Consider the following 72,089-nt stretch of genomic DNA (forward strand, 5'->3'; position numbering starts at 1 on the left):
CAAACTCTTTATTTTATTTATATTAGATAAGATATACTATGTAAAATAGTCTCGTATCACAATATGTGATGTACAACAAATGTTTCATTATATATTATCCGTAGCTCTTGATATGCTGCAACATATTAAAGCCTCAAAATAGTTGGGCAAGCGAATAATCCAGAAGTTACGTAACCCTATTGCGTTCATGGGAACAAAAACAATAATTATAACTATGCTAAATTACTATAGACTATCAACTGCTCATTCAGAGAATTTATGAAGTTCACTTTATCGCAATAGTTTTATACAAACTAGATTTAAACTACGGATAATAGTTTTATACAAACTAGATAATCAATTATTATTATTATCATTATATTTGCAGTACAACCAAATACAACAACATTAACTATTAGTTCTAATTAACTGAATTGAGCTGAAAATTAAATCTTGATCTTTAAAGATTAATTATTAATTTTATGCGTTCTGTACCTTTCTGAAGGAATAAAAGCTGGAATTGGTTTCAAGGCTGTTTCTGAGTGAATACTTTCTTCAAAATAATATTAAAAATTATAGAAAAATTTTCGAGACATTCGAGTCGAGTCGAGATTTTTAAGAGCCGTCTCGACTCGACTCGTGTCTCGACTCGAAAATTCGAGTCGAGAAATACGTTTGTCTCGACTCGTCTCGAATTTTACAAAGTGTGTCTCGACTCGAATCTCGACTCGAATTCGAGTCGAGTCGAGTCGAGATTCGAGACATGTCTCGACTCGAGCGCATCCCTAACCATATCGCCCATTGCAGATAATTTTTCTTCAATCCCTTCTTTCACATTGCTGTCGATATTTCTTAGTCCCTCCATTTTCCATTTTCCAAGTTCCATTTTCGATTTTCCTTCCATTTTTCTTGATCGACTTTAACCAGGTTTGCAATTCCGCCACTAGGAGGTTATGATCCGTATCAATGTCCGGTCCTGGCATTGTCTACACGTCTCGTACACTGTTCCTGTAACGTTGCTTCACAAAAATGTAATCGATTTGGTAGCGTTTCTTATCTCCTGGACTTTTCCACGTGTAGAGCTTGGTTTTTCTTATCTTAAACCACGCGTTCATCACCACCAGATCATGTTGCCTACAGAAATCGATAAGCATTTGACCTCGTTCGTTTGTTCTACCTAGTCCAAACGGTCCCACTACCTTATTCTCAGCTCCTTCTCCTACTACACTGTTGAAGTCTCCCATTACTACGGCGTTGACCTTACCTCTTCCTTCCTGATGCAATATGTCACTGATCTGATCATACATTACTTCTACTTCATTATCATCATGGTCGGTTGTTGGCATATACACTTGTATTACCACAATATCCACTAGTTTTGCATATAGTTTTACAAACATCAAGCGGTCACTGCAGTATTCCACTTTGGTTACACTTCTTCCTACTTCGTTATTCATTGGTATCGCGACACCATTCTCGGCCTTATTGCCACCTGAATAGTATATTCTGTAATTTCCCGATACTATCTAATCTTTTCCTGGTCATCTCACTTCATTCAAGACCACTATGTCCATTTTACATTTGTTCATTTCCACTTTTAAATTTTGAAGTTTACACGCACATCATAGAGTTCGTACGTTCCAGGTTCCCATGCTGAAATAAAAGTTATTATTATTTTCTCCTCTGATGATTCTTCCCGGAGTAGTTCCCACCCAGAGATCCGAACGGTGGACTATATACCTCCGGAATTTTTTACCTCAAAAAGAACTATCATTATATTTATATAATGTTTATTCTCCTCCTGCGTCCCTTCTGTGAAAAAGATAGTGTGGTTGTATTCCCATTTCCTTTCCACATCTCCATGCCGTTGACCACCTAGTGGTTCATCCGCCTTTTAGGACAGTTTCCCCTCCTAAGGACAAGGTGCCCTGACTTCCATTGTTTGAATTCCAACCAAGACTTCAAGTTCAGACGAATCTTAAATTAAAGATGCAGAACAAGGAATAAAAAGTTTGCCCCTCAGTAACACATGTGGGTGGCTCCGTGTAGCGTAGTTCCTAAAGCTCTCGTTTTCGGTCCGAGCAGTCCCGGGTTCGATTCCTGGTGGGGGAACTCGATCGAAAAAGTGTAAAAAGCTTTTACAGGCTAGCCATCGTAAAAGAAGTTTTCCTGGGTTTTCCCCATTCACACCAGGCAAATGCTGAGGTGGTACCTAACTTATATATCCCAGGCCGCTTTCTTTCTTCCCTTTCTTTGGATAGTGTGCTCGCCGAAGGACGTCATCCCTCGTATGTGACGGAATAAATGGCTATAGATGCCGCTATCCTAGAAATCTAAATTCTAAATCCTACATTCTAACACATATTGTATTTGTAGAGCTATAGTAATAGATCTATATAACAAAATTCTGTATTTTTGCCTTTTAAGCCGTTTCCGCCATAGAAATAAACATTATCTTTATTATTAAAAATTATAAATTTCGTGTTTCTTTGGGAGGTGCTGAAAGCATTAAAATCTGTTTTCTTGTCACGCACACCTAACATATATGTATAATGTTCGGTATGTGAATAACTCCGTGACATTTAACATGTGTTAATTTGACCTCTTTGTTGTAAGTACGCCATAGGGGTCTTCTATAGAGAGGTTTATTCTTTAAAAAAAAAAAAAAAAAAAAAAAAGAACTAAAAAGGGGATGGAATGAGCTTAAGGAATCGTTCTGTCAAGTGAAGAAAGCATCTTTTCAATGCTGAAATCCTGTAATTTATCAGTTGTCAAATTCCTCGCCTCTTTTATTTATTTTTTTTTCCTTCTAAATTTTTTTCTGAAGCTTACCGTATAATTTCCTCAACACATTTAGTCATCCACTTAGATGTATATATGTTACCACTTAACCTCTTATTCTCAGCCCAGGTCAATGTGTGGGAGATATTATAAAGAGTTCCTTCCGTATAAACTTGTTATATAGTGTTTGGTATGTGGTAAGGTCGGTAACATTTGAGGAAAAGGAGATTTAAATGCTGTATAGATTTTGTATTGAAATTCTTAAATGTACAGAGAAGACATTTAGAGTTCAGGTGTAGTGTATAGATTGTTCACTAGCAGGTAAAGTAGAAACTGCAGGTTACCCAATATGATATTCGAAACGCAAGTGTACTGCGCTAACATTTTTTGCCTTGTCTAGAGGCATAAACAAGGAACGAGTATGTCAATCATTGAGTCCAAAGAATAGAGGGGGTCACGGTGGCTCAGTGGTCGGATGCTTACCTCTAGTGTCTGAGGCCGTTGGTTCGATCCCCGGCGAAGTAAGCTTGTGTTGAACAACACAATGTACGTGGGTTTTCTCGGGGTATCCCTGTTTCCTTCCACACTCTCATTCCATCTATTCTTCCATAATCACTCTAACTAACTAACTATCTCTATGGTCTATAAAATCCGAATGTTCAATGCTACGTTCACAAAAACTCTCCACTGACCTCTATCCTTAGCCAACTGGATCCACTTTCTAGTTTGTATTCCTATTTCTGCAAGATCCATCCTAATATTGTCGTCCCATCTACGCCTAGGTCTTCCTAATGGTCGTCTTCCGATTGGTCTTCCAGTCAAGACTTTGAAACCGTTTCTACTTTCTTCCACTCCGTCCACCTGAACCTCATAATTTGATTAACCTAACAATGTTTGGTAAATTGTATAAATTATGTACTTCCTTGTTATAAAGTTTCCTCCGTTCCAAATTCTCGTTCCTCTTGGGTCCGAATATTCGTCTCAGAAGCTTATTATCAAATACTTTCAGTCTACGTTTTTTTTCCTTGGGAGCGAGTGACTATGTTTGACAATCATACAACAGAACAGGCATGATTATCGTTTTATTATTTTAAGCTTCAAATTCCTCGACAGAATTTGCGACGACAAAACGTTTTCAACTGAATAATAACACGGATTCCCTGCTTTTAAATCCTAGATATTTGAAGTTAGCCACTTTATCAAAAGTATTATTTGATATTTTAACGCATTCATAATATGCAGTATTACGCGCCCGATGAACTTCCATGTATTTAGTTTTCTCTGCATTTGGGCATGTCCATGGAAACAGAGACAAAAATTTATGAAAGAAATATAGTTATAATTTTTAGTCAAGTTGTTCTTTTGATAGAAATATAATTGTATATAGCTGGCATCATTAATTTTTTTCAGAGAATAACTATTTTCTTATTTTTTCCGTAGGTTACCTTTAATCTACTAAGTTTTAATGTTGATTATGCTATACAAGCTTTATTTATTATTACATAGGTCTTATTTCTTTCTGTCGGTACCCCAAGTAAAATTTCATATAACTAATGAAACCTTTTCTTAAAGTAAAGTTCAATGTTCAACTTAATTAAACTGTGCTTATTTCAAGTTGTTGTAAATGTATGTTGTTTATACTTAATAATGAAAGATCGTTGACAAATGTAACGTGAGTTACCGTAACGTGAGTTACCCGAATCTCTGCATATTCCACAAAAATAAGTAGTCATAAAATGTAAATAAAAATTTAATATTTTTGTCATAATTGAATTATGTGTGTTCCTATCTTACATAGTAATTTCATGCACATAGCTATGCCAGGACAAAAGAAAATGGACTGAAAAATCACAGGTTCTGAATGTAGGGAAAAAATTTGTAACGTGAGTTACTATAGTATTTTCTTTTCTCCTAGGTTTGCTGTATCATATAAAATTACGATATTTGGTAATTATCTGTATAAATATGACAGCTTTCTTTTTTAAAAGAAAAAGCAGAGCTTTTAAGTTTATTTGTGGTTAGTATTCTTCAAAATATACGTCATTACGTAACGTGAGTTACCATGGACATACCCGTTTACTTACTTCCATCATCACTCACTTGCATTAATCATCCGTCCCCCTTAATCTGAAGGACATAATCGTGGGACGTTAAACTGATAGATTTTATTTCATTTTTTCCCCCCAAAGAATCGATCGCATCTCTCTCTGTATCACTAATGTCTTTCACAAGACGAGAAATGTATCTGTCTCTTCTCGAAAATGAGATAAAAATCAAAATGAGAAATATGACAAAATCAAAATTCGAGACGAGACAAGAAACATGACAATTCTCATATTGAAGTAAGATTTGAAGCTTTCCTGGGGGCGTATATGATAAAGTTCTTCTCGGGCAATCAGCCAGGTGAAAATGAAATGAAATGAAATTTTTGAGTTTTACGTCCCACGGTTATGCCAGTTAGGCTAAAGGAGACGGTGATAATGAGAGATTAATGAAATGGTGGAATGAAGAAAGTGGGAGGAAACGGGAGAACCCCGAGAAAACCCACGCACACGGTGTTTGTCCACCACAAAGTTCACTTGGGGGGAGCAGGGTTTGAACCCAAGACCCCTAGCACCAGAGGTGAACTCTCTACCACTGAGCCACCGCGGCCCCCAATCAGCCAGGTGAAAACTGGTGGATAGGCCAACGTTTCGAGAGCTGTCATCGTTCCCATCATCAGGGCAATTATGTAGAGATCATCGGATATAAGTAATATATACTCTTGGCTGGCTAAAATGCTGGTTCCTAATTGGCTGAAATTGCTGGTTCCTGATTGGCTGATTCAGTTCCAGTTTTCACAGCTCCAGTTTTCAGACTGAATCAGCCAATCAGGAACCAGCAATTTCAGCCAATTAGGAACCAGCATTTTAGCCAGCCCAGAATATATATTACTTATATCCGCTGATCTCTACATAATTGCCCTGATGATGGGAACGATGACAGCTCTCGAAACGTTGGCCTATCCACCAGTTTTCACCTGGCTGATTGCCCGAGAAGAACTTTATCAATTCTCATATTGTTTCCGAGACGAAGAATTTCACACATTTCGCGGACAACACTAGTTCACCCAAGTCTTAGATCTCGAACACTGTTCTAGTGTCACATGATTCATAGTATAAAAGCTAGAAAGAGATAAAGTGAATGGACGAACAGAATGAAGAGCGCTTATCAATCCTTGAAGATAGAGAAATAACGACACAATATAGTCCAATAACAAATATGGTTGAACTTTGATATATCACATCCTTCGTGAACCTTTCGTGACACGGAAAGATTCTGAAAACTTCTAGATGAAAAGAAATTAAGAAAAAAAAATTAGTAAATTTTGAATATTACAATGTTCTGTTCGGTAGCGTATAAAATACAAAGTCTGAGATTTAAGGCCGTCACCTTTTTATTACAAAAATAAAGCCTTTATAAAAGTCTTTACAAAGTTTTTATAAACCTCTAATTGTCGAAATAGCCTTAAGATGGGTTGCCACGTTAGAAGAACTTGTAGCTGTCATTAAAAAAAAAAAAATCTTAAAACCCTACCATATTTCACCATGTACACATAGTCTTGAAAGGTTCATAAAACATTTTTTCCATTTTGCAAGGAGTCGAACAGTGTGCAACTTTCTGGTACGTCTTGCTAGCTATCTGCTATCGCCCTCCCGCTGACATAAAGGAAAAAACAGTTTCGCCGCTTCCGAAACAACGGATTCTTTTGGACAGGGAGGGGGAGTGTGCCAAAATACACGCTTTTAATGAGGAGGTTAATTGTTTGTCCACTAGACTGCAGTGCTGCATGGGTGGTGATACCTTTCTGGCTTAGAAGCATTTGTAAAATCTAAACAGTAAATAGAAAGATCGGGTAGCAAGGTCTTTTTTATGACAGCTACAAGATTCATGTAAAATGGAAACGTGGCTTTAGACAGGAAGTGAAGATAAGTCCTTCGCTGAGTGCAGCCTCACGAGTGGATGATTAAAGGATGTCTCCTTTGCTCATAGCAGTCTCGGGAAACAATTAAAGGAGTTCTCCGGAGGTCATAGAGCCTGCGGGAGAAAGGTCATTAATGGGTGTATCTTTTGCTCATAGCAGCCTCAAAAGGTGGTATTAAAGGAATTCTCCATAGTCCATGGCGGCCCCAGGAGAAGGTGTTGATGGGTGGGTGATCAGCTATCAAGTATTCGATTGCTCCTCTTGAGGTCTCCTTTTATAGGCTTCTTTTTGAAGGGGAGTCCGTGTAGGGGCAGTCGGGTTTCTTCGTAGGTTTCTCCGAATCCTTCTTCGTATCTTTCTGAAGGTATGTTCTTACGACACTTACTATTGTTTATATATGAGCGTAAAACGATGTGCTGCTTCATAGTAAAGACATGTGATTACCATGTATACTAGGATGGAACCTTCAATATACATACATTTACAAAACGAGTCGAGAAAAGCTTTTAGAGAAATCGAGACAAGACGGGAATTCTACAAATTTTACGAGATGAGACGAATTTTTTTTATTTGTCGTCTTGTCTTGTCTCGTCTCGTGCGCAACACTATTAATCATTGTTCCGAAACCAGAAGTAATTAAAAACTACTGCAACTTCCGGTTTCAATGTTGATCCCAAAGAGTTAAAGTTGAAACAGATAATGAGTATTGCTTGTTTTTGGTACGAATTTAGTGCTTCAAGACTATGTTCCATTACCGTTGAAATTCGTCTATTGCTACTGGAAGCAGCAGAATAATGGCTTTAATATTAATGATCATGAAGCAAGAAAAGTAAGGAATAGTGAAAAATGTTCCAGCGTTCAAAGAGCAGTGTACGTCTTTATCATCATTCTTCTCCCGAAACCGAAAGTGATAGACATCTACAGAGCTTCCGCTTTCAATAATGGACCGTTTAGAACAATAATAGTGATAGATAGTGAAGATCCAGTTTTTCATGTGGTTTCACAGGATTGTACAAATGAATTCATTAGCGAAGAACCGGTTTTTGATGTGGATTCACAGGGTCCTACAAATGGATTCATTAGCGAAGAACCGATTTTTGATGTGGATTCACAGGATTCTACGAATGGATTCATTAGCGAAGAACCGGTTTTTGATGTGGATTCACAGGATTCTACGAATGGATTCATTAGCGAAGAACCGGTGTTTAATGTGGATTCACAGGGCCCTACAAATGAATTCATTAGCGAAGAACCGGTTTTTGATGTGGATTCACAGGGTTCTACAAATGGATTCATTAGCGAAGAACCGGTTTTTGATGTGGATTCACAGGGCCCTACAAATGGATTCATTAGCGAAGAACCGGTTTTGGATGTGGATTCACATGGTCCTAGAAATGGATTCATTAGCGAAGAACCGGTTTTTGATGTGGATTCACAGGGTCCTACAAATTGATTCATTAGCGAAGAACCGGTTTTTGATGTTGATTCACAGGGTCCTACAAATGGATTCATTAGCGAAGAACCGGTTTTTGATGTGGATTCACAGGGTCCTACAAATGGATTCATTAACGAAGAACCGGTTTTTGATGTGGATTCACAGGGTCCTACAAATGGATTCATTAGCGAAGAACCGGTTTTTGATGTGGATTCACAGGATTCTACGAATGGATTCATTAGCGAAGAACCGGTTTTTGATGTGGATTCACAGGGTCCTACAAATGGATTCATTAGCGAAGAACTGGTTTTTGATGTGGATTCACATGGTACTAAGAATGGATACAAGCTCCCCCTTTTATCCTTCTCCTGAATTTGATTTGATTTGATTTTTTAGCGTCCCTTTCAGCAGCAAAGGTATATGAAATACGGACCTACAGCTTAACATGCGATCCGAACCACATGAACTCCCTCCGAGAATCGAACCCGTGTCTCTCACGCGAAAGGCACGTACGCTAACTGCTTAGCCACGAGGGAGCTTATATATTCAAGCAAAGATGTATTGAAAAAGGAGTTGATAAAGCTTATCTACCATTTCTGGTTTCTATGTTGAACACCCATATTTTTGACGTCTTCGTTTCATATTGTGTAACCAATATAAATCAGCTTTTATTACGGAAATAATAATGGTAATATCATGTGCCATCTACTTCAATGTCAGTAAATCGACCAACCATATTCCTTCATGGATAATAAGGAGTAAGATGTTTGTTTATGGTTTCATAATGAGGTAATATAGTGATAGAGTTTTTTTTTTCTTCTTGATAGTAATATCTATTTCCATTTCACAAATGTAGCAGAAGTTTACATATCTCTATCATGGACGCTATCATTTTATTCCAAACTTTATGAGAAAAATGCTTTTCTTTTTCTTATTCCTAAAAGTGAAGATGAACAAGGAACAATTTCTGGAGCTTTGTCAGCAAACAATATGGAGGAGTTCCACATCATTTCCGTTCCTGAAAGAGCAGGACGATGTTCTCAAATGCTGGTTTCATTTATCATAGAAAATTACAAACGTGGTGTATAAAGAACGGGGAGGCGTTGTTAGATTTATTTACCATTTCCGTGGACGAAATGTTTTCTTGTTAGTGGTTTTGTTTGTTTGTTTGCAAACCCAGCACTGTCCATGCATTTCCATAAAGGAAACTGTATATACAGGGTGTTTCAAAATAACATTGACAACATATTGGAGGTGATGCCTGACACCAAGATAAGACAAAAAGTATAGACCAACCTGGGTGCAGAAATCCGTCATTTTTGAGTTATAGGTTGCCGAAAACATGAAAAAATGAAATTTAAAAGTCCATAGCTAAAATAACATAGGACTATCCCAGTCAGATCAAAACTTCACTTACGAATTAATATGTACGCTATCCAAAAATACATGTTTGAGAATCCTGCGATACTCACACAACAATTTTTATAGAGGGAGTTTGGTTATGGGGATATAATTTGAAATACTTACCGACCACCTTTATAAAAATTGTTGCGGAAGTACCTCAGGATTCCGAAACATGGGTATTTGGATACGGCACATACTAGTTCCTAAGTGAAGTCTTGACTCGACTACGGTAGGTCTCATAGTATTGGAGCTATGGACCTTTAATGTACATTTTTTCATGTTTTCGGCAAAATATAACTCCGAAATGACGATTTCTGAACCCAGGTTTGTTTATACTTTTTGTCTCACTTTGGTATCATCAATCACCTCCCAAACGTTGTTGGTGTTGTTTTGAAACCCCTGTATGTCTTGAGTAACTTCAATGAAGCCGCTGTGGGAAATGATGGCTCAGTGGTAGAGCTCTCACCTCTAATGCGTAAGGTCTATTGTTGAATCCCCATCCAAATAAGTTTGTGGTGGACAACATAATGTCCGTGGGTTTTCTCGGGGTGCTCTCGTTTCCTCCCAGTTTCTCATTCCACCAATTATTTCATCATGATTCACTTGCCTTAGTCATTCGTCTTCCTCAGTCTAAAGGAAATAATCGTGGGACGTTAAACCAAAAGTTTTAACTTAATTTTCATTTTGATATAAAAGATACACTTTCTCCCTATCTTATATCATTTTTGCGCTAAAGAAATTCAACATTAAAATTTGACCAAGTAGAAATGAATTTCCGGGACAGAAATTTCACGAGTCTTGTTGTAAACACTTGTTAAGAGTCTTCATCCCGGCGAAATTAAAATACCACTAATTTTACATTAATTATGTGATATCTTCAAATAGATAAAAGATAATCGAAATGTGGAACAAGAGCGCCCTAGACAATATCATTTTACATGAGATACCGTTATCACGACTCACTTATCTGCTTTTGATTTCGAGCCATTTTGAAAATCGGCATTTATTTTCGCGTTTCTAAACAGCTGAAAACGGAAAGCCACTAGGTGACTTGTGATAACGGTACCTCATGCAAAATGATATTGTCTAGGGCGCTCTTGTACCATATTTCAATTATCTTTTATCTATTTGAAGATATCACATAATTACTGTAAAATTAGCGGTATTTTAATTTCGCCGGGATGAAGATTCTTAATCAAAGTTTTAGAACTCAAAGCTATTTTCAGTGCTATATGACTCATAGTGTAGGAACTATAACTCGGTAAAGTGATTGCACGATCACAATGAAGAGCATTCATAAGCGTTTAGAGATTATATATATATATAGGGTGTTTCAAGACAACACCGACAACGTTTGGGAGGTCATTCCTGATACCAAAATAAGACGAAAAGTATCGGCCAACTTGGGTACACAAACGCTTCCTTTCGGAGTTATAGGTTGCCGAAAACATGAAAAAGTGAGGTTTAAAGGTCCATAGCTCCAAAACTATGGGACGTACCGTAGTGGGGTCAAGATTCCACTTAGGAACTAGTATGTGCCCTATCCAAAATATCCATGTTTCAGAATCCTGCAGTGCTTCCGCAACAATTTTTCTAGAGGTAGTTGCTGAGTACTTCAAACTATATGTCCGTAGACAAACTGCCTCTTAAAAAAATTGTTCCGTGAGTACCGCTGCATTCTTAAACATTTTTTTTTTTCGATAGAGCATATATTAGTTCCTAAGTGAAGTATTGATCCGACTCCGGTAGATCCCATAGTTTTGGAGCTATGGACCTTTTAAAGTCCATTTTTTCATGTTTTCGGCAGACTATAAGTCAGAAAGCAAGCATTTGTGCACTCAGGTTGGCCTATACTTTTTGCCTTATCTTAGTGTCAGGAATCACCTCCAAAACGTTGTCGGTATTGTTTTGAAACACCCTGTGTATATTCCAATCAGACTATATATAACTAACCACAAGCATGACATTGCACAGCTCCATCGCCATCTGTTAGTGACCTAGCCACGAATATAGCACGCTGCGTTGCCCTATCTCTAACAGACCAATCAGGAGCCTTCTGGACCTAATGGCCGTCACGTCATTCCCCAGTTTGCCTCACGACGCTGGGTGGACGCGAAAATTAGGAAGCACCGCCCGGGAATCGAACCCGAGACCCGCAAGTCCAACGCTAGATTACCATTAGACTACAGTGTCCCCTAATCTGGAATTTATTTCGAAAGGAGTCCAGAACTTTTGGCGGCCGGGTCCAAATTAATTATAAAGATAAATTATATTGTAATTTGTAAAATTACTCTTAGAATTAGACAATATTTACGGAAAAGTTGGGATTTCAGGACGGGAATTTGGACTCACAAGAGCTGCCCCATACACACGTCACTGACTCTAATAAATATGTTTTAAATGTTGTTATATAACAGCTTTTGTGGACCTCTTGTGACACAACAAGATTCTAATAATTTCTAGACGAAATTAAGAAAAATATTAGGACAAACATTTTGTACATAAATTTAGAAATGAGACGAGAAACAATTTTTCAATGAATCAGGACGAGACTTCAACAAAACTTTACAACATGAGGCGAGAAAGCATTATTTCTCATCTGTCTTGTTCCACAGGCAACACTATACACAGGGTTTACTTATCTTAAAACATCCTTGTCAATTTCAAACTAATACATAAAATAACACTGAAATTTTGTACGATGCAAATGTTCACAGAGGGTAAACCTTTGACATATCTGCCACACTACTGCTAACTCATCCAAGAGATTAGTGGAAATTGGCAAATTTGAATGCAATATCGTCCATTCCCTACTAATTCTATTTTGTATATAAAATAGTCGCTATCTTATTTCATTATTTGGCTTAAATATCAAGAAATACATTGAATAGTCATGTTCTGGTATTTGTTTCAGTCATAATCTAGTAATGTATCTATCATAGTAATTATAAATTTGTCGTAGGTTCGGTACCGTTCAAGTTGTCATAGTTATTAACTACTCAATAGTTTCTACCCTTTGAAATTATTTGTAACATCATATCACCACCATCATCATCATCATCATAATTATTCTGCCATTATTGGCAGCTCAATTGCTGCAACTGAGAAGCTTCCATGCTCCACGGCTTCCGCTAACCTCTTCGTCTTCACGTACGATCTTTGTTTGGGTATCGTCTATTAATTGTAGTCTCCTTCGCCCTCTCCCTCTCTTTCCTGCCACCATACCCTTCAACACGTCCCTCATGATATAGTTCCTTCTTAGCCAATCCCACCAGTTTGTCTTCCAGTCCTTAATAATATCTAAAATTGTCCTCTTCTCTCTCACCATTTCTAACACCCTTTCATTCCTTTTCCTGCTCGACCCAGCTTATTTTCTCCATTCTTCTTCACACTCACATTTCAAGAGCTTCCGGTTGCTTTACATAGCCTTTTGTGTAATGTTTCTGAACCATACAATACAATACTTCACACGAAGCATTCTTTGAGTTTTTTTTTATTTTTTTCGGCTTCATGTTGAAGGTCCCACAAAAAAGCATTTTCTTTCTGCTAAATGTTTCTTCGCCATTCTCATCCTTGCTTTTATCTCACGTTCACACTTCATTTCATTACAAATAATACTACCTAGGCATAGAGACCTGCACGGGCCGAATATTTCGGCCCGAGCCCAATCCGGCCCGAACGTACGTAGGCCCGGCCCAGCCCTGGCCCGAAAAGTTTTGGAGATTTACGGCCCGAGCCCGGCCCGGCCCGATGAGTTTTTTTAAAATTCTTGGCCCAAGCCTGACCCGGGCCCGATACATTTTAGAAGTTTCATTTTGTAACATTTTTCACGGGCACACTTCTTCAACGTTTGCCTTTATTCTAATTATCGTTTAACGAATGTCAATATATTAAAGAATTGCATTTAATCGGCCCCAGCCCGGCCCGACCTGAAGAGAAATCAGTGTCGGTCCGCCCAAGCCCGGCCCGGCCCAAAGAAATAATAGAGTCGGCCCGCCCAAGTCCCGTGCAGGTCTCTACCTAGGCATCGAAAACTAGTGGGCGACAGACAGTATCCCTGTCGAACTTCCCTTCCAGTTGTATCCCCTCTGTCATTTCCTGTCCTATTCTAACTATGGTATATCTTAATTACCTTATTATTTAAGCGCTCTAAGTCTATTCAGGAGTAAAATATTATCTATTGTCGTGAAAATATATCTTTGTCAAGATCATGAAAAATAGTCACTTATCAAGTGCAAAATTATGTCTTATCTTCCCTTATATTAATATTATTAAAATCCAACTGCAATATGATATTCTGAGTTTGCGCTTTGCGCTAGACTATAATATAATAATATATTATTTAACTACTCATGTGGCAATTTGGAAATACCATACAATTCTTAGATATGTTTTCTTTGATCCTGAAACTTATTTATTTATCTTTTTTTTTTCTTAGTGACAAATACCTACGACTCACTTTTAGTAGTCTTGGGGGCGCGGTGGCTCAGTGGTAGAGCGTTCACCTCCAGTGCTTGGGGTCCCTTGTTCGATCCCAGCTCGCGCCGTGTGGACTTTGTGGTGGACAAACACCGTGCTCGTGGGTTTTCTCGGGGTTCTCCCGTTTCCTCCCATCTTCTTCATTCCACCATTTCACTCATCTCTCATCATCACCGTCTCCTTTAGCCTAACCGGCATAAGCGTCGGACGTTAAACTTAGATTTCATTTCATTTCTTTTCTTTTAGTAGTTTTGTCTTAATTCTTACTTAGGCGTCTATATTTATTACTATATGCAATAATTATCTTAAGCAACATTATACTATTATTGTCATGCATTTATTCATTGCATTTTTTTCAGTATATCAAAATTGCAAATACACTTATATTCAATGCTTGGTATTCGCATATTCGTATATTCGTGCATTAGTCTATTACTGCATTGACTATCGGAATAAATTTCTTATATAGTAAGTTATAGTAATTATAGTGAAATCCGTTGATTATTCTTGACTAATCTTGTAATTACTTTTCTCTCTTTCAGGTAAAGTACTTTTCTGCGTCTAAGACCCATTGTCGAGTAACGTATGTATCTAGTATGTGAGTATCTGCTTAAAATTCATATTTATCTATTCTAATATGAGAGAGAAAAATTAATGTAATAATGATCTTAAGATTTTACTTTTCGGATTCCGGAAAGCAAAAATTCCGGAATTAGCCATCCGTAATACGAAGCAACGTAAATGCGTTCGATGTTCAACCACCAAGAATCGAATTTGGGATCTCGTGTTATAGTATTGTCCCAAGAGACGAGAGTTGAGACAAGAAATGTTTTTCGAGACCAGACGAGACGAGACGATGAGATTTTTTTTTTTAAATGAGTAAATACAAGACTGCACGACACAACATTTACAAGACTAGACGACATATCTTATTTCTGTTACCGCTTCGTCTTGCAGGCAACATTATTTGGGATTACATACATGTTCCACAAGCGTACATACTATCCACTAGACCAACATGGAGAACTACCTTACTTTCATATGTCTATGTCATTAAGAAAATAAGTTTCGAGGTAAAACTGCTCGAATTTGAAACTAACTACTGAAATCTCATTATTATTTCTTTTTTAGACTTGAAGCCGCGGTGGCTCAGTGGCAGAGCATTCACCTCTGGTGCTTGGGGTCCCGGGTTCGATCCCAGCCCCTGCCAAGTGAACTTTGTGGTGGACAAACACCGCGCTCGTGGGTTTCTTCGGGGTTCTCAAAACAGTACAAAAAAAGTGGGCAACATAGCGCAAAAAAGTATGTTGCCTCGTTCCTATATAATGATTGACAATATCTATTTTGCAAAAAGAAATCATTAATTTACTGTATATGTATCAAATTTACACAAAAATGATTAAAACAATTGGAAGCTCTTGAAATGTGGGTGTGGAGAAGAATGAAGAGAATTAGATCGGTCAAGCAGAAAACAAATGAGAGAGTGTAAGAAATGGTGAGGAAGAAAAGAACAATTTTAGATATTGTTAAGAATAATAAGAGAAACTAGTTGGGAGATTGCCTAAGAAGGTACTAGAAGATGTTAGAGGGTATGGTGGCGGGAAAGAGAGAGAGAGAGGCGAAGAAGCTTATAATTGATGAACGATATCGAAATACGAAAATTGTACGTGAAGACGAGAAGGTTAGTGGAAGACCGTGGAGCATGGAAACTTCTCAGTAGCAGCAAGTGATCTGTTAATAATGGCAGAATATATATATGATGATGATGATGATGATATGTAACAAATTTAAGTATTAAGTAAGCAACAGACTACAGGGATTTTAAAGGTTTTAATTTATTGATCAGGTCTTTTTAAAAGTATCGTACTTTGTCAAAAGGCATTTGTATTGTAAATAAATTAAATAGTCAGTAGAGTCCGAATTATCCGAGCCTTGACTAACCGAGTTAGCCACCACCAGCGTGAATATCTTGCGTTTTAAACGTCGCACGTTCTAGTGTACGAGCAGAAGCCGAGACGACGTGGCAACTTGTTATAAATTAACAAAACTGAAAACAAAAAGAAGTTCAAAAAGAAACTGGAAAGGTTCGAATAACCGACCTTAGGGTCACTAAAATAAAGGACTGTTACACTCAAGGCTATCTCGAACCGCTCTTGCTGTCTTATTCTGAAAAAATCTAATTAGTCATTTCTTCTCTAGTTTTTCTTACTTATAAACCTTTACGTCCCCGCACATTGTAATAGAACAGAAACGAAACCATGTATACTGCTGTCAACAATCATCTTCAAAACTCTGAAAAATCTAATTAGTTATTCCTTCTCTAGTTTTTCTCACTTATAAACCTTTACGTCCCCGCACATAGTAATAGAACAGAAACGAAACCATGTGTACTTCTGTCAACAATCATCTTCGATACTTCAAGATTATTTTATGATGTAATTTTCAAAGATACTGTTCCATGAGTTTTTCACTATTTTGGTTTTCTGTTTTATTTATTACTTTTCGCTTTACGTTAGAATGATTGAGCGCCCTATACAGCAATTAATATTTTTCTACGAGGTCTATTTAGTGAGTATACTGTACCTCACGCCATTATTACTGAACATACGGTGCTGTTCTTCATTTTGCAGAAAGTTTATATTACCCGAGTCCCGATGATCCGATTTAGTTAGGTCCATATTAGCTCGGATAATCGGTGCTCTACTGTACTTGAGTGGAATAACATTTGCAGATATTAAAATTGTGTATCACAGATGTTACTTTTCAAAATCCAGAGATATTTTATTTATTTAAGAATCACCAGATACAGCTCAGAGGTCATTTTATACTGGGTATCTATCAACAATAACAATTAAAAGGATTTGGGAAGGTATCAGTCAAAGCCTGTATAGTAGGTACCATTCCGGCATTTACCAGGTAAAAATGGTCAGGATTGTCGGCAGCGGGAATCGAACCCGCGACCTTCCGAGTGCGAAGCGAACGCTCTATAACTTTAGCTACTTTTCTAGGTGAAATAAATTGGAGAAGAGACTAGTTTAGAAACTTGAAAATTCTCGTTATCTGTCTAGAGAAAAAGGCTTTGTATAACTTAAAAATGCCCAACGTGTGGGTCGCGGTCTACAATTCAACGGCAAGTCATAATAGATAGCCTACAGTCGTTTGTTCCTTACTGTCTGTACTGTACCGATGATTGTTTTACGATTCCCTCTAGCAGAGTAGTGAACAGACGACTCTATCTACCTAGGTACAAATGACCTCTAGCGGACTAATTGACAGTTACTTGTCAAAGTGTTTAAGACGTAGCTTAACACGCAAATCCTTGGAACGCCTTAGATTGGCTTGCCATCATTGTTAGATATCGAAAGTTTGCGATCATAAGACTGGACTCGCTGTGACTATAAACATTGGCGGAAAGTGAAGTGTACAATAAGTTGTGCCATCAGTCGAGCTGACTTCGTTACAGGCTAGAGTGTACACATGTTAAATCGCATTTCTCTACTGCGTTAGTGTTTTAGGAAATGAATTCCCACTATACCGTTTCTATGGAAGCTCCTAGTTGCTATGTCTTCCAGCTCCAGGAGGCGGAAAAAAAAAAACTAAGATTCATCTCTTATCACGGGGAATGAGAGAGGACTAACTGTGAAAACATTTATCGTAGATACTTATAGCTTTGTCTTGGATAAAATATGGATAAAATCAGCAAAGTGCAATTTGATTTGACAGGGAACCACGAAAGTGTCATTGCAAAAATATGGGCTACTTGTCTTTATCAATATAGAGCCTATAATATGATGGGTAGACCGTAAGCAATTTCTGATGTGAAAAGAAACCCTGAAACTAGAGAGGTTGGCCGCCCCTGTTATAGATGAATGGGCTGAAAATCAAAGCTAACTCAGCTTTGAGTGTTGTTAACTAAATAATATCGTAAAACAAAATGGCTGCGTTTATATTATATCGAAAACATTCATAATACAACGTATTAAAGATACCTAAATATACTATTATGTTTCGTGCTTTGTAAATTTCACATTACAGCAATGGTGGGTAATATTGAATTATTTGTTCACCCTTACACACGTTTAATCCACAAGCTGTTACTATGATTTTTTTCTTTCTGGTATAATATTCCATGCAAAATAAATGAGTGTTAACCTTGCCGATTGACAAGTTTATTTCAAATATTTCTTACATAGAAGTAAGAAAAATATGACTTACTTTTGTCACATGCCATATTGGACTTTCGACTTCCATCGGATTACCATCTGGTGTACACTTTTGCAAAGATACGTATTTTGTGCGAGTGATGTGTAAAATACGTTTCGGGATGGTCGTTCTTGTTGACGGCGAGGAAAAGGGTGGGGGTGGGGACACAAATCTCCTGTGTGAACAAGAAATGAGTTGGTCTTCCTGACAACATATCAATCTCCGATGTCCCAGTGGAATGCTTGTCAATATGATCATCTCGCCCATGAAAGAGGGGACGTTGTTAGTGGAGACAGGACAGAAAAAGATGACAGAAGTGTCCTATATAAATTGAATTTCGTATGAAAGTTCTTTTTCTATATTTTCTTTCTTTTTTTATCTTTCATTTTCAATATTTATAGAAACTGTTTTTACATTCAGCTGGTTGCTCTATTTGAGCAGGGCCGGATTAAGGGAGCTTAAAGGGGGTTGTAGACCCCGGTCTACATGTGGATAAGGGGCTCCACCACTCGGACCAAAATCTCAAATGGTTGTGTGAAAAGAATCATACAAGATACCGTAGGCGCCGACTTGAAGAAAATATTGGGGGGATTGGAGGGGGCAAACAATGAATAAATAAATCATCATATTCAGCTGTTTTCTATTAACTGCTTGATGAAGGCCCCTTCCCTCCCCCAGATCTCGGTCCGCTACTCCACTGGGAAATTCACGACCTAAGTCAAATTCGCTTAAAGACATTACATCAAATTCAAGTTCAAAATTTCAGAACTTCACTGCAACTTTGCGCACTACATTCATCTTTACTTTTCATAGTGCTGCCAGAGTGTTATTTCAAGCTTTAGTGCCCCACTTAAAAACACCGTTTTTGAAAACAGCATTTTCTATCGAATAAGAAGGCTGTTCCTAATATTGAATTAAAGCCACGACGAAGTTTACGACAGAAATTATTGCTTCTCTTTGCTAATTCTTCCTCGACTGGATTATATTGAGGGGGCGAGGACCTCACCTTTAAATATTGGGGGGGGGAAAGTGTCCTGCTCCCCCAAAGTCGGCGCCTATGCAAGATACAGTTATCATCATAAGATAAAATATGTCCAAAAACATGAAACAAATTTCTTCGTTTGTTTCATCCATCGTCTTAATAAATTCGCCCCTTCATCTTTTGTTCGCTGCTTTCACAGTAGAGTCCCCAAAACTCGGCTTAATGTGAATCGAAGGGTGGTCGAATTTGTGAAAATACCGGGTTATTGGAAGTGGGGTTGAAAAAGAATAAGTGCGAGTGTTGTCTCAGAAAATACAGTACTGTACTTGTATGTACTGATTGCTTGAATACGTACAACAGAGAATAAACTGCCCAATTACCCTTAAACAAAGAAAAAGTACGTACTTTATGAAGCCATAGAGCCTTTACTATACATGAAAATGAAAATTAATGAATACACACTATACAGTGATATACCTGATAAGACAGACCTCAGATAAATACTTTATGAAGTTATAAAGCTGTCTATAATAGGGATGGCCATTTCCGGAAAAAGAATTTTCCGGTTTCCGGAAATCACATTTTCCGTTTTTCCGGAAAATTTTCCGTCTTCCGATTTTCCGGATAATTTTCCGTTTTTCCGAAAAATTTTCCGACTTCCGTTTTCAATTTTCCGGTTTCCGGAAAAAATATTTTCCGTTTTCCGTTTTTCCGAAAAATGTGGCCATCCCTAGCTCTATAATGAAAATTAAAACGCACGCGGGCTATGGCCTTGAACGGGTTTGTGCACAGGCCTTTTTTTTCCCGCCCTGACAGGGTATGGCCGAGTTATCCGTACTGCTGGGTTATCGAATGATGAATTTTCGGGATTCTACTGTATGGCTTGTTCATTGTTATAGTTTAGAACTCTTGATTCGTGCAACGGTATTGTTTAGAACCTTATAATGTACAGTATATTTCCAGATTGAGAGGGATCACATATTTCTTCTAGCCCCAGGCTTCCAGATAGGTTAATCCGCCCCTGCATTTGAGTGTTGCCCATTACATCGGAAATAAGCTTTTCCCGTCTCGTTTCGTAAATTTCCTACAAGTTCAGTCATCATCATCATCATCATCAGTCAATTTAGGACTATTTCATCCAAGGAGATGGAGTTCAGCGTCTAGCTACTGGCTATTTTGTCCAGAGAGTTTCCATATATGGTTACGATCATCTTGTATACTTATCTAGGCTCTACTTTGGTTTCCGAAGTTGTCTTGGTAGAATAAATGGGAAATTCGAGTGTTATCAGTGGCGGATGCATGAGGAGGGCAGTAGGGACGACCGCTTCCCCAAAAGCTACTTTTAAAAAAAACTCATCTATTTAGCACTTCTAAACTACTGTATTTAGCATCACGTTACAATTATACCTATTATATAGTGTCATTTGTGCAACAGAGTATATCCAAGATGTCAAAACTTATGTTACGTTAGGTTAAGCTAGTTTAGCTTAGTTTCGTAAGATTTCATATTTCTGGACCTACTCTCCGACACTTAACCCATTATAACATATTATAGGCTATCTATAAGCTACCAACAAATTATATATCATTTTTATATTAAGTATTGAAGATGTAGCTACTTATCTCCATATACAAGGTGTTTCGAAACAACACCGACAAAGTTTGGGAGGTGATTCCTGACACCAAGATAACACAAAAAGTATAGATTAACCTGGGTGCAGAAATGCTTCCTTTCGGAGTTATAGGCTTCCGAAAACATGAAAAAATCAACTTTCAAGGTACGTAGCTCGAAAACTATGGGACCCACCGTAGTCGAATCATGACTTCACTTAGAAACTACGTATGTGTGGTATCAAAAAATACATGCGGTACTCACAGAACTCTGTAGTACTCACACAACAATTTTTGTGGAGAGTTTGGCTACAGGCATATAATTTGAACTGCTCATTAACTACCTCTATAAAAGTTGTTGCGGAATTCTGAAACATGTATATGTGGATAATTCACATACTAGTTCCTAGTGAAGTCTTGATCCTACTATGGTAGGTCACATAATATTAGAACTATGGACCTTTAAAGTTGATTTTTTTCTTGTTTTCGGCAGCCTATAATTCCGAAAGGAAGCATTTCTGCACCCAGGTTGATCTTTACTTTTTTGTCTTATCTTGGTGTCAGGAATCACATTCCAAACGTTGTCGGAGTCGTTTCGAAACATCTTTGTATATGGAGATAAATAGCTACACGTAATATAAAAGTGAAATATATAATTTGTTGGTGGCTTTTAGATAGCCTATGATATGTTATAATGAGTTACGTGTCGGACAGTAGATCCAGAAATATGAAACCTTACGTTAACGAAACTAACTGGAAACAAACTAGAGCTTTTGTGAACGCGGCATTGAACCTCCGGGTTCTATAGGCCATAGTTAGTTAGTATGGCAATGTACGCACATCGAATAACGCACGTCAATGGCTTGGCTTTTACTACTCTAGATGGAGTGTTAATAAGAACACAGGATATATTGAAAGTAACGTTGTGTCTGTTTTCGCATTCGTTCGTTCATCCATTTAGTTCTTTAACACTGACTCTGCGTCAAACGGTTAACAACAGCCTTGTGTATTAACGATAACTGCCAATCCTTTGTTTTGTAATAACACACTGAAGTGGTTTTCATACTAGGACCACTGGTCTGTGTTAAAATTCAGTTGAAATGATAAGATAATGGTTTTTCACTGTAAGACACTCATACTGCCTCTATTTTAATGCATATATATATATATATGCATATATATATAGATCGAAGACCGTAGTTCGTAAGAAAATTCATCCTTAGGGTGTTAGTTGGAAATGCTTTTTAAAACATCTTTGTGCAGGCAGAGAAAGCAGGAGAATAACAGGGAAAGATTTTTAAAGGAGTGAGCAAGTATCTCCTTGATTGGATTAGTTTTCACACCTCTTGTTACTTTACACTAAAATGGGAAATGAATTCCTTGAATAAGCTATGTCTTTCTTGTTACTTTACACTAAAACGGAAAATGAATTCCTTGAATAAGCTATGTCGTTCTTGTTATTTTACACTAAAATGGGAAATTAATTCCTTGAATAAACTATGTTTTTGTTGTTACTTTACACTAAAATGGAAAATGAATTCCTTGAATAAGCTAACTGTTATGTCTTTCTTGTTACTTTACACTAAAATGGAAAATGAATTCCTTGAATAAGCTATGTCGTTCTTGTTACTTTACACTAAAATGGGAAATGAATTCCTTGAATAAGAAACAAAACTATGAGAAAAATCTATTTATTTTATTACTTGATTGGCATTATGCAAATACCTTGTTAAACTGGAAGTTCTTTTGATGTAGAAATTTAATGTTTATTTTAGCACTGAGGCTATACAAGACGTGAGCATAGAGCTTGACGTGGGAAATACTTAAGATCAAAATGGGAATCCACCATATCATCGCAAGTAGCAATTTAACTGCAGATGGGGTAAAGATAGCTCACTAGTGGAACGCTCATCTCTTCATGCAAAGTATCTCTGGTTGAACCTCAGGATATGTGACTTTTTGGTAAACAATATCATGTTCGCGGGTTAGAATACTTATGAGCTGAGAAGAAACATCATTTTCACAACAGTTTTTTCCAGTTGACAGCCTCAGCTCCTGTTTTCTAGGTAATCGCATCCGTGGATTTCCCTGGGGATCTACTCCCACATTCCCATACCCATTTACTCCCACATTCCCATGCCAATCCTTTGATTATAACTCTTTCATTAACCATACGTCTCCTGTAGCTTAAAAGACATATTCTCGGCATGTTAAATTAAAGATTTTATTTCTTTTAACTGCAGGTGTACCGCAAGGTTCAGTAATTTCACCTCCACTATTTCAAGGAAAGCTTAATAATAGTCTTTTAAAGAAGATTTGAGTAACATATCATGAAGTTTTTAATTTATATTAAGTCACGTATTTGAATTAAGACATTTACTTACCCCCCTCTCCCCGCATCAAACCAGAATACAGAAATAATGAAGTTCATTACTACGTAATCTTGAAAATCCACAAATGTTGAAGTTTATTATCTATAACATAATCTTAACATATGACAACTACATCTCAATACTTTCTGGGACCGCCTACTACCTTGCTACCGCTAAACTAATCAGTTCATTAATTTTATATTTTGTATGGTTTAACTGTTATTTCGGAACCTTTATTGTTTCTTTTCTTGGTTACTTCTTACTTGCTTCCAAATAATCATGGAAACTAATGGGCACTCGTTAAGGCAGTTTTTCATAACTTCTTTTTTTTTACATTCTTCTTAATGTTTTTCTTATATAAGTACCCATTTTCCTCCTAACGAAGTAATTCATAACATGTAAATCCTTTTACGAAGAATTTCTTATATTACGCGTTTGAAACTGAAACCCTGTAATTTTGCTGTCAAACTGACAGCGCTTTTGAGATCTAGGGTAAATGTCTTTTTCCTTAAACTTATATACAGAGTAATTTAAAGTTTATAAATAAAGCATATGTATAATCTTTGTTTTCGTCTTTTTGGGGTTATTATTCGTCCTTTATTCTTTTGCTTTGAGAGGTATTCTATAATATTTTTTTCTATGTAAAAAGCTAAACGTGTTCTCGCACAATCGTCTTTGCTGATCTAATGGGTAACACAAGCGCACGCGCATGTGGTCTCGGGTTTGATTTCTGGTAGAGGAGCATTGAATCCGTTTTGATGGTTTGGATTCCACTTTAGACTGTGGGGTCACGTCTAGTTTACTCTCCGTGCTAAATAGGTTTGCCTACGACACAGATGACAGGTTTTTCCAGTACAAATATACAGTGACTCGAAAAAGTATTCGTACAGTCTGAGGTTTCGTGTAATTTCAATTGTACTATTCATATGAAGGATATAAAGCAGATTATAAAATTATGTGCCGAAAATAAACAGAGCCCGAAACGACTCAAAACGACACAAAAATGCATGTCTTCAAATTTGGACATACTTTAATGTGTACAAATGAAGTGCCTTCTAATGGTGGACATAAGGAAATATGTCGATTTTTTTTTTTTTTTTTTTTTTTTTTGACATTACGGATATATCCGCCATGAACATACAAAATGTGAGCAAACTATAGCATGTCAAAATGATCTACTGCCTTGTTTTCATTAGTTTTGACGGATTAGTTTGTTATGTTTTGATCACTGCGGCAATGTTTGAGATGCTATAATTGTACGCGAAAAATTTATACACATGCGCGGAAACGTGAGGCGGTTGTCGTTTGTCCCTTGTTATCAGTGTTACCAATGTAGCACTTTGTCGCTTGATCTAGAAATTTTTAAGGATATTTTTACCAAAAACAATTTGTTCATTTATATTGTTAGAATAGAAATTTAGCACCTTTTAAATGTTGTCTAATGACTAAACTAGCATTATTTCCACTAAAATTAATATTTCTAGCGTCTTCTTGCAGTGTGTTTAGTGACAGTATTATTCACGTTGTTGGCAGTGTGTTTAATATCATTACGACATGTTACGACCTATTACGGACAGGTTTGACATATATTTTTATGCCATACCTTGTACTTCGGGCTCTGTGTGTATAGCTGACATATTCAAGGAAATAATAGTAATAATAACATCACTTTTCAATTTAATAATAGTTTGTAGGGTTCCATTTAGCATCTATAATTGACTGAAGTTTTCTGTAAATCGGACGACTAAGTTCGCTATATTTTTAGGTGAAATATTGTCAGATTCTTCCAATAAAGCATTGTACAGAACTGCTTTGGGTCAAAAACTTTCCATAAATGCTCTATGGAAGTGATGTCTGGTCGCTACGTGTGTGTGTGAACTTATTTGGACACATTATTAGTGCCCGCAACTTAGTATTATGTGTTACATGTTTGAATCCTTATCGTGCAAAGATACGAAGTCATTATTGGGACCCATTTTTGCAGTCGTTTGACAAAGATTGCTGTTTAAAATATTAGCATAGTTCTTTTGATTCATCGTTCCTTCTACGAAACACAAATTCCCAACACTAACAGCACTCATTGACCCAGGGACGAATCCATGGGGGCGATCGGGGCAATCGCCCCCTCCCAGAAGAGGAAACTTTCTTAATTTATCTATAAATAAAACTCATCCCAGAGTTTGGAGCTCTTAAAAGTACCTCTAGTAGCAGTATTACAAACCCCCCACCCCAGAAGTCCATCCTGGATCCTTCCTTGCATTGACCGCCAAACAAGTATAGATCCTCGAACTTGTTTCACAATGGGAGTACGATTTTTGAGATCGATCTCTGGCCTCTTCATTCTTCACATAGTTTTCCTCCCACTTGACCCAAACAAGTTGTACATAACTCTCGTCGATGAAAATAACTTTGTTTCAAATGTCAAAGGGCATATTCAGGCCGATAGCCAGCTCAAAAATGTAGGGAGGGCCCGGCTGAAGTTAGGGGGCCCGATCCAACCATATTATAGTTCATCACTATATTATAGTTCATTTGCAAGCCTACCGTAAACATTTTAGGGGGGCGGCTCCCTTAGACCCCCCTTGGATTCTGGCCTGGGAATATTTACACTCTTCAGAGCGAGTTCTAGGTGCTTCTTGTGATTATTGGTAATGTCCCAAGTTTTGTTCCTTGAGATGGGCAATTATAGCATGCTGTTTTCAACCATTCCGCACTGTAGGCAATTATACTTTTGCTCGTCATCCCTGCAGCTCATTTGCAATATGAGGGTCACTTATCTTTGGATTAATTTTGATATGTTGCTTTGGGAACTACGGTTCTGCAATAGCCACGGTTCTTTGGGAACTACGGATTTTCGGAAAGCGCGGTCCTTTGGAAACTAGTTCTTCGGGACCCACGGTTCTTTGGAACTGCGGATCTTTGGAAACTACGGTTCTTCGGGAGCCACGGTCCTTTGAGAACTAGGTTCTTCGGGAGCTATGATTCTATGGGAACCACGGTTCTTTGTGAAATGCGATTGTTTATGAACCACAATTGTTTTGGGGAACCACGGTACTTTAGTTACCGTGAATCTTATACATACTCTTAGCCAATTGTATAATTAGATGGAAATTTTCGATTCAAGATTGGAGAGTTTCATGAAGCAAGTAACATTCTAGAACGAATTAATCTCGTACATCGAGATACGACTATATACCAACATCTTTGTTCCGAGCTAGGTCTCGGCTGAGGTAAGCGAGCGAAATATCTGATAATGCATGGAGATACATCTGGGTAGGCAGTAAGTTGTTTCAGAAGACAGCCTGGAGGAGACACGCCTCCTTGAACAAAATGGTTTGAGATTATCGGATAAAACGTCCGAAGATTAGCTGTGAAGTCTTTATTTTAAAATGTACATTTTTTTTTTCTAATCTCCTGAAACGTTTCGAAGAGAGAGTATAGCCTGCAAGAAAAACTATTAAACAAAATTGCTTCCAGGCGGTGATTGTTGAACTGAAATTATTAGACGATCAAAATATCACGCCACCATTGTTTTCACAACGACCACTTCCTCCCCCAGAGTAGTTTTTTGTAATCGGAAAATCTGTAAAGATACCTGCATGCATGCTTGTACGTTGTACACCATATATAATTTAATAGAGTCCAGTTTGAGCTTTCGTATATTCTATGTTGGGTTTTTGTTGCTCACGGGAAAAGCAGTTATGGCTTGTAATTACAGTGTATGCACGCTGTAAGAAGTGAACTCTAATGCCTTAAAGAGGACACATTAAAAAATTAAAATAAAAAAAAAACCCTGACCGTCGGATGACATTTAAAAGTGAACCACATTGTACTTTTATATGTGTATATGTTAAGTAAGGAGATTGTCTTATTTTTATGGTCGAAAAAAACTTTTAAAAAGATATTACCTTTCCGACTTGGTCATCCAGATGCATCTGGTATGGTGTCGCTACTACTTCAACCTTGAGAATGCTTAACTTACAGAAGATCATATAGAACCAACAAAATTAGAACATTTTATGTTAATAACTGTACCTAATAGTAACACTGCTTGACAAAATGAAACTTTTTGAAAGCTGTTTTTGATTTCACACCTGATTTTATATAATTTGAGGTTGCTAATTACGAAAATGAAATTAGTTTTTCCCCATCGTGTCAGGTGTTTTCACAAATCGGAAAACATTATTCCGTAAATTGTGCTATTTACACAGCAACGCTGCTAATATAGAGTAGGAACATTATTTTGCTTAATAACTAATCTGAACTTCGATATTGTAAACTATTAAGATTATTGATAAACAATTTATCTCATTTTTGTCTCTGCCTTTTCACTGTGAAACTCCTAAAACTAGACTTCCTATTGTGAGTAGTTCGTGAATCTTTACGTACAACGTTCAACAATAATCCGCCAGCATTGTTGTACTCCAATGATTCTGATTGCGGTATTCAATTGCTTTGATGTCCTGGAGAAATCTTTCACCATGTTCTTCCCTTAAATCCCCCAAGTTAGAACGACAGCTGTCTAAGTACCCGGCTACTTGAGGCGATCGTAAAGCGTATTTATTGCTCATGCGTACGCTTGGAATACGCTGACCATGCATTTAAATGTAGGTGGCTAATCTAAAACGCGAAAGCAATAAAAACCGCGGAGAAAACGTCATCTCGAGCGTATTTGGTGCGTTTCGGAACAATAGACCGCCTGCTGTTTAAAAGATTTCAAAAGGAAGGACAAAAAGGAAAGACATATTGCCAGGCAAGGGGATTGTAGCAAGAAACAGCTGCTTGGAAGATGATTTGTGCAGAGTATTGGAACTCTGCAAGTATAGACCTGGACCTGGCAAAAAGACCCGGAAACCCTGACTGGTTCACAGTATGATTTACAACTCTGGCAAAAGTAAAATTACTGAATAGCCACCTTGGCCGCGTTTGCTACAGGGGGTAACGCATCAAAAACGATTTCTCACTCTGTAAATGTGAATACAGAAAATGAATCTTGACTCATTTTGCACCCTAATGTTTTAAACTTCTGGAGCATATTAGACACAATGTACTGGTACTTGTAATTTTCGTGTTTGTTGTTCCCGAAGAAATTATGACACACGTCCCTGAATGCACTCTATGCTTCTCTTTCAACACTTGTGATACAAGGTTCAAACTCTGAGTCCTTAAACAACTTCCTGATCTGAGGACAAATGAATATTCCTTCTTTTAACTTAGCACTTAAAAGTTCTGGGAATTTTGTCACTAGATACTGGAAGCATTGACCATCTTTGTTCAGAGCTTTGACAAGTTGTTTCATTAGACCTAGCTTAACATGCAAAGGTGGTAATATGACTTTTGAAGGGTCTACGAGGCAGACGTTTTTCACATTTTTACTTCCTATGTTTCGGCTTTCCCTGACAGGCCAATCAATTTGAGTCCAGTGTTTATCACGTTCTCTGCTGTCCCATTCGCAAAAGTGGATTGAAATTTGGTGTATCCTTGCTGCTGTCCAAGAAGAATCCATATCACCTTTAGATCGCCGCAAAATAACCACTGATGATCCTCGCATTTGATTTTTTTCAAAAGCATTTCCGTATTTACGTAAGTCTCTTTTAAGTGTACAGAATGAGCAATGGGTACAGAGGGTTGTTGGTTGCTGTTGTGAAGAAGCACACCCTTCAAACTTCTCTTGCTGGAATTAATGAAAAGCCTCCACTCCTCTGCATTATATTCATCCCCTGCGAGTTTTATCATGAGATTTCTGACGTTGTTGCAAAAAACTAAGTTTCTGTCGGCAGAAAAATATTGTACAAATTCTTGCTTACGATGTCTAAAATATGAACATGATGTCCCTGAAACCAATTCTTTTTACTAAGCCTTGAGCCTAAGAGTTCTACTGCTTGCTTGGGCAGATTCAAGTCTAACACTAAATCGTTTAACTCTGGTTGTGTAAAAACTTCGGGTCAGCACTGTCTTCTTCTTTGCCGAACATCTCATCACTACATTCGGTCCTACTAGAAGCAGAATCTGTAGACAGTGGTTCTTGTGGTGGGTTAGCTACTGGAATACCAGGGCCATGTGGTACAGGTCGTAATGCAGATGACAGGTTAGGATATGTGCTTTCAGCGGTAAAACTGTTAACCTCACATGAACATAAATAGCAGTCATTACTATGATCTTTTGCTTCACGTCATATCATTCGTATTCCGAAACGCAGAGATTTCTTCTTACCTCTTGTCCAATTACTTAGGTCTTCAACACATACTTAACGTACTGTGTGTGGCGCAAATGATTTGTCTTGATTCCCGAACTTTATTCTAAAATAGGCGTAATATGCATGTTTCACAAACGATTTTTTTTTCTGTTTGGACACTAAATTACTGCCACAGATGTAGCAGAAATAATAAGGATTACTCGGCACTTTCTACATTCTATTTCGATTCAACAACAAAGAGCGTAGCTAGATACAACAGACAACAAAACCAAGGGCGCCCATCAGAGGGGGCAAGTTGGGACGATCGCCCCCCTCACTTAAGAGGAAATTGAACTTGGGAATATCGAAACCAAATAGAATTTTTACATTAGTTACAGCAAAATTTGAAACTATATTTGAAACGTTGTTTATACTTGCCCCCCCCCCTTGGAAACCCAACATGGGCGCCCTTGAACAAAACATACGGCGACTCGTAGTTCTAGCAATCACAGCTTACACAGCGTTGTTATTGCGTTCTCAACGTCTAACGCGTTTTGATATTATTCATTACTACCAGACACTGTAAATATTTTTTCAATGTTAGCAGAATAAGTAACTGAACGTCTTTCAATGATAATGAGAAGGATATGGCATCGAAAGTATCCTTTTATATTTGTAATTATAATCAGTACTTCTTCCGAAATATACGTTTATACGGCTATTTTCCTCTCCTCTCCCATCTATTTTAAGAAAACAGTACGTGACAGAGCAAAACTAACCACATTTTTGGATTTCTCAGGTCAAAAACATTAAGAAAACGTTAGTTTCCGAACAGCAAAATCATTGTAGAGCAGTGTAATTTTAAAACTCAATGACACTGCAGCCCGAGAAGAGCTATGTCACTTCTGATGGTTTTCATGTAGGAATAAGGTTTTCTTGTCTCGTCTCGATTTTCGAAGAATTCTTTCTCGGCTCGTCTCGATTATTTTTCTCGTCTCATTTTGTAAATTTATGTACAAATTTTATGCTCTGACTTTTTCTTAATTTCATCGAGAACTTATCAGAATCCTTGTGCGTCACGAGTGGTATACACAAGGATGTGACACATTTAAACCATATTCATTATTGGAATACATTCTGTAATGATTTGAGTATCTATAAAAATTAATAAATGCTCATTGTGTTCGTAAAATCACTTCATGAATTTATAGTTTTTATACTTTGAACCATACAACACTAAAACATTGATTGAAATCTACACTGAGAAAGATCAGTTTATCCGAACAGCGGTATATTGTAAAATATACGGCGACCTTATGTTTACTACGGAAATCTGCACGGAGCATATGTTATCCATATGCTACATATTAAACTGCCTTTCTCCTGCTTAGATGTTACATCATGCCACTGCAGGATGTCTGACACCTAACAGTCTTCTGTATATTATATACGTACTTATACATATGGTAGAGTCACGAACATTAATAAATGGAGGTTAGAGCCATAAGAAATAATGGCTTCAGCCTCCATTTATTAATGCTCGTGACTGTACTTACATCAGCTATATGTTATATACCTCCATCTGTATGTGAGATCCTGACCGCCTATATACAGTTTCTGGCTCTCATACAGAAAACACGTTTATTCGGAACATTTATCCGGAAAGTACGTGTAAAATAGATATATACCTTTTGAGTTATAAGTTTCCTCCAGGATGTTACATAGGGTTGTACATTAAGTCCAAAAACTACAGGATTTACGAATGTAACCTACGGTTTTACGTACGCCACATATGTTTTTTTTTTTTTTTTTTAAATGTAGTATTGTCCATGAGATTTTGTCTCATTTTGAATTTAAAAACTCGTCTCGTGGACAACACTATGTAGAAATTCCATCGGATAATGGATGGTTGGTACACTCTCGGCATTAGTTAATTTAACCCCCTAATGAGCATCTTGATGAGCATGGTAACATTTGGCCTGAAAAGTTTAGCTGCAGTGTAGCATGTATCGGTATTCTGACAAAACTAATTCGGAATTTAGAGAGGATTTGTTCTCCTAAATACTGAACATTGAAACTCCACTCTGAAGAAGACCACGTACGAAACATTTATCAAAACATCTTTTTCAGTCATGAAATTATTATAAATTTTAGTAGCACTATCCTAATATTTCTACCTAAACATTGGCTCCATATATATCGAACAGATAGACCTGTGGTAATGTAATAGAAAGAACGGAATTTATAAAGTCATGGATAGGAGAATCAAATCCGCGGATTGAAGGAGTTCAACTTTGGTGAATCTCAGACATACTCAATGATTACTCGAGTGCATTCTGAACCCCAAATTCGGACATTATACCTGTTAACTTCGTTGTTGATATGGAAGGTCGCCTCATAACTGGAGATTACCCTGCCCCTAAAACCATCATGTAAACACTGAAGACAATGCAAAGTATTTTGTCTTCTTCAGTGAGTGCATGTACAGGTTGCAGCTTGTAAGCCTTAAATTTCAAACGCTTACGAAGAATATCCCAGACTCTTGAGCGGGGCAGTGCTATCTCACGACCCATTTTTCAATCTGACTTCGTGGAGCTCCGTTAGAAGGATTGCCGAACTCTATCCACTGAGGTCTCTGAATGCGGAGGCCGGTGCTTTTGCCTTTGCATGGACAATCTGTCTCCATGAGTTGTGTATGTCAACGCTTAATGGAGTTCTTGTCTGGTGGATCGACCCTAAACTGTCGTCGAACTATAGTAACTGCGTGGAACTGTAATAACGGACGTTATATTTTAATATTTCACAGCACGAAATGCTTTCTGTTATTGTGTGGGCACCACCTTGAAAAAAAAGGTCTTGAAACGGCAGTATTTCAATCAAAGCTTGGAGTAATTGATAGCAATCTTCGTCACTGACAACTTTCTTCACAAACTGCGTACCTAGAAAAAATAAAGAAAAGGATACAATCTTTTTCGGACACTGTTTAATAAAAGTAATGTCTGTATGTATTCGTGTGTCTGTCTGCCTGTCATAATATTTTAGCATAGAAAGTAGTGACTAGAACCACGAGATTTTGTACAGAGATAAACTAGATCTATTCCTGTACGAAGCCCTTTTCTCGATTTTCTGCTCGGAGGGTCAGATTTAGGAGGTTGACAATGTATGCGAAAACGTATGCGGGTCTCTCGCAGTTTCTAATAACGCCGTGCGTGTATGCAACCCCCATCACTTCGTGGTTGTGCAGGCTTATATAACAGGAGAGGATAAATATTGGGGAATGGAGTAAGGTGTCCCGACAAAACGTACCAGCGACAAAACGTACCACTTGAATTTTCGCGACAAAACGTACCACTTTTGATGACCTGTCATAAATGACAACCTGTCATGGATTAATTAAAGCATTTCTGATACTTATTCCACGACAAAACGTACCACTTATATAAATTACAACCTGTCTTGGACTGATTAAAACATTTCGGATATTTAATCCGCGACAAAACGTACCACTTCAAGCATTTTTTTTTTCAGCGTGTTCACAGATTATTCTCCAGATCGAACAAACCTCTCTTAAAGGTTCTGTACGTGACAAACGTAACATTAAACACATTTATCAGCGAGTAAGAGAACACGAGTCTTCCAAAATACATTAGACCAATGTGGGTGCTTACATATCTAACAAAAGAGAACATAATGTTAAGGAACTACTTCCTCATGAACAGGTAAAACAACGGCAGTATAAGGTTGAGAAGAACAGACAGGTAATGTATCGAGTTGTTAAAGTGCAGAAACTCATTGGTAAAAGAAGGCTTATTTACAGAGGAAATGTAGCAACCTATAAACTGAAAGACACAGCTATAGATCATGGAAACTTTTTGGATATTATTCCTTTCTTAAGCAAATTTGATCTTCCGCTTAAAAGTAATTTAGATAAGGTCACCGAGAAGAATCATATACGAGGAAGTAAGCAGGATAGTGGTCGCATAACTTTTACTAAACACGGTGAATTTTGTTTTGAATGCTATCAACACACTTATCAGAGAAGATATTTCGAAAGAAGTCTCTCAAGCTTCAATATTTCCTGTCCTATTAGACACTACTCAAGATATAGTAGTTTCAGGCCAGTGCTCTGTTGTTTTGAGGTATGTTGTTAAAATGGTTGTTAAACAAAGTATTGCTGTCATTGTAAAATGCATATCTACCACAGGCCAGTGTCTTTGCGATTTACTGCTGGAAATTCTGCAGGAAGTTGAACCTTGATATTAAGAAGTGTATTGGAAATTCAACCGATGGCTCAAGTAACATGCAAGGACAATATTCGGATTTTTTCAATTCACCTAATATCAGTTAAACGTGTGATTCAGTTGATTTTGAGTTTAACGGCCCTTTTAGCAGCGAGACTATATGAGACGGAACATACTGATTTACGGGAAATCCGAAGCACATGAGCTCCCGCCAGGAATCGAACCCAGGTCTCCCACGACAAAGGCGCATACGCTAACCGCTTAACCACTAAGAAATTCAATTATACGTGTGGTGTTACGCTCATATACTCAATCATGTCATATGTGATCTGAGAAAAAATTGCATTGATTCTGTGGCATTGTTTTGCTGAATGACTGTACGATATTTATGGACATTTGGAAGATCAGATGTTAACAAAGGCGTCTTACAGTTATTGCGGAAACAAGATGGTAGAAAACACACTGTTTTTCAGAAAAAGTTTGGTTATTTTTCGAACCCAGAAAGTGCTTTGTATATAGAGTTGACCATATTAAGAAAATTGCTTCTACAGAAAATATCAAACCAAAAGCTAGGTGTAAAGTGAAAGGATATATAAAAGATCTCAAGTTCAAAACAACTCGGACAGCACAAATGTTCCTTAAGATATTTCAAGTGACGAGACGACCTCTCTGTCAAATTATCTCCAAATAGAGGGTGCTGCTAGTGTAGTCCTATCGGATGGTGCAGACTACTCTGTTCCAAGTGAAAGAGTAGAGAGATGATTTTGAATCCGTTAAGAATGCAGCATTAAGCTTTGCGGAATGGGCCAATAACAAATTTGAAGACTTAGAACGTGATTTCTTTCTTTTCTTTCATTTTTTTATTGACCTGTCGACAATTCGCCTTCAGAGATGGACAAAGATTTTCCTGTGAATATGAATATGAAGCTGCTTCTATCCAATGACCAGGTACTGCATCGAAGCATTCAACACAATATTGGACATGGTAGTTTCGAGTATTTCTTCAAGATTCAAGAAGCAATGTACTTTATGGATTATTTGGACCCTAGACACTTCTACCAAGTAACAGAACTTCCAGACGTGCCTTTCAATAAACTTACATATTTTCTGAAAAACTTCAGTAAAGAAGTTTCCAAGGATACTATAAATGTATTCTCTTGGACTTTTGAAGGACGTGGATATCCTTGAAAGTCAGTCTTGATGACGAGCACAACCGAGAAAAAATGACTGTCCTGATGGTGCAAGTGATTTAGAATTAGGAGAAAATACATTTGTTTACAAGGAAAGCGAATGCAAAACGTGTTTCAACATTGTCCAATGTGCTGCTTTTTAATTTTGCAGAATTGTAAATTTTGCAGTAATACTTATCCAGGTTTCCAGCATACAAATTTTTATTGACTTTGCCCGTAACTCAGGTAACATGTAAAAGAAATTTTTCAAAACTTAAATAAACTGAAATACATTAAAAATAGGCTAACGAGTACCATGTCTTAGGAATATTTGAAAACATTTATGTTGATGTCTATTGAAAAAGATTTATTAAAAAATATTTCGAATGCAAAAGTGATAGATACAGTAGCATCAAAAACTAGTACACTAAAACCTGCTAATTTTGTAATATAGTATACGTTCTCCTTGAACTTCATATAATATTTTGAACAATTCAGAATAATATACTGATGAAAGAATATCAGATTTTAATTGTCAATTGTTAATACTATTGACAATCTGTAGAAAGAAAACTGCAATTGATTTGTGACATTGAGATGCTGGTGCCCTTGTGGGAGAAAGCGCCCGTGCCCCTCTAATAATGTCTATCCGTCTCTGGTTCAAAGCCTGGATAAAGTGTGATGGAAATCAGCAAATATTCAAATATTGCATATGCAAGATTCTTGCTGGTCTTACGTTAGTCTGGCGAGAATCTTGCAGGCATGGTCTTGGTGTTGGAAGAATCTTGCAGGCATGGTCTTGATCTTGCATCCCTTAGTCTTAGTTTTGGTCTTACATCGGTACTTTTCTCACCACCAATCTGTTCAACTTTTAACCTTATTTTGGCCGATATATAAATATACTTAAACCGTCCTATCAAGTGGTACGTTTTGTCGCCTGACATTATTTGATGGCTGATTGGAAGACTCTTTGCAAGTAGCCCTCCAGGCAAGTGGTACGTTTTGTCGCTTGTCGTTATTTAAAGTGTTTTTAGAAAACCCTTTAAAAGCAGCCCTCAGGGTAAGTGGTACGTTTTGTCGGTGGTACGTTTTGTCGCTAGTACGTTTTGTCGCGTATTCATGGAGTAAGACATTTTTCCTCTCTTTTAATCGATCTTCTGAAAATCTTTCAGGTTAACGACTCGCGATTATGTCCTTTAGCCTAAGAGAGATGAATGATTAAGGAATAAATGATGATGGAAGATTTGGAGGAATGAGAATATTAGAGGAAATAGGAGTACCTCCGAGAAAACCTCACCAACACGATGTTGTCCACCACAAACTTACTTGGATTGGTAATCGAACCAGGAACTCCAAGCATCAGAAGTAAGATGTAAAGAGGAAATGGTTGATATCAACCACTTCCGGTTTAAATATGCCTCCAAAAGCAAGCTTGGGTCCTAATTTTTGATCCTTTACATTCTGAGCATATTTGGTGCTGAAGTAGTTTTTTCCAGAGTTTGTATTAGAAAAACATATAGCGTATAGCTAATATTTCGTATTGTTTTTTCCTCGTTACAGGCTGCAGAGCGCACAAAGAATTGAGAACTAAAACCGACAAAACAGCTGACAGCAAGTGTGAAGTGGAGTGGGTTTTTGTGATTGCAGATAGACATAGATATCAAGAGAAAGCAATTTTATTGTATTGTACAATTTGTCCCTCATTTCACCATAGCTTCTTTGTCTTAAAACCTGTTGACGACAGAAGATTTAAAACGAAAAACATTATGATTTTTAAAAAAATCTTAGTCATGGATTCAAATTGTAATATTTATTTCTTACTTATACAGATACGGCTACTTTACGAAATCAATATGGCAGTTTGTAAAATTGCAGAATCAGACGAAGAACCCATACAAATTTTGGAAGAAACATTTTAAAGCTTTGTGTTAAATCGAACAGTAACCAGAGCGAAAAATGTTTTATTTTCATCTGTGGACTCGTTTCTAGTCAACGAACTTTAAAACTTCGTTACTGAATTCTCTACGTACTGCACCCGGGTTCGATTCCCGGCGGGAGGTCATGTGGTTCGGATTCCACGTTAATCAGTAGGTCCACGTCTCATATAGCCTCGCTGCTGAAAGGGACGTTAAATTCAAAATCAACTCAACTCTCTACGTACTGTATATGTGTGTCTGTTATGTGCGAATTTTTCAATTTTGAGCCCTTCTTTTGATGGAGCATCAAAAAATATCTCTAAGAAGTGATGGAATTTTTTGCGTCACTCTTACCGTTACCGAGATATTGGCCAAAAAAGTTCCAATTTCGAGAGATTTAAAGAGCCATATCTCCGGAACCGTAAGTCATAGAGAGATGATATTGGTGTTTATCAATACCAATTCCAGTTATTGATTCAATAGTTAATGCGTCATTAGTTGCTGATTCAATAATTATTGCCTCATTAGTACTGATTCAATAATGATTGCGTCATTAGTTACTGATTCAATAATGATTGCATCATTAGTTACTGATTCAATAATGATTGCGTCATTAGTTACTGATTCAATAATTATTGCGTCATTAGTTACTGATTCAATAATTATTGCGTCATTAGTTACTGATTCAATAATGATTGCGTCATTAGTTACTGATTCAATAATTATTGCGTCATTAGTTAATCAAATAAATTTAATATACAATTTTATATAAATTTCGAAAAAAATTAATTCTTTTTAAGATTGTTCTGACAATGCTGTTGAATCATTCTCAACTGGTTTTGAACATACTTTACATATTTTAGGCGTTACGTAAAAAAATAACTTTTTGATGTGTAATTACTCAATCCTGATAGAAAAGAACTTGCCTTGAATCTTCTCACAAAGTCCAACAGGTAGTACATACATTCTAGTGAGTCAGGTAATACATAATCACTTAACCATTGGATACGTAGGGGTGGAAAAGGTAATAAATATGAATTCAAGTGTACAATAACAATTGACGAGTAGTCCAACGTAAATTCTGACAAGTTGCAAATGTTGGCGTCTAGATATTGTTTATAGCCAACACAACTCATCTTTGCCAACGGTATCGTGCCTGTTGTAATTAAAGGAAGAAACGACTCGGGAAAGAAATAAATGTATTTCTCCACACGTGACATGTTGCATACTATATAGAGAATGATTGACGAGAGGTAAATGGTAGGAACACATGAATGATACGTCATGTACTATGTACCTGGTACTTATCTACAATATATTCTATTCTGCGTGTCAAGGATTTGGCACATGTGAATTCGGAAAGAAGATTAAATATGATGCCTGGGACGATAATGTTTCTTGCCGCAGACATTATTTTTGTAAATAAATTAGTGAGGTTAACACTTGAGATATTTTCTGAGAGATTAACTATCCTACAGCAAGATAAAATATGCGTCGCAGTTTGTCTGCTGTGGAAATTAGCTATTTGGAGCCACAAATTCCACAGCTACTACGTAACTTTAGAATGCGTTTCTCTGAATGATCTCAAAAGAAGTCTAATGACATACCAAGAACATACGTAGGTTAAAATTTAAAAGATCTTCCGCGCGATACAGTTCAATTGATGGATACAGATATAGCCTGTATGTGTGTGTTTCCAATATTGATAATCGTGGTTATGGAATAGTAGCACATATCTTAATGATATATTAAAATATTAGTGCCCGATGGCGCTTAGGTGCGACTGATTAGTGGATATTTTTTCTTCTTTCTTTTCGGGTGTGTCTCATCCGAAAATGGACTTTAGCTTATAAATTTGTTAGCACGTAGTTACAGGATTTCTGTTTGTGTCTCTCTCTCTCTCTCTCTCTCGCTCGCTCTCTGTATGTGTAAGGAAAACAGAGTCTGGGCGATTTAGAATGATGTATGCCGACTGCCACTATCTATAGATATACAGCTAGAAATGAAAACTTAAGTACCAACTCCTGAAATGAACTGCTTTTGGTAATAGAATAATTGCTACTTCTGGAGATATATAGAGTGTTCTCTCTAAGTCATGGACTATGGGTTCGTTTATTTTCCTGTAGGGTAGAGACTAATGGACATTATTATTAGTATTGAAATGAAAATGAAATCTTTTAAGTTTTACGTCCCACAGTTACGCCCTGTAAGGTGTGGTGTTCTCAGATAAAGCTACAAGTAGCGAATTGGTGGATTTTTAAAGTACCCTCGCTTCCAAAATTACAAATTGGGTGATTTTTAAGTGCCCTCGCTTCCAAAATTTCAAATTGGGCGATTTTTAAGTGCCCTTGCTTCCAAAATTACAAATTGGGCGATTTTTTAAAGTGCCCTCGCTTCCAAAATTTCAAATTGGACGATTTTTTAAGTGCCCTCGCTTCCAAAATTTCAAATTGGTCTGCCCTGAGAAAAATCCGTTATCTGAACAGCGGTATATTGTACAAATATATGGAATCCATAAGTTTATTACGGAAATCTGTGCGGAACATACATTATTCATATGCTACATATGTATTACCTTTTTCCGCTCAAGTGTTACATAATGCTGCTGCAGGATGTCCGACATCTAACAGTCTTGTGTATGTTACATTTGTACCGGTATACGAATTTTACATACGTCAGCTATATGATATATACGTCCATCTGTATGTTAAATCTTGGGGTCCCTGTTCGATCCGAGCTCGCGCCGTATGGACTTTGTGGTGGACAAACACCGTGCATGTGGGTTTTCTCGGGGTTCTCCCGTTTCCTCCCACTTTCTTCATTCCACCATTTCATTCATTTCTCATAATCACCGTCTCCTTTAGCCTAACCGACATAATCGTGAGACGTAAAACTTAAGATTTCATTTCATTTTTCACTTCATTTCTGTATGTGAAATCTTGACCGTCAATATACATTTCTTTGTTCATACGGAGAGTACGTACAGATGGAGCATTTATACGGAAAGTATTTCAAAACATACGTTTTTGGTTATATGTTTGCTACAGGACGATACATTAAGTTCAAAAACTACAGGATTAACGCATGTAACCTATGTTTTTACGTATGTCACTTTTTTTTTTTTTTTTTACTGTCAGTGTACTTTTAATTGAAGCGCTTGGAGGATAAATGTGATATGTAACAAATTGAATATGATGGGAAAATTGACTTTCACAACTTTATCCGTTAACATACCACCTTCATCGTTTCTAAATATCTGCACTAGGACGAGGACTCACCAAATAATGTGTTAGGTAGCATGAGTAGCATATAACACGTGCATGAACAGCCAGAATGCAACATTTCGAAAAATGTAACATAACACCTTTATCCTCCAAGCGTTTTAATTATCAGCAGGCTATATAACTCTTTAAGAATGCGCTCCTTTCTTGTTTTCATATATAATATAAACATTTTCTCTGTAGTATTCTATTTACAATGAACAATAGTTTTATTGGAACTAACGTACTTGATACTAGTTCAGTTGTTGTTTCAGTACTGAATAATCTCCAGATCTGAGAACACTGTTGAGTTTGCACTATTAAAGTATTACTATGTTCTAGAGACCTGCACGGGCCGGCCTCGGCTTGAGATCCGAAGCCCGGCCCGGCCGACTCTGTTATTTCTTTGGGCCGGGCCGGGCCGGGTTTGGGCGGGCTGACACTGATTTCTCTTCAGGTCGGGCAGGGCTGGGCCGATTAATTGCAATTCTTTAATAATTATTAACTTTCGTTAAACGATAATTAGAATAAAGGCAAACGTTGAAGAAGTTTACCCGTGAAAAAAATGTTACAAAATGAAACTTTTAAAATTTATTGGGCCCGGGCTGGGCTTGGGCCAAGAATTTTAAGAAACTTATCTTGCCGGGCCGGACACGGGCCGAAAATCTCCAAAACTTTTCGGGCCCGGGCTGGACCGGGCCTAGGTACATTAAGGCTGGATTTGGCTCGTGCAGGTCTCTACTATGTTCCTGTCTCATTTGATGCCTAGAGTTATAGTTGTACGGAGCTGTGTTAACATGAAGATCGCAAATTTAACTGAATTACTGTATTATCTATATTATCATAATGAGTAAGTAAAGTTACATTAAAACCTTTCAAAATTCATGGATCCCCTTAGCAAATGAATTAAAGAAGTGAGCAATAACAGTAAAAACACATACTGTATATGTTGGAAAGTGTATATCAGAGTTGGAAAGTGTATAACTGACTTAAGCAAACATGTCTCCTAGGAAATCAGAAAGGTCGTCTATTTTACACTATCACCGTTTACCCAGTTCATTGTACATGCAGCTTTACTAATCCTAACGAAGTATAGAGTTTGTCCTACTGTCAACAGTTCGAAACTGTGGTCGCCATCTGACCATTGCCAACCCAGACATCTCAAGTATTTCCAACTCCAAGCGTTTCCATTAAATCGATCCGGATATTTTGATTCGTGAAAGTATATAGCTGCAGAATAATTCAGTTTTACGTTTGGGCTACAAATAGTTCAAATCTGCTACTTTTGGAGCACCATCAACTCGCTAGTTTTTAATCTTCAGATCTGGCAACACTGTCGCAAAGGAGAAGGGTGAAAAATGAAAAGTGAATGTTTAAGGAATAATTGGTGAAATCAGTGTGTGAGAAGAAACAGGAGAACCAATAGACACGATACTGTAAACCAAAAACTTACCAGGCCTGGGATCGAATCCGGAACCTCTCAGAGGAGATGTGAGCGCTGTACTACCTTATTATTATTATTATTATTATTATTATTATTATTATTATTATTATTATTATTATTATTATTATTATTATTATTATTATTATTATTATTACTCTACAGAATACACTTCAATTTGTTATTTCACATTCCCTTTACACTTTCAGTTCCTACCAGACTGGAAAGAGACACAGAAACATTGAAGTAACTTGAAAACACCTTCAGTGAAATTCGAATTCCCAATTGGCTTCAGACTCAGGATCTATCAGCCGAGTGGCTCAGACCGCTCGACCACGCCGCATGATCTTTTTAAAAGTGAATAATTATGAAACAATTTATGAAATGAGAATGTGGGAGGAAACGGGAGAATCCCGAGTAAAATCCACGAACACGATGTTGTCTATCACAAAACTCACTTAGCCTAGAATGAAGGAGTGCTAGAGCAGAGGTGACTACTGCACTAGTGCTGTTAGAACTTCAACAATTCATTATTCGAATTATGGATTCCTCGAATACTTGTTATTCGAATAATGAATATTTATTCGAACAGTTTTTCGATTAATGCCTATCGAAGAATTATCTGATTAATGAATAATCAATCGAACGATTATTCGAATAATAAATATAAAGGTAACCAAGAAAGTCCTGTCGGATTTTGTGGAGGTCTGTGTTCAATTGACCCTCACACCGTGACTTGAATGCGAATGGAGATAGTATAAGGCGAAGTTCAGTTGTTGGTATGGGTATATCCAACATAGTACCTCGTTGTTGCAGTTCAGTTACACCGTGAACTTGAGTAAGGACAGAGTGAACATGGGACCTCCACAGCGTCATAAGGGCGTGAATGCTGTACGAGTTCAAACTACAGTCAAACGCTGCTGCAGCGGGGCGGAAGATATGCCAGGCCTCTGTATCGTGACTACGCATACGGTGCAGTGGTGGTTTAACAAGTTTAAGGACGGTGACGAGACACTTGTAGGCACAATACGTGCTGAAAGAACAACACATGTACAAAATGAAGATCTCCAGGCAGCATTTGAGACGAACAGTGGTCAGACATGTGAAGAGCTGGGACTACAACTCAGTTCGACTATAGAAACTATTCGGCAGCACCTCCATCAACTTGCGAAGCACTAGAAGTTGGATTGATGGGTCCCACATGATTTGACTCCGAACCAGAAGGCAACGCTAGCAGACCCTGTGTTTCTTTGCTGCCTCGTCCTAAGAAGGAGCCATTTCTGGACAGGAAATGAAATGAAATCTTTGAGTTTTACGTCCCACGTTTATGCCGGCTAGGCTAAAGGAGGCGGTGATGATGAAAAATGAATGAAATGAAGGAAGTTGGAGAAAATGGGAGAACCCCGAGGAAACCTACGCATACGGTGTTTGTCCACTATAAACTTCACTTGGCAGGAGCAGGGTTTGAACCCAAAACCAGAGGTGAACTCTCTACCACTGAGCCACCACGGCCACCCAGGGTGTTGATATGTGATGAGAAGCGGGCCTTGTACGAAGCTCCACGCGGCGCTGTCAACATTGGTTAGCATCCCATGAACCGGTTCCAAAATAGCCGAAACCAGCACTGCACCAGAAGATCCTCCCGTGTGTTTGGTGGATTGATCGCGGCATCGTACACAAGGGAACTGCTACCAGCTGATCAGAGCATCAATGCAACTGTGTACTGTCAGCACTTGAGCCATGTTCAAGAAAATCTCAAAACTCAGGATCCAGCAATACTGAATCGCAAAGGAGGAGTCCTGTTGCAGGACATCACTAACGTCCACGCGGCTAGGACGGACCAGGGCAAAAATTTTCACCTGGGCAAAGTGACTTTTTGGCGTCCCCTCCCTAGTCCTAGCTTATATTTTACATTTCATTACAGTAATTTTAATATTTTAAACCCGTTTTTCAGAAAGAAAAATTAATACTCAAATACATGATACAGGTATATTTAGTATTTAAAAATATACATATGCATCAGTTACATTTATTATTATTATTATTATTATTATTATTATTATTATTATTATTTATGTACCGATATGTATAAACAAAAAGAATATCGAACAGCATTTATTGAATATGGTAAATTGTTTTGATATATCAATGAAATCAGGAGTCATTCTACCACATAGTATCCGAGTATGTAACAATCTGTACCCGACAAATAACGTGAAATACCAATAAATACGTACATTTCACATATGTTGAACTTGTTTTACGCACAGCAATATAAACAACCCTTTTTATGTAGGTCCTAGTAGTTGAAGTCCACGGCATTCATAAAACGTATCTCATAAATTTGTACAAAAGCTGAACACTTTTACAAAACTAAAGCTTAATAACAGGTTTAATCAAGTATTAGAAATCCTCTAACTTTCGTTAGTTTGATAAGTAAGGAAACCATTTCGAAGTTAATTTAGGGAACTTTATGAGTAAGCGCCCGTATCGTTTTCTTCCATGAAAACAGTACCTCAATATCTAAAATAATTTACAGAAATTGTTTTCCTAATTTGCAACCTTTGGCCTCAGGAGTAATAATTAATAGTGTAGTGCTTGCGAATGCATTTACTACTTTAAAAAAAAAAAGAAAAGAAAACGGTCGCCAGAACTCTTCGTAAGTCATGCAATGACCAATTGTCAAATATTGTTGTTTAACAAGCGCATTTATCATCAGCTTAATGATAATTATCTTTCTATTTAAGACTAATATTTGGATTAGTTCAATTTTGACCGTGTATCTGAAAGACAACAATATTTTCGTCATTATTGATTACGAGGAGTTCGAAAATAGGAAGAGTATAGACAAGAAAAGAAGGAAAAGAGGAAGAACGAGAAGAAAGTTTAAAGATATGAAAAGAAAACTAGAGAAAGACGAGAATTAGAAAAAATAATTTAAACACCCGTGACACAAAATGAGAAATAAATCCGGGAAAGAAAAAAAATCCGTTCTGAGACCCCCCCCAAAAAAAAGGTCAAACTTAGGATGAAACCCCAATGCAATCCGACACATGTTAACTCATCTTTAGTGATTAAATAAAAAAAATTAAAAAATCATCTTTGATTTGTTGCAGATAGACTAATTCGTCGGAAATGAGAAACTATATCATCTACTAATTATGATTTTTTTTCAAGGAGATTTGCTAGAAAAATCTTGTAGTTCCATTGTTACTACGCAGATAACTTCATCAGTCACTTCCAACAGCTTATTACTTGCTATCTGAGATATCGAAGATTTCAGCTGACAAAACAAATATTACCTAAGTTAGGTTCCCACATATAACTAAATATACTTCTTAACCTAAAACGACATTCACATACACACCACTCTCACTCATGACATAAACCAAAGCTTATAGGGTACATTAAGCAATAAAAAAAAAATCTATCTACAGGGTAACAAAGGTTTTATTACAATAAAAAAAATATCAGTCAGAAACCAACTATCAACTATTGTTCACATCAAGTTTGTGAGACTTATTATTTCACGAAACCCCTATAGAGTTATTATTATTAGCATTATTCCTTACAACTTGAAATAATGCACATCTTGAAATTCGGTAGCAATTTAATTATTATAAAATACAAAAAAAAAAAAAAAAAAAATCCAAGTATGATGCATTATCTTTATGTGACTATGTATACATAAACCAATAAAATAGTTGTAGATAGTTTAATATTCTTTTACACATTTTATAAGGGTTAAAAGCAAGAAAAAAATGTGGAAAGTTTAAAAAAAAGGTTCTAATAAATTTCGTAGTTCTTATGTACATCACTTCTCCTGAAGAAAATATTCGGAAATTCGTATGTGAATCTTTATATCAAATGGTCTTTCAATTTAGTTCACCCATACTCATAGGTTAATATTTAACATTATTGAGTCTTGTCTCATTGGAAAACATTTATCCTATTATGTTGGCAAAGGTTACTTTGACTTTGGATCACTTCAATATTTCACCATCTCTTCAAAAAAAAAATCTTGGTACAAATACCAATATTTTTATATTGTTTCCAAAAGGTACAGCTTGTGACGAATTTTAAATTTTTTCAGAGCGATTTACACTGGGAAATCTGAGGAGTTACACTATCACTTTTGGGTTAGATTAGTAATAATTTCAAAAGAAATATTTTGTAGCCTTTTTTTTTTTTATTTTTTTTACACTAAAAGTATATCGTCGACCTTCTCGGAGATTTATATCCATAGAAAAAAACGTGAGAATGTTGTTAATGTTGGATCACTGAGTCACTTTGTTACTATTAAATTCGTCAAGAAAAAAATTTCATCCTAGCCTGCTATCTTACGCCTGTAGTTCCCTCATCTCGCCGTATAGTCCCATGTTTATAACCGCTTATATATAACAAATAAACAGATTTTTCGAGACTTTTATATATTATCAAGCACACAAACGATCAAATTATCCACTTCTTTCCTGTAAATTTTAAAAATTTTGCTGGAAACGGACGCCCAACTTTGGAATTTAACCCCTGCACTTATTGGATAACCTAAACACTTGAAACTCTCCTAATTATATTTTAAGTACCTAACTTCCATCTTTTATACGTATGAGCGAAAAATTATAAGTTAGAAAAATGTATGTCTTCCATATAATCTAAATATCAGCACTAACACTTCGACTCAAAACAGTAAATACATTTTAAAACTGCAACAATATAATGTTACGATATCAGCTCGATATAGCTTTCTGTTTACACCACGGAACTAGCATCACCAAGTTAACGCAAGACCGAAAGTTTAAATTTTCGATTTTTAAACAAACTAAAACATTTAAACCAATAAGCTTTACCAGATAACTCAATCTATTGTTCTGCTAGATATATATATATTTCTTGTATTCCAGTTAACTACCAAATATTCATGAAAAATGGAAAAAATAAGTGTTTCTAAGATTGCCTTTTATCTTAACTTTGCTGCATGGCTTTTGTAAACAAATAACGAATACGACTCGTGCTGTACTACTGATAATTCTAGATGGATGGCGCTCGAAATTATTCTTGTTTTCTACTTGTTACGTGTAGGTTGACTTTCAACGGACCATAGCCAGGCGTATTGGTTTAGTGATTTGCATATTTTGATATCATTATTGCTTATAAATGAGCAATTTAAAGAATAAAGAAACAAAATAAATCTCCCACATTCCGAGATGAACGATTTTTCTTTAGCAGATACTAATTCACTTCTATTTCTGTATTCACAAGTCAACAAAACGCATTCTCATCACATACACACTGAACATACAGCACACGGTTACATGCAATTTATTATACATATACATATCACTTAAAATATAGGTACACGTACCCATGAATTGTGGGAACTTAACTAGTTTAGGTTAATTAATAAAATTTCTAGCTACAGACCTATATTTAAAAGATTATAGTTTCATTTCGTAATGTCAGCTTTCGTGGGGGAGAGAGGGCTAAGGTATTTGATTTACATCAATATTACCTAGGTGAAAACTTCTATTCTTCCTAGGCCCTTCCTGAGTGAAAGGAACCCTTCAGAAGCTAACCCGAATTTCTTTCAACCCATCCCGACGTACAGGAGCGATCGTTGTGAAATTAATGCTGCATAATGAGAATGAATCTTCTCAATCCGAAAACATACCCTACCGCCATAGTCCTAACACACACACACAAACTCTATAATTAACTACATGAATTTTTTACCCCCAATGCAGGCTACGTTAAATTGAAAAATTTAGCTTTCTGATGAAACTTCGAAAATTAAAACCAAAATCACTAATATCGAAGAAATCTTCGTTATCACTTTAATGTTATAGCACTAATACTGTCAACTTATATCACTGGCCACTTGGCTTCCCTTTCTCAACTTATATGGCGGTCCGACTACAATTGATAATTTTCAATAGAACATTTTTATATAGCTCCTGTTTCAAATTTTGCAATATTAACAGTTATTTCCCCTTTTTCACCACTATAGATTGTCACTCTTTAATTATTTTTTTCAAATAGACGTTACCTTTTGTTTTGTAAGCGTCCTCATTACCGTCGTGTATCAATAACGCTCACCGGATCGTAGCCATGAAGAAGAATGATAGCTAGCGCCAACTAGCTACTTAACATCGTACCAAAATAGTTAAAACCGGGTCTCTCACTTTTTCTAAGATGTAGGTATATGCTCAAGGGCGAGGGGTAAGATGAAAAATTTTTTCTATACTAGATTGGCAGAAATTTTGCAAAAATTTGGAAATAATGCTCCTTTGCAAAAGTGAGGGAAAAAAGGTACTATACTTTCGGTTAGAAACAGAGATAGAAGAAAATTGTCATCTCATTGCCAACATTTATTTCTTCTCAATAAAACTAAAGAAAATAATTTGCGTAAGAACGAATACTTTAAAAGTTTGTACAGGGTGATTTCTTGATTCCGACTGGTGATAGCGATGAAAATAAATGAAGTATAAAATTTCAGACGATTGTAACCGTCTGGTTACAATAGCATAACAAAACTTAAGAGAAACTAAATTCTACTATTACTGAAAATTAGCAACAAATTAAACAATTTTAAATACATTTGTTTTCAGCACCTCACAACTCAAAATCTGAGCTCTTTTTGTTTGCAAAATCTCTGACAATGACATCTATGTCAATGCTTTGAAGGATGTCGAACTCAATCTACATTATGGCGAGTTCCACGAGGAGCTCCTGGCACATGATAGATATCAAATAATTTTTAATTAATTTTAATTTTGAGAAGTTCTTTTCGCCTGGAGCCACGATGACAGGAAGAGTGAGGGTAATTCTGAGTGCAGTTGATTCATTCGAGAAATTTTCAGTCAGCTGGTTACTCGTCAAGTATTTTAATAGGTACTTCAAGGGGCTTTTAACATTTTCATCTGGTAATAGGGAAAATAAAACCAACAGTTCTTGTTGAAGTTAGAAACCCTCAATATCACAATGGTCTTCGTCTGTTAAAGCTACCTGAAGGTCAGCACATTTCTTCGTCAGACGATCCTTGTCTTCATTTTTGATTCTGTATAAAAACCCAAATAGGCCGTGATAGTGGTTTAGTTGAGAAGACCGTTCTTGTAGTGAACTTATGGCATGATCCAGAATTTAAAAATTAAAGCTACTTTTGAGAGAAAGTTTGGGATCAGCAATACGCTCATCAGAGACCTCATATTCAAACTAACGCTTGGTTTTCCATGGTCGTAATTGTAACTCACTTGGAAATAGGGGGTCGATTTCGAGAGTCTCCAGAATTTATCTTGCATCCACTCAGGGGCGGATCCAGGAAGGGCGATCGCCCCCCCAGAAGACGAAACTTCCTTATTTTATATATATACCATAGTGAACAGGGTGTTGACCAACAAATATAACCCATACCAAAGTTTGGAGCCCTTAAAAATAGCAGTATGACAACCCACCGCCCCCCACAGAAGTCGGTCCTGGATCCGCCCCTGTCCACTAGTAGCTCTTCAAACCCTCTATCGGTTCGCATTGATTCAAAATGACTTTTAACTTTTGCGCTTTTAAAATGTCCATTTCTTCTTTTTGAAGCATTTTGCTTACAAGATTGATTCTCAATAGAACTATACGCCAAAGTACGAGACAGCAAATGAGCTTGAAACTCTTAATCTTGTGGACTAGACTATTAGCTTTACTGTTTCCAAACGTATCACTTCTGGGGTCAATACACAGTGCATAGAATACATCGTATATTTTTCCCGCTTGATACCGAATAGCAGTCACTGCATCAATATGACTTTCACACCTAGTTTCACTTAGAAGATTCATCGTTAGAGAACCGACATGTTCTGTCTCCCTTCCACTCTTTCTTCCACAATTGAAATGTCTCCACTTGTCCTTATAGCCTCCCCTAGCATTGTGAACTCTCTTCTTCCATGGTGGAATGGAAAAAGATGATGTAATTGACGCTACTTTACAAGAATATAAACCAAAAAAGGCAGTAGAAAACATGTTATAAAATTTACTTTTAGAGGCTCGTTTTGGCGCCCCCTCGACTGTGGTGCCCCAGACAGTTGTCCGGGTTGCCCGGCCCTTGGTCCGCCCCTGCTCGGAACACCATTCTACGCTTTAGATGGGAAACACTATTGCATCCAGCATACTACCTACATTGCACTGTCCGATTATCACCTGTTCCATTCCTTGGACAATCACCCTAGAGGACACCAGTTCAAATCCCTAATAGAGGTGCAAAATGCAGTTGATACCTTTTTCGCTTCACATCCCATTAAATTCTACAACGATGGAATCCATGGCCTTCCAGATCGTTGGCAGAAGGTCGTCAATGCTGATGAGGATTATTTTTGATTTTCTAGGTACGTCTTAGCTGACATATCGATGTTCAAAGGTGGTGGCATGAAAAGCGACAGAACTTTCTTGGCTACCTTATAATTAATCAAACGATTATTCGAATAATAAATAATTAATCAAACGATTATTCAAATAATAAATAATTAATCAAACGATTATTGAAATAATAAATAATTAATCGAATTATTACTCGAATAATAAAAAATTAATAAAACGATTATTCGAATAATAAATAATTAATCGAATGATTATTCGAATAATGAATAATTAATCGAATGATTATTCGAATAATGAATAATTAATCGAATGATTATTCGAATAATAAATAAATAATCGAAAGATTATTCGAATAATAAATAAATAATCGAATGGTTATTCGAATAATGAATAAATAATCAATTATTCGAATAATGAATAAATAATCGATTATTCGAATAACGAACAATTAATCGAACGATTACTCGAATAATAAATAATCAGTCGAACGATTATTTGAATAATAAAAAAATCATTCGATCAATTATTCGAATAATAAATGATTAATCGAACAATTATACGAATAATGAATAATTAATCGAAAGATTATTCGAATAATAATAATCGAATAATTATTCGAATAGTGAATAATTAATCGAATGATTATTCCAATAATGAATAATTAATCGAACGATTATTCAAATAATGAATAATTAATCGAAAGATTATTCAAAAAATAAATAATTAATCGAAAGATTTTTCGAATAATAAATAATCAGTCGAACGATTATTTGAATAATAAAAAATCATTCGATCAATAATTCGAATAATAAATAATTAATCGACCAATTATTCGAGTAATAAATAAATAATCGAAAGATTATTCGAATAATAATAATCGAATAATTATTCGAATAGTGAATAATTAATCGAATGATTATTCCAATAATGAATAATTAATCGAACGATGATTCAAATAATGAATAATTAATCGAACAATTATTCGAATAATGAATAATTAATCGAATGATTATTCGAATAATGAATAATTAATCGAAAGATTATTCAAAAAATAATTAATCAATCGAAAGATTATTCGAATAATAAATAATCAGTCGAACTGTTATTCGAATAATAAATAATCAATCGATCAATTATTCGAATAATAAATAAATAATCGAACAATTATTCGAATAATGATTAATTAATCGAAAGATTATTCGAATACTGAATAATTAATCGATTATTCGAATAATGAATAATTAATCGTGCTATTATTCGAATAATGAATAATTAATCGTGCTATTATTCGAATAATGAATAATTAATCGAACAATTATTCGAATAATGAATAATTACTCGAAAGGTTATTGAGGTAGTTGGTGAGAACTTTGTATTATATGCTCGTAACCAAATATCCTTTTTAAAAAATGTTGTATGAGTACCTTAGGATTCTGAAACATGTGTTTTTGGATAGCGCATATATTAGTTCCTAAGTGAAGTCTTGACCCGACTACGGTAAGTTCCATAATATTGGAGCTATGGAACTTTAAAGTTAATTTCGGCAGCATATAACTCCGGAAAGAAGCATTTGTGCACCCACGTTGGTCTGTACTTTTTGTCTTATCTTGGTATCAGCAAATCAACTCTGAAACTTTGTCGGTGTTGTTTTGAAACACACTGTATATCAAATCGAAGGAGATAACCAACCTATTCACCTACTGGGGAAAAACCCTTCATTCCACATAGCTTGTTTCGCTTGGCCGTCTTCCTTAAGGGGAAGAATATCATACGTGGAGGTCTGCAGCCAATACATCAGGCGCTGTCTTGTCTAATTCCGTAAGTGATGTCAGACAACCGAAGGCATGGCTCCTTGACTTAAGCAAAAGCATTCTAATCGCTTGATTATAACCGCGAAGGAATTAGATACAGGTTCTGCAACTGACGAATGTTTCTTCTTTCTGTATGGGTTACACCATCAACCGTCAAACACATATCATAACATCGGCTGTTTAATCATGTTAGGGAACCTGTCCACGTTATAAATATAGCCCGCAGCTATAGATTGTTCTGCTTCAATTCTACGGTTTTGTTACACATGTCTACGCCTGTCATTTTTTTCCTTTTCTTACTTATACAATATATGGCTGCTTATAGACGTGCAAGTCTAAAAGTGTTTATAATTATGTTACAAGTAGGCCTATGTTTTTTACTTGATTTTCATTATGCTCCGCTCATGCGGGTGCCTAAACTACAAGATTTTTATGTTAATTATTTTCGTTATACAAGTCATTCGTTGAAAATTAAGATTTTTTTTTTTAAACCCTTTTTGCCTGTAAGGCCATGTACACTTCTGTCTATAAGACTGTTAGTGTATAGGACGGGAAAATGGTTCTCATGCTAGGGCAACTTTTAACAGGGAACGGAAATCAGGAAGTTCCTGTTCTATAGCACTCATCTTTGGTACAAAAGACCGCAAATTGGACTCTACATAGAGGTGATCACTCTCATGAAGTTTGTTTTAACTCAGTAATATAGGAGGCCTGCCGGAAAAACATCTAAACTTTTTTAACTTTGTGACACATGTCTTTACTAGCCTACAGGTGGCGCTACTTTCACCTGCGTCTGCTGTTGCGGAGGGGCTGTAATGCGGATTCTCTTGTCTGAGGGATACGGCACTAGCCCTAAACGGCACGAAACCTAAACTGTTTTGAATACAAACGCCGCTAGTCTTAAACGGTACAAGACCTAAAAATTAACTAACACACTCTATGGGCTATGGAATCCGGAGGTTCAATGCCGCATTGACAAAATCGTAGTGTTATTTCAACGACATGCCTATGTGTTAACACGGTTGTTAAATTTTAACACAAACAAGTGGTTAGAATAACTCACTATATCCATTTGGAGTTGTGTGTCAAATGCCGGTAGTTGAAATGACACACAACCTGTGTGTTAAATTAACACAAGTGTAGAATCTTCGGTGTTGTTTTCTGCGTGATTGCCAAATATGTTGGGCATCTAATTATAAAGGCTTATGAATTGAAACTACAGACAAACACAGTAGAAAGAAATACTTAAACAAATCCAGGTATACGCAAAATTTCATCTCCCACATTTGATGCATTTATTGCTTCTTTTTCTAAGCGATTGTGCACTAGAAGCAACAAACACATCAACTTCATTAGATGGCAACTGTCGCCGATCATTTGAAAGTGAACATGGAAGTACTAAAAAATAAAGTAAATAGACAGTCGTCATTTTGCTATGAAATTACATGGCGAGCAGATTTTATCTTATCCCGAACGGTTATTGTCGAATATACGCGGCTTAAAGGAGCACTCTGATTAGCCAAATTCAAAAGACCTCAACAATTTATCCCTATAGAAGCAACATTTTCTTCATCTCTTCCGTGGCCAAGCCGGAAGAGCACGCGGCTAGTAATCGAAAGGTACGTGGTTCAACCCCCCCCCCCCCGTCACTGGAGTACTTGTTTAAAGTGTTTTTTTAGACAGCATAATGTAAACACATTACGCATATTAGCGATTTAACATATTTTGAGGGAGTAATTGTGGTTCATTAACGCTTACGGCACGGTTCAACACTGGTTGTGTGTTAAAAACGTGACACATCCCCTGTGTTAAACGCCAACACCGCGGGGTATGTGTTGAACTAACACCGCATAGTGGTATTCACGCTGGAAACACTGCCTTGTGTTAAAGTTGAGTTGAATTAACACAACCATTTTTTACTGTGTAGTTTTGTCCTTCTGCATCACTACACACACCCACAGTAGCATCTTTATCTCCGCAACATTCAACTTCTGTTCCTCTCTGTTCTTCGTCGTCCAACATTTCACTCCATACAGGGGCGGATCCAGGATTGACTTCTGGGGGGGCGGTGGGTTCTCATACTGTTACTTTTAAGGGCTCCAAATTTTGGGATGGATTTTATTTATATATATAAAATAAGAAAGTTTCCTCTTCTGGAGGGGTGATCGCCCCGATCGCCCCCCCCCTGGATCCGCCCCTGACTGCATATAATATGGTCTCACTACTATTCTGTAAACTTTTCCTTTATCGCATATTGGTACCCTAAGGTCACACAATACTACTTCCGCTTCTCTGCATTTCGTCCAACCGTTACTAAGGCCTGTGACAAACATCTTGGCATTTCTGCTAAACGAATAAAACGCAAGCTCTGGCGTGACGTTGCCATGTGGTAAAGGGGTATGGCTATGGGTAAGCAGACAAACTACAGTGCAATAGAGACCTCTGGGCCGACTCTGCTATTTCTTTGGGCCGGGCCGGGCTTGGGCGGGCCGACACTGTTATTTCTTTGGGCCGGGCCGGGCCGGGCTTGGGCTGGCCGACACTGATTTCTCTTCAGGTCGGGCCGGGCTGGGGCCGATCAATTGCAATTCTTTAATAATTATTGACTTTCGTTAAACGATAATTGGAATAAAGCCAAACGTTGAAGAAGTGTGTCCGTGAAAAATGTTACAAAGGATGCAATAGCTATTTACAGTTTGTGTTCCTTAGCGGCTCCACTTTCACTATAGAGGATTGCAGGCATTATGCGGTAAATTGAGCTCTGACCTTGACCTTCACTGAACTCAAAATATAACAAGAAGGGGTGGGAATGTTTTGCCTGTCGCTAAACAATATTGCCATCTTCACTTTATAGTAAAAATCAATTAAGTTAGATTTTTGTTACAGGGAATGGAGTTTTTGTTCTCTCGATGACAGGCAAAGTTCTAGGAGGCAATGGTACCATTCGGGAGGCAAGCGTCAGGTTGTGAACCAGAGTTTAGAAAATGTTTCTGAGTGTTAGGTCAAATTTAGTACTAAATTTTGAGAAAGATTGGGGTTCGAGCTAATTTTTTAAAAAAATTATCGGGCCGGGGTCGGGCCAAAAACTTTTAAAATTTATCGGGCCCGGGCCGGGCTTGGGCCAAGAATTTTAAAAAACTTATCGGGCCGGGCCGGGCTCGGGCCGAAAATCTCCAAAACTTTTCGGGCCCGGGCTCGGCCGGGCCTAGGTACGTTCGGGCCGGATTGGGCTCGGGCCGAAAAATTCGGCCCGTGCAGGTCTCTACAGTGCAATCAGGTGGCAAGGGATAGACGTGGATGTGTACAAAATAAACGTGGCAATACCGCTAGCCTCTCATTTGCTAGCAGCATTTAAAGGGAACTAGGAGCGCCGCCTTCAAATGCCAAGACGTTTGTCACGCCGTTTAATTATGCTGTTTACATATTTTGTTCCTGCATTTTCCTACAGTATTGGTCCAAGGTACTTGAATTTCCTCTTCATTCATCCATCTCTTTTTCGTCCAGTTCTATTCTTGCATTCTCGATTACCTTTTTCCTGGAAGGATAATATAAATATTGTCTTGATTGTACTAATTCTAAGCCCTGTACTCTCCAATGCTCCTCTCAGGCTTCTAATTTCTCTTGCAGTGCTGGCTTGGTCTCACTCGTCAGCACAATGTTACGTATCCGCAAATAGCATATTCCAAGGTGCTAAGTCTTGGATATCCTTTGCAAGTTTGTTCGTCACAATGCAAAAAGATATAGGCTAAGACTGGATCCCTAATGAAGATCCATTTTAACTGTGAATTCTTCTGTTATTCCACTCACGCCAAGAATAACACTTTATTCAAGGCTGCATCCAGGATTGGGAAGAGGGATATATATATTGAAGTCCGAGCCCTTGAATCAGTTTAGAATCAATAGCTGAGTTTCAGTTTTTAAAAAAGTATCTGCATTTTACATCTTCATGCGACGTCCTGATGGTTACAAGGTGCGGAACTTACTATTAACGAGGACTCGAAACCAGAACCGATCTTAAATGCGGTGAAGTTGGGAATATAGAGACCATCTGCAAGGTCAACGGTCACAGTCGAGGCCGTTTCCCACCACATTATTTCACCTTCAAGAAAGTTAGATTATAGGACATGCCACCGGCCCCAGTAACAATAGCTGCTACTTTGAGGAAGCATGTGAGCTAAATTATATTGGATGCGAGTACCAAAGATGTTGGTTTATAGCGTAGCAAAGTGGACTAGAATAGAATTTTAAGTGAACCAATCATAAGTTTCGAAAGGTGTTTAACCAAATTCAATTCCAGCTAGGGTCGTGGGAAGAATTCTTAAGCTTCCAAGAAAACTCATGCCTTGTTTCATGACATAATTTTTTATGAATGTATTTATTTAATATAAGGGGCATGGTGGATCAGTGGTAGAGCGTTTATCTCTGGTGCGTGGGGTTCCTGGTTCGATCCCTTCGCAAGTAAGTTTGTGGTGGACAGTATCGTTCCGTGGGTTTTCTCGGGATACTCCCGTTTCCTCCCACATTCTCATTCAATCATCAAGGAAAATCACCCGTCTCCCCTCAGCCTAAAGAGCATAATCGTGGGATGCTAAACTGAAAGATTTCATTTCATTTATTTATTATTGTAGGGGGCACAGTGGATCAGTGATCGAGCACTTATCTCTAGTGCATGGGGTCCGTGGTTCGATTCCCAATCAAGTTTTTTTAATTTTATTTGATTTTGAGTTTATCAACCCTTTCAACACCGAGGCTATATGAAACCTGTACCTACTGCTTAACGTGGGATCCAAACCACATGAGCTCCCGCTGGAATCGAACCTCAGTCTCCTGCGCTAAAGGAGTGTTCGCTAAGCGCTTAGCCACGAGGGAGCTCTTCCGGTCAAGTAACTTTGTGGTGGACAACATCATGTCCGTGAGCGGCTTGAAGTACTTCCGTTTCCTCCCATTTTCTAATTTTACCAGTTCTTTCATCCAGGCCCGCAACCAGAGGGGGAATAGGGGACCCGGCCCCCCTAAACTTATCGTGGCCCCTCCAGACCTCAACACAAAATGCTATTATTAATAATTACAAAAACAAAAAATTAGGTATTTGTAAGAGAATTTTTAATGACTTGCCCCCCAACATATTCATGCCTCCCCCCAAAATCTCTGTGGCTGGTTGCAAGCCTGCTTCCATCAGGGGCGGATCCAGGACGGGCTTTTGGTGGGGCGGTGGGTTGTAATACTGCTACTTAGAGCTACTTTTAAGAGCTCCAAACTCTGGGATGGGTTTAATTTATATATAAAATAAAAAAAAAACTTTCCTCTTCTGGGGGGGGGCAATCACCCCGATCGTTCCCCCCTGGATCCGCCAGTGGCTTCCGTAATCACTTGCTTTAATGATCGTCTTCCGTAGCATAAAGGGCATAATTGCGAGATGTTAAACTGAAAAGATTTTGTATTACATCATGTACAAATTTACTTCAGCATAAATCTGTAAATGTAGCTAAAAATATACGTAAAAACATATTTTTATTAATTGTATATTTTCAATAATAAATTAAGACACAGAATTTCATAAACATTCAATAAGTATACATTTACATGGGTCAATTCATATACGATATTGCATAATAGTAATGTAGTAGTATATACACCTATATTTATATATTTATATTAATAGACAGCTCAAAAGAAAAAGAAAATGAATTTAGTTAATCAAAAGGTTACAAAAATATATTTTATATATTATTAATTAGCAGAAATTGCGTGAGTTTGGTGAGAGGAAGGTGGATACAGAAGGAAGATTATTAAAATATCTGGAAAAATGTAACACACAGCCTAATAATCTTTGTACTTACTTCAGGTTTCTTATCATTCTTCAAGTCAGTAGAGCTAGTATTTAATAGATAATGCCGAAACAAAGCAGATGGAGTAATTGTACTTTGAAACATTAACCATACATCACAAATCTCAGTAACACACCGAACTCTTTACATTTTTATCCAACTGAGAACTTCAGTTTATATGGCCGTTTCTTATATACAGTGATACATGATTAGAAAATAATGCACAAGAAATATCTATAAATCATACCCGAAACTGTTATTTTTTCGTGTTGCTTTTTGAAAATCTTTTGACTGCCAACGCAACTAGAGTACGAATAGGAACTGATCTCAAGATTTCATACAACTGCCATCTGTTGACAGAAGCAAGAAAGATCTTTCGACAGTAATCAACTAGATTTTCCATTAAGCACGGTCAAATTGGTGTGTGTAGGTTTACTTTTAGCATACCACTCGAAATATTTGTTGAAAAAATATAATTACTTCACTAAGCTCCTTATTGTACTCTAAAAGATTTGTGATGGGCGACACGAAAATATCTCACTTGGAATAAATAAAATTCAAGGATGTCCCCAGAAAATTCAAGGATGTCCCCAAGATTTGTTGAACAATTACAATTCTTTTACGATTTGCGTAAAATTACGGTTTCAAAATGTATGGCGTATAAACTACACTGCAAAAACCACAAACGAATATGTGCTAGGTGGCCACTAGGAAGCACAAATGCTGTCTAACCTAGTCAGGGCAGGACGAAGCTGGTGGGCCCGCGCGTTAGGGCGGGGGTGCATCTGAAGGGAGCAGACACATCGGCGTTGGTGAGTATACGTAGAAGCAGGTTGGTAAAAAGAAGTGGAGTTTTGGCAGTGATACGAGTTTCAATAGCACTTGTTATGGTTTCATACTAGTAACGCCCCACTTGTAAACATACAATATAGTTTTTGTAAACTGTGCAGAAATGCACTGCAGGTGGAAAATAGCATCTAATAGAGTCATCTTTCATATAGGGCCTACATTGACTTATTTTATCCGTCGTAAAGCACTTGAAATGATTTTGCATTAGTAGTTCTACACTCGTAAACCTAAAATATAGCTGTGTTATTTGTATTTAATTCTGTCCTCTGCAGAAAATTGTTCCTTATAAACATGTCTTTTCATGCAAAGTATTGATTTTACCAGTAAATCTTCCAAAATGTGGTGCGCCTAAACTACACCAGCACCAATTGATGCGTACGGAAAGACCTAGAACTTCAAGTTTAGGTTAAGAAGTTGTTACAATTTGTGTTCTATGTTATGTCTTTGTAGAACGTGAATTGCGAGACATGGTGGGTTTATATTTTACTTGACTCATTCTCGAAATTATGCTCGCCCTACCTCAAAACTCATCCAATAGATCTGTCGCGAATATTCTTAGGATGTACCGGAGTGATATAGATGTCCATAAATCATCCCATGAAATCGAAGAATCTTTGCTATAAGGAAAGAGGTTATTATCCCGCATTAAACGAGGAAAGGCCATCTGACGAATTAGTTGCTTGGATGAAGACCAGATAAGAAAAAACTAAAGATGCTGTATCATTTCCTGATTAGACCTTGTTGGCACCCTCCATGATTAGTTTCGTTGTCTTAGTATGAGCGAATGACTAATGGGAAAATAAAGATATACATACAGGGTGTATCAAAATTCCGGGGCCATAGCAAAATTTCATTATGAGAAGATACGAAAAATATGGAAAAAGAGAAAAAGTTGTTAGCAATAAGTGTTTTTCAGTTTAAAATGGTTAAAATTTTCCAATCGCACTGACTGTTTTAGCTTCACGCTGTTAAATGGAAAACCAACGTTGCCAGTTCACCATAACAAAAATAGAACACCACTAGGAAACGGGTTTAGTGGTTTCCCTTAAATAAACTTCTGCTGTCGTATTACCATTTTGCGAAGTACGCTTACACAAGATTTTACGATCTCCCTCGTGGTTAAGCGGTTAGCGTACACGCCTTTGGAGTGGGAGACTCGGGCTCGATTCCCGGTGGGAGCCCATGTTCGGATCCCACGTTCAACTGTAGGTCTACGTATCATGTAGCCATGCTGCTGCACACACTAAATTTACAAATCAAAGCAAATCAAAACAAGGAGATTTACTTTGTAACCCAAGGGAAGTAAAGAGACAAGCGAGCGAGGGCACATAGGTAGCACAAATATGCCTAAGGCACAGGATTAGATGCTACTTGAAATCACGGAGCCCTAAAATATCTTATGCAAATGTACTTAAGACGTTGAAACGTATCTATTATGGAGATTTATATGACTGTAACAATTGCATTATATAGGTTTATTTCTACAGTAAAGACGTTTGGCTCTAGCATAAATGATTTTCTTAGATATTTCCTTCTTCGTTACGTATACCAAAGGCTGTATGAGACGTGATTCTACAGCTTAAGGTGGTGGAATTTAAACCCTAGTATCTTCTACTGAGGATCGAACATGGAAACTACTTCTTCATGAAGTAATAGATTATAATCAAACAGTAAAATTCCTTTTACGTTGCACTATTCTCAATCTGCACCGTATAGTAATCCAAAATAATTACAATTTTGAGATGTCAGGGAATTTACATATTTCATTATCCCTAAACGCGAAACAAGTGGCTTGTTCATGTCTCTCTTTCTCCGTGTGCAGATGCCTAGAAATAAACCATATCGTCCAACGGTCCAGTGTGTCTATCGAGGCAAAATTATAAACTTCAGATTCCTGTGGGATTCCTCAACCTTGTTTCCATTTTGCATTAACCACTGTGATTTCCACAAATAAGATAATGGGGCGTATTCATCCTGTTCTTTCCCAATTCTTCACTTTTTCAAAAATATTTCAAAATTGAAAGGATAAAAGAACAAAGATGTCTCTTATAGAGTATCAGGATATCCATGGGGGAAGGTCTCAGTTTTACCTGCAGGTGTTCCCAGTGGACATTCAGTGGAAACCCTCGTATATATCGGAAATGAAACTTCTTGTGGGATTCCTCTGCAAGATTTCAGGGTTACTTGCAGAATAATTACTGAACAACGTGTACTATGAAAGATTATCATCATTCTCGTCTCTAATTTTCTAGCAACAACAAAACACTACTGGGGGCCACGATGGTTCAGTGGTAGAGGCTCACTTCTGGCGTGCGAGGTCCCTGGTTCGATTACAACTACCGCCAAGTGGACTTTGTGCGAAACAAACACCGTGTCTACTCCCCCGTTTCCTCCCACTTTCGTCATTCCACCCTTATTATTAATCTAATCATCAGGATCTCCCTTATGCTTGGAGCATATTAGTGAGACGTTAAACTAAAAAAAAAAAAAGTTCTAAACGAGTAGTGAATATATGTTAGAGTAGTTCTTGCCCAGTTTGTTTCGTAAGTCTCCGAGAAGTCGTAATTGATTTTAAGAATCATTCTTTAACGATGGAGAAATTTCGACATCATGGACTATTTTACTCAAGAATCTCGTAAGTAAGAAATAATTGTGTACATAAAATTTTTGGATTATTGATTTCTGCAGATAAAAAGGTAGTGGTGTCACGTGTACACCACATGGAAGAGTTTGGTTTGTTTGCCGTGTTGAAACCGGAAGTAGTTGATTTCTACCATTTCTGGTTTCAGTAGAGAGATCAGGGTGAAGATGTTAAATACTCTTGGGACCGTTAGTTAATTGGAGAAAACCTCTTATTTGCGGTTATCAATATTACTGTTTTCTACTTTATAGCAATCAACGTTAGAAACGAAAGTTGTTGAGTTTTACCACTTCCGGTTTTAGTACAGAGATTGAACTAGAGATGGAGTATATTCTTGGGATGCTTAATTGATTACGAAAAAAAAATCTCGCTCTGTATTACGCTTATTATTCTGTGGCGATCAAAGCTAAAACCGGAAGTGCTTGATTTCTGCCACTTTCGGTTTTAATTAGGGATGGGCAAAACCGGTTGTTATGTAAACCGGAAACCGCTTTCTAAAAAAACCGAAAACCGACATTTCGGTTTTCTCCAAAAACCGGCTTTCTTCAAAACCAGTTCGGTTTTCACCGAAACCAGTTTCGGTGAAAACTTTTGGAAAACACAAAACTATTTCTGTGGAAACGGATTCGGTTTCCGGAGAACAACGAAACACTATCCTGGTCAGAAATAAAACAAATTTTGGGGGAAAAAAAACGGGAACTGGTTTTGAAGAAAACCAAAACCGAACCGGTTTCGGAGTAAACCGATAACCGGTTTCGGTGAAAACCGAAACGGTTTTGAAGAAAACTGAAACCGGTTTTGGAGAAAACCGAAACCGGTTTCGGTGAAAACAGAACCGGTTTTTGGAGAAAACCGAAAAACTGGTGTTTGTGCCCACCACTAGTTTTAATAGAGAGCTAAGGGATATGGTACCTATTCCTAGAACGCTAAATCAGTTCTAAGAAAAACGCTTCTGCCTATATACTATTATTTTTGCTCTATGTAGATCAACATTGAAACCAGAATCTTTAGCGGATTTCTATCCCTTCCAGTTTCAGTAAAGAATTACGGGAGGTATATTCTTGGGATGCATAGTCGATTCCAGAAAATCACTGCTCGCTACCTGTCTATTACCGTCTTTTCTCTATAGTGATTTAGGATCAATATTAACAGATCAATATTCACATACAGGGAGAAATTAAATGTAGACTGAAAGCAGGGTTGTTATTCAGTTCAAAACCTTTTGTCGTTATGAATTACGTCGAGGAATGTGTGAAGCTTAAAATATATAAAAAGATAATCATGCCTGTTTTACTGTATGATTGGGAAGCATGCTCGCTTACTCTGAGGGAAAAATGCAGAGTGAAAGTATTTGATGCATTGGGTCATTGGTTGGGTCCTAGTGAACTTTGTGATGGACAAACATCCTGTGCGTGGGTTTTCTCGAGGTTCTCCCGTTTCCTTCCAGTTTCTTCGTTCCACTATTTCATTCATTTCTAATCATCACCGTCTCGTTTAGCCTATCCGACATAATCGTGAGACGTGAAACTGAAATATTTTATTTGAAAGTACTTGAGAATGAAACCCTGAGACGAATATTCGGATCCAAGAGGAAGGGAAATGAGGAATGACGAAATCTTCATAACGAGGAAGTGCATAATTTATACCATTTACCATTCTTAGGGTCATCAAGTGTAGGAAGCTAAGTTGGGCAGGTCACGTAGCCAGAATGCAGTGGCGGATCCACCCTAAGGCCGGGGTCCTAGGCACACTGAGTTTTTTGAGTGACAAAAATATTTTAAGGTATATATATATATAAAGCTTATAGTGAACCTATGATATACGTATCATAGTCTGGGTTCTAACCTCCCTATTTACCTTGTAGATCCTCCCCTGCCAGAATGGAAGAAAGCAGGAACGCTTCGAAAGTTTAAACTGGAAATCGAATGGGAAAACGACCATTAGGAAGACTTAGGCGCAGATGGGAGGACAATATTAACATGGATCTTGCATAAATAGAAATACAAAGTAGAAATTGGATTCAGTTGGCAAGGACAAAAATCAATGAAGTGGCCCCGCATAGCGTAATCGCTAACGCTCTCGCTTTCGGTGCGAGCGGTCCCGGGCTCGATTCCCGGTGGGGGCACTCGGTCGAAAAAGTGTAAAACGCCTTTTCAGGGCAGGCACCCTGAATGAGGTTTTCCTGCGTTTTCCTCATTCACACCAGGTAAATGCCGGGGTGGTACCTAACTTATAGGTCCCAGGCCGCTTTCTTCCTTCCCTTTCCCCGGATTGTGTGCTCGCCGAGGGACGTCATCCCTCAAACGTGAAGGGCTAAATGGCCTTAGATGCTAAAAGCCCATAAATCTAAATCCTAACCCTAACCTAAAAGTCAATGAAGAGCATATGTGAATGCAACATTGAACCTCCGGGTTTCATACGCCATAGAGTTAGTTTTTTTGTTTTCTAAGTGATCAACATTAAAACTAGAAATAATTGAATTCTACCACTTTTTATGAATGGATATCTCAGTCAATGAACCTTTTTCCTAACGTTTGAGCCTCTGCGTCCAAGGGTACCGATTTCTCTGTAAATTTGGGGGGGGGGGGAGATTCAGATGCAGAAGGTATATATACAGTGGTGTATTTACGATTTTGTTTCGGGAGGGGCTTTGCTAACTTTCGGGGGGGGGCTTTGCCTGGAAATATGAAAATTCTGTAAGATATTTCATTTACTTTACTATACTAAGTAAGATTTCGAGGGGGGGCTTAAGCCCGGAAGCCACCCCCCTAAATACGCCACTGTATATATATATGATGATTTTTAAACAAATTGCATTCAAATTAATCCAAATATTGTATATTCATAAATACAATAGGGGGCCCACATGAGTTTTGGGGGGCCCGGGCCCAACGGGTCCCTGAGGATCGGCGCCCTAGTCTGCGTCCTAATCAAGTTTTCCGTTGAGATATATTGTCTCCCGTGTGAACGGACAGGGTAAATATAGAAAGGAGCATTGGTTAACCAACCTCCTTAAAGATTACTTAGACGTAGAGATGGAGATCTTAATAAATAAAACATTGCAACGACCTCGGAAAGTAACTCCATTATTTTTTATTCACATTCAACAAACGTATATTTTATTATTAATCATTCTGTAGTAATAAGGGTGTAAAAATCCGAAGAAATATTTTACTGCAGAAAGAGGATTTTTAAAGACAACTTTCTCAGTAAGAGCAAGAATTATTTTACCTATATTTTATCAATAAATGCCAGATTCGACAATAATTTAAGTGTCGCAGTGGTTGCATTCACCAAACGTAGAATTTTATTATGTCGTTATCGACCTTGGTCATTCATCGAAGTTCCTGCTCATCACCTCTTAAAGAAAGTTCGTCCAAACTTAGACACTTTTCTAAGTTCCTAGAATACTCCCTAGTACAAGTGTCTCGTCACCTTTTAAAGAAAGTCCATTCAATTTTCGGGTAATGGATTCCTTTGAATACTTAGCATTTAGTCTTGTTCTCTATAGAGGTTCCTCTAGTATGTTTCTTCTAGGCACTTTTCAGCATGTTTCAGAGCCAGTATTTCTTCATATAGATTTTGACTTATTTCTTTGTAGAATCACTTCCAAAATGTGTAACAGCTATTGTAGAAACATTGTCGTTCATTTCTAGATGAAGATCTACCCAACTATTCCCCACAGTCATGTATCTTGAACAATTATCTTCCACGTTACTCCACAGCACTTCTCGATTTCCTCACACTACCTCGTTTGAGAAGATTTTCTACTGCCCTTTCTGTATACTACTATAAAGCACAAGGACTAGTTTTGTCCACCAATCGACATTTCCTGATATATATATCCTGTTCACTGCCACTTCAACGCCTTTATTTTCATGCTTACAAGCATATCTGTTACTCCTGCAATCTTTCTGATCAATCTGATGCTTTTCCTAACTTTGTGATTGATTCCTAACTTACATCTTTCCATGGTTCGTTGCAGACTATGCATGTCGGGTTTTATTAGTACCAGCGCCTCCGATCCATATGTCAAAACACACAGGATGTATTCATTAAGAATTTTACACTTTAGACACATTGGCATGTTATTGTTCGATCCTGAAATTCTTCCGAATACTCTGCACTCAAGCTAAATGTAGGCTAATTTACACATAGCGTCGCCGCTCTCATGTCGTACCGTAGTAGTCTGTGCCGCTTCCATGTCGTACCCTGACTGGTTATCTTGAAGAGAAACTAGCCTGGTCGTAGCTCGGCGGCCGCTGTTCTTCGGCTTTCTTCGGAGCACACGAAGCGACACGAAGTTGACCAGAACCAAGGGAAATGGTGTAGAAAGCATATAGTGGTAGGCACGGCATGGTGTGTGTGAATGCTCACGGTCGTGGCACGGACGGAGCATGCCAAGAGAGTAGCGTGGGTACGGCACACTACGTATGAATTAACCCTTTCATGCATGAATTACCTTAAAATTAAAGAAATGGTTTGAAAAAAATATATGTGATGTATTATAATTACATCAAAAAGAGTATTTTAAGTGTTATATTTATGAATTGATAGTTTCCATTAAAATTACAGTAAAAAATTGTATGCACTCAAATGAGGCTTCTATGCAAAATGTGTTCAACATGTAACATTCCATTGTGATCGGAACTCATTACTACTTGATCACTTACACCGGCGACATTAGAAGGGCTGTGTACACAAATGAATTTTACAGTGTTCTTACATCTATCTTCTTCTTTTCCATGGACAGTCTTGGGAAACTAGCGTGATTATTTATAATGGAAATTCTCGAAATACTCCGGACACAAACATTACACCGTCCACATATGTATCTTGTTTTCCTCTTGTATGCAGAATCCTTGCAAAGAAGTGTATATGTCCCATCTATTTTCTTTGGAGAGTTATGTCCTCCATCATACCTTAGTGTATTAGGCACCTGATATGTCATTTTCGTCTTTGCTGCTTTTCGTGGTGCGCTGAACCTTGCTTTTCTTTGGTTTGATTGATCTGTTTCATCAGAGTCTATCATTGATAGTACGATGGTATGTCATAAAAGTAAACAAATAAGCTTTTCCAGAGTTTTCCTCTGAAATGAAATCTTTAAGTTTTGCGTCCCACGGTTATGCCGGTTAGGCTAAAGAAGACGGTGATGATGAGAGATGAGTGAAATGGTGGAATGAAGAAAGTGGGAGGAAACGGGAGAACTCCGGGAAAACCCACGAGCACGGTGTGTGTCCACCATAAAGTCCGGACGGCGCGGGCTGGGATCGAACCAGGGACCCCAAGCACCGGAGCTGAACGTTCTGCCACTGAGCCACCTAGTTTTATTGTTCATGTGCTTGTCTTTATACAAAAAGTGTACAAGAACCAGACTGACTCCTAGGAATACAATATAATACAATACAATACAATATGTCTTACATACAAGAAAAGGAATTGTAAAGTATAACAATAATCGCGAAAAATAAAAAAAAATTAAATAAAAACGAAAAGAGAAACCTACATAATGAGTTGTAGCGGTTTTTTTTTTTTTTTTTTTTTTTTTTTTTTTTTTTTTTTTTTTAAGAGAAGGAAGGAGATTACTGCAACACCACTTCTAAAAACCTACTAAAATACTGTCTGTCCAACTCGGGGGAAAAGAGCTTTCGGCGAGTGCGTTTTAAAACATCCAAGTAGGTGCGAGCATCCAGCAAAGGTACATGGCGATGGATATACACAATTGTACACGCCAGTAGAAAAAGCACAGCGTGGTGTTTGGTCTGTGGAAAATAACGAAAATCCGGAAACAAAACATAGGATACTGTGAACTGGTGTGGAGGTCGACGACAAATTCGTCCTAAGAAGGACGTGAGACAGTTCCAGATAGCTGGAGCACCCACACACTGATCGAACCGGTGGGATAGTGTATCTTCTTTGGCGCATCGAGAACAGAGTGGGTCAAGAACACGTTTCAGCTCAAATAAACGAGCGCGCGTAGGCACCAACTGATGCACCACTTGAAACCATTCAACCTGTAGGTATGAAGGTAATACCGGGGCAGAGATATTAGCCCATACCTGTGACCACGTAGTCTGAGGATATCGGTGAGGAATTCGGAGAATAATCTGATCGTTAGGCAACGAGAGAAGGAAGTTATACAAAGTGCGAGAATTGTATCCCGTAGGGCAGAGAACCACACCACTGTATGTCCAATAACGTATTAGTGAAGTAATGTACGTCGGACAACAATCAGCAAAGTTAATAAACGGGGGGCTCACAGGTAATTCATAACTAGGCCAAAAACATCGTATCCATTGCTGTGTGAAGGATTCGTTAATAGCAACTGCAGCATAGAAATCGAGCATAAACAGAGTTTGACATTTCAATCTGAGATGTACTAGACCCAGCCCTCCCTGTGAACGGGGAAGATAGAGTCCTGCACGTGGGATACGAAAATAGAAGCCACGCCATATATTCCATAGGAATAAGGAGTCAAACCGCTTAGCGAACAATTCCGGTAAGGGGAAAATTCGAGCCCGATACCACAGCTTAGGTGCAATGTAAATATTGATAAAGTGAATACGATGAATTAAATGAAGGCGACGGAAACGCTGAGAAAACAAAAGCTGGCGAATTTGTAACAACAACGGGGACCAAATCTCCTCGAAAAGGGGAGTAGGTTGTGACGTAAACGGGATACCTAAGATCTTCAAGGAAGTGACGTGGGGTACACACGGCACCCCAGGCTCGTTAGCAGGTAAATGAAAACCATTGAACTGTAATAGGTTAGTTTTCTGTACATTATACTGTAATCCGGAACAAAGTGCAAAACGTTGCAACACTGCAAAAACCCGCGCCATACGAACAGGATCCACGCCGGTGATGGTGACGTCATCCGCATACCCGAATATATTTTGACTCAAGAAACGGGAGGGTCCAGGGGGGTGCAGAGTGGCCAACTGTCGAAGTAAAGGATCTAATGCGAGTGCAAAAAGTATCGTTGACAAAGAACATCCTTGCCTTAATCCACGTTTCAGCGGAATAAGAGGGGACAGGTGTCCGTTAATCTGTATACGGAAATTGGCCGTGGTATATAAATTGTTAATGACTGTGCGGAAGGCTAAAGGAAACCTCCAGGCATCCAGCACCTGCAACAAAAAACTGTGATCTAAACTGTCGTACGCTTTTTCTAAATCTACAGCTAATGCGCCCGCAGGCACCTGCCGAAAATGAAAATAAGCAAAAATATCGCGCAAAGAGCGAAGAGTATAGGAAAGGTTATGCGTAGCATGGAGTGCTGCCTGATAAGGACTAATGTAGTGACGGATGATTGGTCGAAGTCGGGCTGTAAGCACTTTAGTGAACAACTTAAGATCGACGGGCAATAAAGAAATAGGTCGATAGTCCTGAACATAATACGCTGCGCGGGATTTCGGAATGAGAACTAAGATAGCGGTATTACGACCCACTGCTTCGCCTCGTAACCAAGCATTGAATAAAGCGGTAAGAGAGGGACTGAGTTGAGACCAATACTGTTTATAAAACTGGATATTTAATCCGTCTTCTCCGGGGGCACTACGGCCCTTTGCCCGCCTGAGGACTGCGAAAATTTCGTCCGCACTAATGGGATTGATCAATGTCTGACACTCGTCATCCGTGAGATGGTGAGATAACGTGGACAAAAACTCCGGGGCATATGAGTAGTCTATGGGACGCGCACGTGCAAAGTCTGTATAGTAGCGCGTGAATTCTTGTAAAATCTGTGAACAATTAGTAGTAGTAGTGCCATCTCCCAGCATGAGAGAATGAATGGCGGTGGAACGCCGTTGTCGCAAAATCCAATCAACATGATAAATAGTTATAGTCTCCTCCGGAAAGCGATGATAAAAGTCGTCCGACAAATACGCACTAATCGACGTGTGGGAGTAAATAGTTTTCAATCGGTGTTTGATACCGTTAATACAAGCCAGGTTCTCCAGCGAAGGCGGAGCATTCCAAAAGTCACAGAGAGCTTGATATAAAAATTCATGTAAATGGTGGTCGTCTTCCCTCGCGACCCGCCCTTGCCATTGAAAAAAACTGCGTAATTTAGGTTTACAATATAAATTCCACCAGGAAATAACAGAGGGGTAGTACCGCTGCATGCTGCACCAATAAGGTACGCGACGCGAGAATTCCTCTACAACCTGCGGGCGAGACATGATGTCATTATTAATCTTCCAATAGGAAGGGCCCCGGGCCGGTGGTAGCAAGAAAGGCATTTTAAAGGCTACTTCAATCGCTGCATGATCGGACAGCGCCACAGGAATTGTATTTTGTTGTATCACCGCATTGCATAAACTCTCTGAAATGTAAGCTCGGTCGATTCTACTCTTCGTCGTAGTAGTGCAGTGGGTGAATACATGCTTAGAGTTTGACACAACTAAAGCGTCTTTTAACTTTAGGACACGAATAAGCTCTGACAAAGTAGGACAAGGCGTGGTAGGCGTCAGAGAATCTCGGGGATCAACAATTGCATTGAAATCTCCGGCAATTATACAATGAGGAATTCCCGGAGGAAGTAAAGAAGGAATGGTAGTTGCATAAAACTCATTCCTCTCTTTTGCACGTGTAAAGCCAGAATGACCATATAATGCTATAAAACAAATGTTCTGAATATAACAACGTATAGCCCTTCCTTCAGGGGCTAACACAACACGATCATAACTCAGACCCTTTCGCACCAAAATCGCAACCCCAGTCTCTTGGTCGCGGTTAATAATAACTTGATAATTGGTAAGAAAATCCAAAGATGTAAGCAGAGAACTTATTTCTTGTAGAAAACAAACGTCTGGTCGGCGGCTTTCGATGAACTGTTTTAAAAGGGCTTTATTATGATCGGAACTGATTCTATGAATATTGAGTGATATTAACTTAAATGAATTTACTGTTAACATTAGAAAATCACTCAAAAAGAAAACTATAACAAAAAGAAAAAAGTACTTACAAAGGTGAAAGGGATTCTTTCCCATGAACACTAGTAAAGTGACGCATTTTGAGACGAATAGAAAACAAACCGAGTGAACTTTTTTGTACGCACACAAACACTAACACTGCCAAATACATCATAACATCCAATGTGAACGAAGCCCTGGAAAGCAGGTGTGAAAGTCAATAGCGAAGAGTAAACACACCACGCCTCAGGGCAATTCTGAATCAGATATTGCCCGATGTTGTGATCGTGATTCGCGTGGCTCAGCTTGGTCTATCCCTCGTGTAACATCAAGGGCACACTGTTCTTTCTTTCGTGTAGACGTTCGAGTAACTTTCCTTCTTTTTTGTTGTGAAGAAAAATCAGCTTGCACAGAAGTAACAGTATGTTCAGCTGAAGACGGGACATTATTGTCTTGCACTTCAGACGAAGAACCAGACGGAACTGTTAACACTTCCTGCTCCGACGGACGAGTCGAGTCAAGTTCCATGACATCCACAGGCGTATTCTGTAAAGGCGGGGGTCGCAGTTTCACTTCAGAATCTTCCATAACGAGGGCATTATTTGTTAGAGATGAATTCACTTGGGGTGTTCGTACTAACACTGGAAACTCGTTGGTATCAGTCAATGAAGGCAAGCCTGAGGAACTCTGATCAGGGGCCCGGGGGGCAGTGACAGAGAGCGAAGGCGAGCCAGAAGAGGGAAAAGAGCGATGCACTTTGCCAATCTCCGTCATGTGTAGAGACGTCTGTTCAGGGGCGGCCGTAGTTGGTTTTGCGTTCTTCAAAGGGCACGTGGCAATCGTGTGAAAATTACTCTGACATCTGAAACAAGTAATAGGCTGCCCTTCATAAGACACACTCACCTTACAACCGTGCACTATGATACGGGACGGTATATGCTTATGTATTTCCATATGAACAATACGTACGCCACTGTCTATGCCTGGGGGAAAAGGGGCACTCCATAGTTGTGGTTCCACTTTGCGCACTTTACCATAACTTTTGAAATGATCTTCTAAGAATGATAACGGTAATTCAAGAGGAAAGTCATATATACGCACCAACCGAATGGGGTCATCAGCGGGGACGATCCTTACATTGCTTGTTTCCCCAGACACATGCGTGAATTCTACAGACGAAGGAGCTGTTGCTGCGAAATGTTCATAGGCTTGTAAATCTTTAAACTTAATATATATGCTATATGATTCCGCATGTAACTGGAGCGCACAAATGTTATCGAAGATACGAGGAAACTTATTTTCCAACCACTGATATACTTGACTAGCATTAGGTTTGACATTTCTATATCTTCGGTCAAATATTAATTGAAATTGTAAGTCCTTCTTATATTCCATACTACCACAAGCTATTTAAACTGCAAAACACTGTACACACAGGGTGAGATTCACCGAGCACACTAAAGCACAAAACTTGTGGAAGAAGCACAAGTCTTTTCAACTAATGTATGAGTAGCGATATCAGGCACTCCAATGGGACCAACACTACTCACGATGTGTGCCACCGCTCCCCATCAGCAAAATGTCTGAGTGGTAACCTCAGATTAGATCCTGTCCGATTATTCTCTTTGTTCTATTCCTGATAGTCGGAATGTTGGGTGGTTCAGAACTCCATAGCCCCCTGCCCCATTCAAGCTAATTATTATCCTAACAATCGCTCACTTTTACTCAGTTAAAACCACACATCTACACATACAATGAAAAGATCTTATTCCAAAAGTTCAAGGCAGGGATTCTGCGAAGATTTCCAGTGTGTGAGTGTGTAAAATCAAAATTAGTAGTGTAAGTAGGATTTTACATGTTTCTGCTTATCATTTGCTTATGGGCAACCGTAAAAAATTAGGTTTTGGGCGAGTGTGCTCGAGTTGAGTTGATTTTGAGTTTAACGTCCCTTTCAGCATCGAGGCTACTGATTAACGTGGAATCCGAACCACATGAGCTCCCGCCGGGAATCGAACCCAAGTCTCCCACGCTAAAGGCGTGTACGCTAACCGTTTAGCCAGGGAGGGTGAGCGTGCTTGAACATTTTGAGCTTCTTTCTCATTATCGCGGTAAGTCTGATTGATTCATGGATTCGAAGAGGAAATATTACGAGTCAACTAAAGCCAAGTCATGTTAATAAAAAATCAATTACGCTCTTGACAAATATAATACTACAATCCAGGCGTGCATCCAGAAATTTGTATTGGGAGGGGTATAAGCTATGAGGGGTTCAGAATTA

The sequence above is a fragment of the Thermobia domestica genome, chromosome 1, assembly GCF_964235325.1.
Source record: "Thermobia domestica chromosome 1, izTheDome1.hap1.1, whole genome shotgun sequence".
Classification (NCBI taxonomy): Eukaryota; Metazoa; Arthropoda; class Insecta; order Zygentoma; family Lepismatidae; genus Thermobia; species Thermobia domestica.